The following is a 72,089-nucleotide window of genomic DNA, read 5'->3' on the forward strand; positions in this document are numbered from 1 at the left end:
CGTCACTCCCTTTCTTCCACTTTAATCTATTTTTACTTCCCAGTGTACCTATTCTCCTCAAAATGTAAATTTTGTATTTTTTCTTGTTCAGCTTGCTCCTTTTCATTATAAATCAGCATAAAAGTAAATACTGATAACCACACAACAGAATCAATATTAGACTGCTTTGAGATTTCCTCTGCTAATGCCAATTAATCCAAAACTCTTTAATTTAACCTGAGACAGTGTAATACAGATCTTAAATGGTCTTATTAATAAAATCAAACCTGAAGCCAAGTACTGGGGTGAATGCTTCAAGATCAGAGAAGCAGAAAAAGCCACAGCTTCCTCCACTGATCCTATTTCCTCAGACTGGAAGCCTTTGTGTCTTTATCAGAATGGATCTTAGCTGAACTGCTGCTCAAAAACCCTAAAAGCTTAAGCAGCTCTAGTTCCTAGTCCTCATAACTTATATACCTTTATGCTTCCTACCATCACTTCCTGGAATTAAAGGCATGTATCATCAAGCCTGGCTGTTTCTTGTGTGGCTTTGAATTCACAGATATTGCCTCCAGAATGCCAGGATTAAAGGTGTGTGTGCCACCATTTTCTGGTTTCTATATCTAGTTGCTGCTCTGTTCTCTGACTCCTGATAAGTTTTTTAAAGTGCACTCTAGCTAGAGTTTTCCTGCCTGGCCCAAAGTCAGGACAAATCTTTATCACCTGTCAGTCCCATAGCTGCTCAGACCCAACCAAGTAAACACAGATACTTATATTGCTTACAAACTGTATGGCCGTGGCAGGCTTCTTGCTAACTGTTCTTATAGCTTAAATTAATCCATTTCCATAAATCTATACCTTGCCATGCAGCTCGTGGCTTACCGGCATTTTCACATGCTGCTTGTGTTGGCAGTGGCTGGCAGTGACTCCTTCTGCCTTCCTGTTCTTTCTTTTCTCTTCTCTTAGTCCTGCCTATACTTCCTGCCTAGCCACTGGCCAATCAGTGTTTTATTTATTATCCAATCAGAGAAACACATTTGCCATACAGACCATCCATCCCACAGCACTCCCCCCATTTTTTTTCAAAAAGGAAGGTTTTAACCTTCCTTACCAAAGTAAAATTACATATAATTTGGGAATTTGGGTGTAGCTTCTCTTACTACTTCCTGATGGAGGGGGGCATTGTATTTTATGGGGACACAAAGAAAGTTTTAGGATTATGGAATAGTCCATGAGGCTGTATTGTCTGAGCCAGTTGCTTTGAATCCAATCTGGACATTGGATTATCTGGGTCATGGTGTCATCGGAGAGCTTTCAGGGGGTCTTGGCTGGTCAAACCTGATGTATCTTAATCTGGAACAAAAGCAGAGTCTCCTTTCCAAAGCAACACATCCTTACATGCAAATTTCAAAGTCAAGGAATCTTTAAAATATACATATTGGTTTAACTCACCATATTTTACAATCAAATGTTTTTCTGCAGTTAAAAATCCCAAAGACAACACAATCCGGATTCTCTGTGTAATATTCATCTTTATGTGGTTTATTTTTTATATTAATTTTATTGTCTCTTTAAAGACTTTATTTTTAAAAACTATCTATTTCTTTATATATATATATATATATATATATATATATATATATATATATATTCCTTTTTCTCTCTCTTCCAAGCCTACGTACATTTTACACACATTGTAAAGCATTTAAAGTCTTGTTCCATCTGAATCTGTCTTATTGTGAATCTATTGCTTTAAACTGCAGCATTTATAAGACTGAAACGGCGCTATGACTGCTGGCTTTGCCCACCTTAGCTTCCCAACATGGTGGTGGTGCATTTACCGCCAGCTCTGGGAGCTATCATGGGTCTATGCTTTTATCCAAGCAGCATGTAGCCCAGAAACCTCTTTTTTGTTTTATATTAGCAAAGGCCAAATCCACCATGCAGCTTACTGTGCTACTTGCAGAGGTCTCATTCCTGCCATACTGCAGGTCGTGCATGCACTCCAGGAGCCCACAATAGCTCAAATGGGCAAGCTGCCACTCATTTGAGAGACACAATTAGGAAGCTGTTTTTAGCTCCATTTTAGAATCATTTCTCAGGTTTTAGGTGGAAACTCTTGCCAACACATTGGGCGCTATTTGTAGATGTAACCAACGGTCTTATTAAATCAGAAACACAGAACCAATGTAAAGAAGAAAGCCAAGAGGTCAAAGCTCAGAGCTAAAACCTTAGCCTTCCTCCTGGGGTGGTCCTACCTCTCCAAAAAAGAGACCTACTTCCTGTGTGTTTGTCTTTATATAGTCTTTCTGTTCTCCATTCTCATTGGTTGTAAACCCAAACACATGACTGCCTCGTCACTGCCTGTATGTACAGCCCTCCAGGTCTTAAAGGCATGTGTCTCCAATACTGGCTGTATCCCTGAACACACAGAGACTTACCTAGCTCTGCCTACCAAGTGCTGAGATTATAAGCATATGCCACCACCACCACACTCTTGTTATGGCTCTGATAGCTCTGACCGCCAGGCAACTTTATTTATTAACATACAATTAAAATCACATTTCAGTACAAATAAAATACCACCATAGTGCACAATATAGTGGGGGACACAATATCACCACATGACAGACTTTTCAGACAAAGGCAAAAAGCAGCCACATTGTTCATCAAAATATCATAAGAACAGTCTCTAGGGTAAATATAATATATATTCTTCCCAGTCTCTAGGCCTCAGAAACCTTCTCCTCAGAAACCTCTTGAGTTGTGCCCTCACAGCTTAAATCACCCTCAGCACCACTGTCTTCCATGCTCCTACTGGTATGGCCCATTAAGCTACACTTAAAATGTCCAATCACTTTTCTAGTCTGAAGTCTCAAAGTGTTCCATATTTGTCTAACAAAGGCATCTTGGGACCTATCACAATAATACTCTATTCTGTGCTACAAATTTCTGTCTTAGAGTTTCTATTGCTATGAAGAGACACCATGCCCATGGCAATACTTACAAAGGAAACATTCATTTGGGATGTGTTGCAGTTCAGAGCCCACTATCCATTGTTCATTGTCATCACGGTGGGAAGCATGGTGATACACAGGCATACATGGTTTTGAGAGATAGCTGAGAGTTTTATATACACATCAAAGGCATCAGGAAGAGACTGTGGACACTGGGCCTAGCTTGAGCATCTAAAACCTTAAATCCTACCACCAGTGGCACACTCTGTAGGACCCCTTTTTTCTTCATGGTCCATTGGCCTCCAGTCCATGAGAGGCAGAAGCATTGACAGAGAGCTTTGTATGGTCTGTGAACATGACAGAAATAGCCCTCCTAGTAAAAGCTTCAGTGAGGCAGCTCAACTTTATTCCAGAGTGAGGGGAGATGTAAAAGATGGGGGCAGAGGGTAGGGCATCACCTAACTTACACTAAATAGCATATTCCTATCATAAAGCTCCTAGTACAACTCTGGTTACCATATGGGCAGCAGGGGGAAAGCTTCTGCAGGGTTCTATGTGAAGGGTCACACTAGAGATAAGTCAGGCATCGAGGCATAGAGACGTTCTTCAGATAATGTCAGATAGACAACAGAAAGCTCCCTCCAAGGTGATGGAGTCCTCAATGTTGCTGAGGTTGGAGAGAGATTCCAGGCCACGTTAGACTGCAACTTCTGACAGCAGGACCTCTCAACACATTTCCTCCAACAAAGCCACACCTCCTAATATTTTTACTCCCTATGAGTCTACGGGGGCCATTCTCCTTAAAACCGTCACAGTTGCTAAAGCTCTCACAGTCTTCTTTGCTATAATTTCAGTTTCTTTCATTTTCAAGTTTTTTGAGGACTTGGAACATATATATATATAAGTGTATGAAATAATTGTGCCATGCTGACTTGTATGTTTATCTTAATTTATTCACTTTTGTCTCTAATATTCTAGCTTTTTATGCCAAGCTACTAATTTTAATGTAGGAAATTGTTCACCTCTTTGAAGAATACTTTAATTTTTTTATTTATGTTTATTTACTCTTTAAAAAATTTATGCATGTATGAAATGTATCTTAATAATATAGACCACCAATTCCCTCCTTTAACTTCCCCAGTGACAGATTCCTCCATTATATCTCTCTTCCAACTTCCTGCCCTCCTTTTATATTTATTTATTTGTTTGTTATGTTAATTCTTACTGACTGAGTCCAATTATCATTGGCCATATGTACATGGCCATCCATTGGGACATAGGGAATCGACCAATGTCTACTCCTAAAGAAACATCACTCTTTCTTTTGTAGCAGTAGCCATGGTATGTGCTTATACTAACATTCAAACCCTGAAACATGCTCGCACACATTATATTTAAACCACACACATGCACATGAAATTAAGGGAAAAGAAGTAAATCCCATGAGTTTATCACTCTATATAACTGTGAGTCCAGAACTGCAACTGTCATGGCAAGTCTAGAGAGATGCAAGTCAAAACACTTCTTCCCATCCTCTGACTTTTACCACCTACTATTCCCCAGTGTTTCACAGTCCTTGGGAGGGGAGTCATTATGGATGTTGCATTTACCACTGAGCACTTAGTTACTTATTCTAAGCATTTTTGAACAGTAACACAGATCTGCATTCACCACTACCCACGGCAGTAAGGAGCTCCTCTGATCAAAGTTGGGAGCAGCACAAATAGCAGGCATGGTTACTGACTCTCACTTATATTCTTATAAAATCATTAATACTTTCTTTCTTTCTAGTAATATGTGGTGCATTGAATTATTCCTCTGTTTCTAGCTTGTAAAATGTGATGAAAGGGTATAATTTAGCTCTATTGAATGATTTTTACACAACATGCATGGTCAAATATCCATTTTTAAAGACTTACACAGATATAAAAGTATGTGAAATTCACATGTAAATGTTTTGGTATATGTGCCAGATAACAGAAAGGCTAATAGAAATAAAGTCTCCACCTGAAATACAGCACTCGGGCTATATAAGGGACATATTGTACTCTCAGGTCATGGTGATTTTTGCCACTGATGACAAAAATATTAAAATATAAAAATATGTATTCCCAATAATTGTCACTTAGATATTTTCAACATCTTTGCCATGGCTGTTCTTTATGGGAAAACCAATTTTTTTTTTTTAGATTTTTTTAATCAAAATGTTTAAAGACATTGGACAAGTGTAAGTACTATGATGTTACATTTACTGTGTGTGTGTGTGTGTGTGTGTGTGTGTGTGTATGGGTTAGTGTATAAACTGTAGACTCATTTCCTTTTCCCTTCTTGTCATGTATGTGTGTGAGGTCTGTATATATGTGCGTGTAAGCACGTGTGTGTGTGTGTTTTAGGAGTAAGTGTTAGTATTAGTGCAGGTATGTGAGGGTGATGTTGAGAATGATGACTTTCCCCTGCTATTCTATGAAGTCTTCTCTCTCAGTCAAGCACATAGATCTTGCCAAAAAGGCTAGAGTATATTCCAAAGCTCTGAAGATTAGTTTTTCTGGTTATATATTCTGCTTGAAGAAATAAAGCAGTACAATCAAAATTGTGAGGTTTCATAAATATAATTACATTCAATTTCAAATCTTATTTTCACTTTTGAATGTTCTGTTTCACTGTAACATTTCTTTATAAAATTAATAAGAATTACCAATTCCATAATTGTAGAAATTTTATAGCTGTTGAATGAAATTGAGTGCTCTACAAATAGAAGATGAAGAAAACTCATTTTCCCTAACATGTGGCAGATGAAGATTCAGATTTAGTAATAGATTTAATAAGTAATTTCGAGGCACAAATTATATGTCAACCATGATATTAGTAAGTTCTTCTGTATACCTCCAATTATCATACATTGTTACAACACAAGAGTTGCCAGTGACACTGTTCCAAGAAGTGTGTAATTAATTCTGACTTCACAATTTACTACACTCTCAAAGGAAGAAAAGTGCATACTTTCTTTAGTTCCATTATTATATTTGAGATGTCATCTACATTTTTGTGGGTTTTTCTTTCCTTTCTTTCTAGTAATATGGGTGCATTAAATTATTCTTCTGTTTCTAGTTTATAAAATGTGATTAGAGGGTGTATTTAGTGTATATAATTATATTAAATTATTTTATACAGAATGCATGATCAAATATCCATTTTTAAAACAACTGTACACAAAAATAGAGATATGTGGAAGTTCACATATAAATGCTTTGTCATATGTACCAGTAAACAGAAAGGCTCATAGAATCAAATCCCCGCCTTAAATAAAGGCACAGGCTGTATAAGGGACATATGTGTATTCTCTGTTAATGCTTCTCTTGCCATCAAGGACAAAAATAGTAAAATGTAAAAAGACATATTCTCAATAATTATTATTTTGATGCTTTTCAACATATTTGCCATGATTTTTTTTTATGGTCAAATTAAATTTTTCAGATGTTTTAATCAAAATGGTTAAAAACACTGAACAAGTGTAAGTATTATAATTTTACTTTTAGTTAATTGTACACCTGGATGTATAAACCAAGCATGTTTCTATAATAAATTTGTTATGTTCGCTTTAGATTTACAAAGGAAAACTTCAGATACTGCCCCTGAGTGAGACTGAAATGGTGGATGCTAACTTTTCTTTTTTTTAGTTTTACAGTAAAGATTCCACATCATCTTGAGGTCTTCAGCACTGAAAAAGGATGGGAATTTTACTATCTAAAGTTCTTGTCTGTCTTCAAGATGAAGTCGTTGGTCTGTTAACATCTTAAAGATATAGGTAGGCATTTATATTGGCAGAAAGTAGTGAGTTATAGAACCACAGTTTTGGTCTAGGGAGGAGAGAAAATGGGCTCATTCCCTTCTTATACTATGGTTGATGGTGTGCACATAGCCAGAAAATGAAAAAGTAGAGTAAAATAGTACTTGTCCATCTTCAGAATTGATTACTGCTATTCCTAAATATTTGATTAAAACTATTCCTAAATTTCCCCACTATTTCCACTAACAAAAGAAAAAGATCAGTAATATGACCTAACTACAGCTAAGTGAATAAAGAAAATTGTCTAATGGTTTGGACAGTATAAATTATGCTTATTTCATATTTTATATTTCTTATATGTATTCCTATTCTTGAGAATTCCATGTATATATACAATGAAATATGACCATATCAATACCTCATTTCTTTTCTACAACTTCTACAGTAAGCTCCCTAGCAAATCACCCTTTCAAATCCATGTCATTCTTTTGGTAGGTGTCCCACACCTTGCACTGACATTTTCATTTAAAAACTATGTCTTCTGGGACCTGTATTGTCCACCCACATAGGCTAATTCTAAGAGAATTTTTTTTCATATTTTAACTGTTTACTTGCTTCCAGCTTATATTGGTTTCATTTTTATTATTAAAAAATTTTCTATTTATTTTACGTAATAACCACAGATATCCCTCTTCTCCCTCCCTCCTACTCCCCAGCCTTAACTGCCAACTCGTCCCTTATCCCCACCTCCTCCAAGGCAAGGCCCCTTTTTAAAGTGATACTTTGAAATGTGTTTACTAACTAGTGGAATTCCGCATACAACTTTTCCATCATTCATTAGTTTTGGTTAACCCATCCATTACATCCTCATCTCTCCTGTTCTCCCATCCGCTTCCCCACTAGATCTTTAAGCTTCAGTGCATGCCTTTTTTCATATCTTTGTATTCCATAATCCTGTCCACTTAGATTTTTTAATTGATTGGGAACATAGCTGTCTTCTATCAGCTTCTTTTCCTGCACAGATGCCTTTTAGCTTCATGTGATAACAATCGTTGATTGTTGGTATTATTTTCTGAACTACCTAAGTCCTACTCAGAAAGTATTTTCCTGTGCCTATAAGTTGTTTGATGGAATTGTGTATGCCTGCACTAGATGCATATATGTTTAGAATTGTAAAGTCCTCTTGGAGGTTCATTGATGATTACAAAGTGACCTTATCTATCTTCTCCAGTTTCAGTTTCAAGTCTATTTCTTCTGATGATAGAATAGCTATGTTTGTCTTAGTTGCATTTGCTTAGACTATGTTTTTCCCCATTCTTTAATTCTAAGGTATTGTCCAATTTGGTCATAAAGTCTGATCCTTAGAGGCAGAAGAAACATGAGTCCTGTTTTCTTTTCTTTTATTAAGAGAGTTTTTCCATTCATTTTACACACCAATCAATCCCTCCTCCTGACCCCCCAGCCTCCCCCTTCCAGCCCACCCCCCACTCACCGCCACAAGAAGGTAAGGCTTTCTATGAGGAGGCATATCCAGTAGAGGCAAGTCCAAGCCCTTCCCCGTGCCTCAAGGCTGTGCAAGATGTCCAGTCATAGGTAGCGGGCTCCAAAAAGCCCCTTCAGGAACCAGGGATGGATTCTAATGCCACTGTCAGGGGACTCCCCCAAGCAGATCAAGCTACACAACTGTCTCGCCACGTAGAGGGCCCAGCCCAGTTTCATGAAGTCCACAGCCATTGATCCAACTTTCAAGAATTCCCACTAGTTTGGTTTGGTCATCTCTGTAGGTTTCCCTATCATGATCCTGATGCACTTGCTCATAGAATCCCTCTTCTCTCTCCACAACTGGATTCCTGGAGCTCTACCTGGTGCCTGGCTGTGGATCTCTGCATTTGCTTCCATCAGTTCCTGGAGAAAAGCTCTGTGATGACAGTTAGGGTATTCACCGATCTGATTTCTGGAGCAAGCCAGTTCAGTTCAGACACCCTCTCCACTATTTCTAATAGTCCAAGTTGGAGTCATCCCTGGGGATTCCTGGGAACTTCCTTAGCACCTGATTTTTCTCTAATCTCCATGATGTCTCCCTCTATCATGGTATCTATTTCACTGCTGTTTTCTAATTCAACCTGAAAGTCTGTTTCTCTTCATTAGCAAATCAAGGCTGTTAATTTTCGGTGTTGTTGACATATATTCATTAATTTTTGTCATTTTGTTAACTTCGTGGTGTTTCCTTAGACCACTATTGATCACTTGTCATAATATTTATCCCCTAGGAGTCTTCCATGTGTTTATTTTTCTCTTTGGTCTTAATTTTTTTCTAGTCACCTCTATAACTCTGTCTTAGAGCTACTGTCCCATCTCAGGATCTTCAGTACTTAGTGTAGTGTGAAGAGTATGAAGAAAGAACCTGTGAGACTTGCCCTCCAAGGCAATACCAAAGCAGCTGACAGTCATGAAGTTAGATGAGTACTGAGATATATGCATGCCATGGTGCAATGTGTTCCCTTCAACATCACAGATAGAGCTATCTGCTTTGTTGGTATATTCACTTAAGTGAATTATGTCCAATGAAGAGATGATAAAGAAGTTCCAAAATCATTTTAAAGATGATCTGCTTTGGTATCACAGACCAAAAGTTTAACCCTACCTACTTTTAAGTTACTTCTTAACACAATTGACAAGACAGAGAGTTACTTTTATGTGTTAAGACACCACAAGAGGTAAAAGAATCTTTTCATAAATACTAATTGAATGTCTGCTTCCTCCCACAACACCCCCTCAAAAAATAGTTGAAACACAGTGATGAAGAAATACTACTTGTCCTTAATAATCTATTTTAATAGAGAAGAAAGAAGCAATGATAACCCATAAAGTTGAAATATATAACCCGAAAGGGAGCATCATCTAGGGCCTGGGAGAATATTGAAGTTCTATTGGGGGATGATGGAGAGACATGAATTTCCAGTTTCTTCACTAAAGGAAGATGAGAGTCACCATGCTTTGAATTATCCACTTTGCTATGTGTATTGATGTTTCTCTATGATGTGCTAGTTTCTTTCCCAAAGATTTTAGCTACCATCATTTCATTGTTTTTAGGAACCACATGCCAATTTTCATATCCTTCATTTTCTAAGAGCAAAATTCCTACTGATGACAATGATTGGACAGAAATAAAGAGACATACAAGCTGTCAAGCAGAGAACAGCTTCATGTAACTTCCATTGCCTCATTATACATTTTTTCATGTTAAATATAACTACCCTGTGTACTCAATAAAAATGTCTATAACTTTGATGCTGCACTGTGAAATATGTTCCTAAAAGTACTCAGAGTTGTTCTGTGAAATAAAACAAAACTGCTTCACCTGGCTTCCATTCATTGTATTGTAATCAAATTATGATAACACACATTAAAAGCCTAGCTGTTAGTGGAAGCTATACAGAAGTCTCTTTCAGAAAAAAAAAAAAAAAAAAAAAAAAAAAAAAAAAAAAAAAAAAAAAAAAAAAAAAAAAACTCAATTCCCAATTAAGTTACATGATATTTACCTCCATACTTCTGGTGAACATATTTATGCAATTCATTCGACATTTGTACAGTTTAGGCATCCACTGTGTTCTGCCTCTTGAGAATGAGGAATTAATACATTGCCTGCACCTGTTCTCTTCTCTACACCCTCTGGGTTGGAGGTATAAAACTGGCTTTACCTGGATTATCATGAATAGGTATTGATGAACCTCCCAAAGCTTCTTATGGAATCGTTATCTTTTGTCCTCCTCACTGCTGATCTTGTCCTAGATAGCTCTCTCAAAACCTTTGTGTATTATTTAATTCACCTGCTTATGCTTGATCACAATTATTTGCTAAGTTCTTTCACTTTGAAGTGCTGACACTCCAGTCAGACTTGTTCACAATTCCAACACATTAATGCTATTCTTACCTATTCCTCAAAACTTTTCTGAACTGTATTCTATTTTTAAGTTTTCATATTTTGCTCATTCAATATGTAATAATTTTACTGCGTTAAGAAAGTCTCTGTGAGAACAGAATCTTCAGAATGCTGGTGACTTTATTTTCACATTGAAATTCATTTCCTGTTCATTTTAGTATAGAAATACATGTATTAGAAGTTTGAGATATGACTTTAAAGACTTGTGCTTGGTATTTACGTTTGCTACTAAAGTTTCTCTGTCTACATATGATATTTAAATCAATATTTATAGAAATGTTTATATTCTTTTCATATCTTGGTTAAATTGGAATCCTAGTCATTAAAACACTGTGGCTTCTCTGTCCTTTTTCATTAACTTGCTAGAGACCTTTATACCTATAGAAACATGCTCTGAATTTCTTGAACTCTTTATTTTATATTTTCTCCTCTTCACTCTCCCCTGTTTGTTCTCCATTACATTAGATGTTGATGCTCAGCTGATGTTCTGGTTTTCTCAGTATTAGTCATTTGGTATCTATAATATTTATTTATTTCTATTTTCCTCCAGGGAGAATTTTTTGAACTTTACAACCAAAATGTTCTATTGATTTCTTTGCTATAATATATTCAGTTCCCAAGAGCTTTTCCTAATTATTTTATCGATCTTGGTTTATAGTAGCATGTCATTTTAAAGATTAAAGCATAGCATATACAAGGAAAGGGCACAAGTTTAGAGTAAACAGTTCAATAAATATTTGTAATTGGAACACATCTGTGAAGTCACCATACAAACTGAAGAGTTTGTCCCTAGCTGTTTCAGAGCGCCTGCCCTTCCAGTGCTGTTCCCAGACGGCAGCTTTTACCAGTGAGCAACAACATTCTCATGTCTATGGATAGTATAGATTCAGGTTTTTCTTTTCCTTTTTGCAGTATTAGTGGTAATCATATAAGGGGGACCCTGCAGGTATCCAGGCAAAAGAGTGAACCATGAAGAAGTGAGGATGAAAGCTCGGTTACGATTGACTTCATCAACCTGGATTAGACTTGGGGACCCTGATGAGAGGTGATTCATGTCAGCATATTTAAACACAGTGCAGTTTGAGGAAAAGTTCCCAGACAATAGTCATTCCCATTTCAGGTTTCCAGCAACATCAAGGCTGAATTCAAAATCAAGGCTGACAATAAAGTTTAAGGTGTGACTACTTAGAATCCCCTTTACAAAGTCCATGTGATAGCTTGAAGGCTTAGAATCTAGTGTGGATTTAGAGGTCAGCAGGTCATAAGGTATATGACACTCTCCCCTACGGATGGATTTTATTAACTGGAAGCTAAAGATAAAGGTCTAGGGAGAAAGTCTGGGATAAACATTCTGGGTGATTTGGGTGATTTTATCTCTATAGAAAAAAGTGGGTGAGGTCTGCTTCCACAAATAGCAGAAAGGTCATCGGGTTGTTAATAATACTGACTCCCACAAGACACTTTATGCTGGAGAGGATGTGGAACTAGGGGAACTCTCCTCCACTACTGGTGGGAATGCAAGCTTGTACAACCACTTTGGAAATCAATATGGCGCTTTCTTAGAAAATTGGGAATCAATCTCCCCCAAGATCCAGCTATACCACTCCTGGGCATATACCCAAGAAATGCTCAATCACTTGCTCAGCTATGTTCATATCAGCATTGTTTGTAATAGCCAAAACCTGGAAACAACCTAGATGCCCTTCAACTGAAGAATGGATAAATAAATTGTGGCACATATACACAATGGAATAATACTCAGCAGAGAAAAACAATGATATCATACGGTTTGCAGGCAAATGGATGGATCTAGAAAAAATCATCCTGAGTGAGGTAACCCAGACTCAGAAAGACAAATATGGTATGTACTCACTCATAGGAAGATGCTAGATGTGGAACATGGATGACTGGACTGCTACTCACATCACCAGTGAGGCTACCTGGAAAACGGGACCCCAAAAAAAGACATGGAGAAATGGACGAGATCTACATGAACAGCCTGGTCATGAGTGGGAACAATGAAGGGCGACGGTCGAGGGAAAGAGAGTGGGAGATCCTAGCTGGATCAAGAAAAGAGAGGGAGAACAAGGAATAGGAAACCATGGTAAATGAAGACCACATGAGAAGGTGAGAAGGGGAGGAAGCAGAGAGCTAGGGAGGCCCAAGGAGATCCACAAAGATACCCCCACAAAAGACTGCTGGCAATGGTTGAGAGACGGCAGGAACTGACCTACTCTGGTGATGGGATGGCCAGACACCCTGATAGTTGTGCCATAAACCCCATCCAAGGACTGAGGAATCTGAATGCAGACATACACGGCTGGGCCCCTGGTGGAGCACTGGGAGTCTAATTAGTGAGAAAGAAGAGGGTTTATATGAGCGAGAATTGTTGAAGCCAAGGTTGGATAAAGCACCGGGACAAATAACCAAATGAATGGAAGCACAGGATCTATGAACCAAAGGCTGAGGGGCCCCAACTGGATCAGGCCCCTGAATGGGTGAGACAGTCATTTGGCTTGATCTGTTTGGGAGGCAGCTGTGCATTGGTGCCGGGTCCTGGGCTCGTTGTATGAGTTGGCTGTTTGAATCCTGGGACTTATGCAGGACACTTGGCTCGGTCTGGGAGGGGGGGACTGGACCTGCCTGGACTGAGTCTACCAGGTCGACCCCGGTCCTCGGGGGAGACCTTGATCTGGAGGAGGTGGGAATGGGGGGTGGGCTGGGGGGAGGGGGGGCGAGAGGGGGAGAACAGGGGAATCTGTGGCTATTATGTTGAACTGAATGGTGTTGTAAAATAATAATAAAAAAAGGATTCAAAAATAATAATACTGACTCCCAGGAATCTGGGTGGAAAACAAATATTTCTTCCTTTGAGGAGAGGCCCTGTATGTTTAACATCCCTGCTTTCCTGGTGCTCTGTGGGCATGAGGATCTTTGTGCTCCCAACAATTATATACTTCATTATACTTGTCTCATTTATCTCCTGTATTTCTCTCTCCCCAACATTAATCTAACATCCATGCCTCAAAAGTACAACAGAAGCCAGGAAGAGAGGTCAGTGAGTAAAGTTCCTCGCTGCCAAGCTTGCCAAACCTAGCATTTGGCATTCAATGGCTAGGACCCACAAGATGGAAGGGGAAAATCACACATTAATTTAAAAAATATGTAAGTTTAGACCCAAATTCCTTCCAGAAACCCATGTGTTAAAGGATTGACCCTGACAGTGGAGCTACTGGATAGTGCTAGAAATAAGAAAAGCTGACCCCTAGAGAAAACCTTCAGTCCCTAGAAAAACTCCCTTGAAATATGTCAAAGGATACAAGTTGAAGCTACTTGTTTTTGCTTACTGGCATTAAATTCAACAGTCTTGATGAACCAGCTTCTCCTTCCATAATAGTATGGATGCAGCAATGCCAATCAAACACTCCAAATATGAAACAACAGAATCTATATTATAAAATTGGCTATATTATCAAATTATGATAAAATGCAATGCAATCACTATCAAAATTACAATTGCATTTTTTTTTTTTTTTGGTTTTTCAAGACAGGCTTTCTCTGTGTAGCTTTGCGCCTTTCCTGGAACTCGCTTTGGAGACCAGGCTGGCCTCCAACTCACGGAGATCCACCTGGCTCTGCCTCCCGAGTGCTGAGATTAAAGGTGTGCGCCACCACTGCCCGGCTACAATTGCATTGTTATGAGACAGAAAAATAATACTAAAATTAATACAGAAGAACAAAAGATCCCAGAAGACCAATGCAACCCTAAGCAGAAGAAACCATGCTGACACCATCACCATACCAAACCTTAAACTACATTGTAAATCTTTAGTAACAAAGGAGAAAGCTCTTTGTAAACCACCCATCAGGCAACAGATTAATATTTAAGATACATAAATTACTATCAAAACTAAAACCAAGAAGCCTTCCAATTATCTTCTCAATACATGTTGTGAAGTAATAGATAGTCTTCCAAAGAAGAAATATATATGATCCATACATATTTTAAAAAATGTTCAACATTTTGAGCCATGAAGAAAATGCAAATTTAAACTGCTTTAAGATTCTATCTCTCCTCACTCATAAACATCGTCATGAAAAGAAATGTCAGCAAAAGATGGTGAGTGCATGTGGACCATGGAACACTGCTGAAGGATATAAGCACTGGTTCTTTCACTAAGGAAGGTTTGGAATTTTCCTCTAAAATCTAAAACAGGAAATAAGCCATAACCCAGCTACCTGATAGATATATACACAAAGTACTTTTTGTCAACTTAACACATAGATTCATGCATATCCATGTTATTATTTGGTCTCCACATACACACACACACACACACACACACACACAAAACGGAAGCTATCTAGATAGCCATCTACAGATGCATGGATCAAGAAAAATGTGGCACTTATACACAATGGAAAATTATTCAATGTAAAAACAAATTAAATCTTGGTATTTTCAGAAAAATGGACACATTGGGATAATCAAGTTAAACCATATTCAGAGAGAAAATTTTGCAGTTGTTCTTTTATGTGTGGATTCGTGTATGTGTGAGTCATGGAAATTCACAACAATGATCATAGGAGTGGTGGGAAAGGTCTTTAGTAAGGAACAAAGAAAACCAAGAGTAATAGATTATATGCGACCTGGATAGAGAAGGAGGCTTGTTTGAGATGAGGTAAGGGAGAAGCAGGAGAGACATAAGAAGGATAAGAGGGCAATATGAGAATGAAGATAAATAAACACAAAGAAAAATGACACATGGGTATGTGAATGTCTTAGTTAGACCCAATAATTTAAAAAAATATTAACTGTTATTTCTTTGATGCTCATTGTTTCTGAAAGTTTGAACACCTTGTTTAATGTACAACATTCTATGATTGACAAATAAAAAGATAAAGCAAACCTGACACTAGCTTTTTCTCTATATAATTTGATTGTCCCAGGTGTTGTTTTAATTAACAGACAGCTGACTAATACAGAGAGTGATTATTCTCATTTTATTTGCCACTAGGAGCACAGGAGCCTCCAGTTGCCCTGAATATGCATTAACACCTTGTGTTGTCAGTACTTTGCTTAAGTTGAATTTACAAAATTGCTCATTTTAATATATCCTCTGGAAATATTTACAAAAGACAGTTGATATTTCTTTAGTTAACTTTGTTAACTACATATAATTCATCAATATTAATACCTCAATAAATATATGCATCCAGCATAAGGCACACATCTACTATTATACACTTCCAGCTCCATATACATAACCAACAATGAGCAAAGAAGAATTGTATGGGAAATTAAATTATCTCAGTGTAAGAGCCATGCTAGAACTCTAGTGATTAGTGGCAACATTGTTTTGCATATTGTGTTTTATATCTATAAATACATTTACTCATGAAAATCTCATTGCACTAAGTCATGATATAATATATATATATGTATATATATATGTATATATGTAGTTTTCACTTATAGAACAACTATAAAAAAGGACCAAAGCCTGAAGTTCCAAGGAAATATTCTAAAAAAGCAAATTGCACAATACAAGCCCTAGTTTATATTTTTAAAATGAGAAAGCTTCACAGCATTATAGATAAAAAATATTATTGTACATGCTGGATGATGTTTTAACTTCAATATACAACTGGGGTAAAACCATTAATATCACCTAAAAACAGTTTTTATATCATTAAATAGATATACACAAAGGTAATTATAAGTTTCAAGTTGCAATATTTATCATCATTTTTATTATAGTATCTATAATTTTCAGCAATAGTCATGTATGCTATTTCCAGATCATTATAACAGTTGTAACCATATATCCATAACAACAATACTGTCTAAAATTGGATTTTCAGATATTCATTGGAAGATAAAATAGGAAACTTTATCCATGTTATATAGCCTTTCCATGTTATTATCCAGAAATACATTGCATTCGCCTGTATTTTTCTCTTATACTACACCTCATGACTACTTTGAATCTCTGTGGAGATATCATTTGGGGGTGGGGGTGGTGGAATGAGTATATCTATATTCAATGCCTACTGATCATGAGTTTAGGGATGATAAGGCTATGTTATAAAATATAAAAGTGAAAGAAAAAGAAAATACTAAAATATATTATACAGGTAAATAAAACAGGAAATCAATGTGAGGTAGGGCTCAGAAAGCAAAAAAGTAAGCAAAGAGAACAGTCTGATTATTAACAGAAGCAGTGTTACTAAATCATGGAAATCTTGCACAGACACAGGAGAGAGGCAGACATATCATGGAGAGTCTAGTACAAAATTAGCCTCATAAAAAGTACAACTTGAATCTGGAAGAACACTATTTAAAAGGCAGGTTGGAAATAGCTTTTTTGGTCTTAAAAATAGTTGTGTAATTTCATAGCATTACTTTGAATGCACTACACATAGTTTGCCTTATTCTTTTTGATATGTAATTATTAGAAAGAATCATTGGTATTAAGACAGAAACTATAGCAATTATTTAAATTTTATCATTTATTGTTCAGTTGTTATTTTACATTATATGTATTTTCCCATTGTAAAAAATGTTTTCTGTTGTGGTTCACATTATCTTTTTACTTTATCTCATTTTAAACAAAATTTTAAAGAATAAGTAGTCAGTATTCAATATTCCTTATTGCATAGTAGGTAACTGAAGATAATGTTTCATTATGAAGAAATGATGGATATATGGAGACAGATGTTCATATGATTTAAGCATACAGCATATGTGTTTATCAAAACATCATATGGCAGTTCCTCAACATGCACATTTTTCAATGTTTTGTTTGCCAGTTTGAATTTTTAAGAGAATTTTTTTTAGTCATTACATAAGTAAAAGATTTAAATAGTACACATGTGTAATTTTAACATTGGGGCATAAAGATGGAGCTTCATTAATTTGGAACTAGCCAGAAATAATTATCATGCTCTGCCCTATGAACAAATCAAAGCAAACGAACAAACAGAATAAATGTAAATGGTGGGGTTTGAGAGATGACTCATTGCCTAAATGCACTTGTTACTCAGCTCAATTCCAGGTCTTCACTTGTCTTCTATTTCATACTTCTAACTCTTCTGGCCACAGTGAGCAACAGGTACACATGGGGTGAATAACCATACATGTGACAAAGGTCATACACTTAAAACAGAATAACATCTAAAAATAATTTAAAACAATAAATGATACAGAATTGAAGTAATTTAAAAACATGGTAATATTTCAAGTCGTTGTACAGAGCTGTAGTAATAAAATTTGCATGGTATTGACATAAAAACAGCCATTTGATCAATGGAATCAACTGAAGACCCAGAAATAAATTCACACACTATGGACAATTGATTATTGATAAAGAATCCAGAAATGCACACTGTAAAAAGGAACACATCCTCAACAGATGGTGCTGGTATAACTGGATTTCAGCATGTAGAAGAATACAAATAGATTCATATTTATAACCCTGAACAAAACACACGTCTAAGTGGATCAAGCATCTCAACATAAAATCAGACATACTGAACCTGATAGAAGAGAAAGTAAAGATCAGTCTTGAAAGCATTTGTACAGTATACAACATTCTGAATAGAACACTAATAGCACAGGCACAAAGGTCCACAATAAAACTGAAAAGCTTCTGTAAGGCAAAGAACACCATCAATAGGACAAAACAGCAGACTACAGAATGGGAAAAGATTGTCACCAACCTCACATCTGACAGAGGGCTAGTATCCAAAATATATAAGGAACTCAAGAAAATAGATATCATAAAAACAAATAAACCAATTAAAAAGTGAGGTACAGATCTAAACAGAATTCTGAATGGATGAAATCTCAAATGGCTGAAAAATACTTAAAGAAATGTTCAACATTCTTAGTCACCAGAGAAATACAAATCAAAACTACTTTGAGATTCAGTCTTATATCTGTCAGAATAGCTAAGATCTGTATCTGGAGTTATCTCCAGTCCAGCCTAGGCCTGCAGCCACTCAGACCCAAATAAACACACAAATGCTTATATTATTTAAACTGTTTGACCTAACGGCTCAGGCTTCTTGCTATCTATTTCTTATATCTTAAATTAACCCCTTTCTATTAATCTATAAGTTGCCACATGGCTTGTGGCTTACTGGTACTTTACATTTTGCCTTTCAATGTGGTGGCTGGCAGCATCTCCTGACTCAGCCTTCCACTTCCCAGAATTCTCCTCTCTGCTATATTATATGTCTTGCCTGGCTACTGGCCAATCAGCATTTTATTTATCAATCAATCAGAGCAACAAATTCACAGCATACAGAAAGACACTCCCAGCAAAGATCAATAACACAAGTAACAGTTCATACAAGGGAGGATATAGAGCAAGGGGAACTTGTACAACCACTATGGAAATCAATATAGCAGTTCATCAGAAAATTAGGAATCAATCAACCTTACGACCCAGTAATACCACTCTGGGACATACATTGAAAGAATGTTCCATCGTACTCCCCTAAGGACACTTGCTCAGCTATTTTCTTTGCAGCTTTTTTTTTTTCATAATAGCCAGAACTAGAAACTATCTAGGTGTCTGTCAATTGAAGAATGGATAAAGTGAACATAGTCCAATTACATAATAAAGTATTACTCAGCTGTTAAAAATTTGACATTGTGAAATTTGCACATGAATGGATAGAAGTAGGAAATAAATCATCCTGAGTGAGGCAACCCAAACCCAGAAATACAAATGTGTTATGTATTCCCTTATATGTAGTTATGAGTTGTTAAGTAAAGGATAATCAAGCTACAATCTACAGACCCAGAGAGAATAGATAAAGGGGAGGGATATAGAGGAAAAGCATGGAAATTCCTGGGAAACAGATTAAATTCTGCAGGTGGACTGGTGTTGGGTGGGCACTAGAGTAGGAGGGAGTAGGTGTGGACAGGAGGAAGGAGAGATTGCAGGGAGAGACAGAATCTGTGGACATTGGAGGGGGCAATGTGGAAACCTAATTCAGTGGAAATTTCCTACAATTTATGAGGATGAACCTAGTAAGGATTCCTAGTAATGGAGGATACAGTCTGAACTGGCCATCTTTTGTATTCAGGCAAGGCTTCCAGTGGTAGGACTGGATTACATTTGATTAGTTTTTGGCCAAGGATGTTCTGTGGTCATCCCTAAACAATCAAGGCTGATGCTAGGACAGAATGCTGTTCTTTGAAACCTGACAGTGTGGCCCCATTGCAGACAAGAACATCTCATTGAACGTGCGAAGGTCAAACTGGTGTGGGCTTGCAGCCTTCACCACTATGTTCTAGTCTCTTCAGTGCAAATAGGTACTCTGCAGGCTACAAAAAGAGAAACCTAGACACTAACCCAATCACAAAACCTTTACCTACAATCTGCCATGCTGCAATATGTGTAGGATTAATTGTGGCACAGAACTTGTAGGAGTGGCCAATCAATGTTTGGTTTTACTTGAGAACCACATCACAAGAAGGAGCCCATGCCCTACTCTGCCCTGGTGGCCAGGACCTGGAGACTGGATAGCCCAGATACCTACGGTAAAACAAAACAGGACTGGAAAAATTAATAATAATAAATGAAAAGATTCCTAATGATAACTTGCTATACTCATACCCTTGTCCAGTTGTCATCAGAGAGACTTCTTCTGGCTGCAGAAGGGAGAAGGTTCGAAGACCCCCAAGTCAGACATGATGTGGAGAAATAATCTAAAGTGGAGCTCTCCATCATGTCTCCCCATTGGAGATCATGGAACCTTGGGGAAGAAGGGCAGGAAAGATTTTAGGAATCAGAGGGATAGAAGACATCAGAAGAACATGGCCCACCAAATCAATTAAGCTGGGATCACATGGCTCACAGAGACTGAGACGTCAAACACAGGGTCTACGGTGATCTGCGCAAAATCCTGTGTGTATGTTACAGTTGTTATCTTGATATTTTTATGGGACTCCTAAGAGTGGGAACAGATGTGTCTCTGACTCTTTTGCCTGCTCTTGAGACTCTTTTCCTCTTATTGCATTGTCTTGGCCAGTCTTGATTTGAGGACTTTAACCATGTCCTGTTGTATCTTGTTTCATCTTGTTTGGCTGTAGTCTCTTAGAGTCCTGTTCTTTTCTGAAAAAAAGGCAGTGATTCTGGTGGAGAGAAGAGGTGGGGAATAGGAGGAGTGGAGGTAGAGGAAACTGTGGTTGGGATATATTTTTGAGAGATTAATCTATTTTTAATAACAAAAAAGAAAATTAAAACCATCCCCCCAGAAACATGGAAAGTGTAAAACATCATTGTCTGCATAAAAAGCTAATGCATCTATTATGCACCTCCTGATGCTTATGAATGTCTGCTTTTGAAAATCATATGCTCTTTTTGATGCTTTACATTTTGGATATTATTGGACACTCAGAATGTCATTTGAAACTTAAAACCCGTAAATTGTATGTTACAAAGAGTACCCTTTAAAACGTCTCCCAGGTGCAGATGTTGATCCACTAGCTTGCCATATGGTCATGCCTATGTTCAATAGTCATCATTACAGAAAAAAACAATGCTAGTCTATTTCAACTAGTAAAATGAGCAGATGCTGAGAATGCTAGAACTCACATAGGCTTCCATGTATATATTTTAGACGAACTAACTGCTTTTGACTGGGGCATATGTTTACATTGCTATTTCCATTCTTTATCCCCACCTGTTATAAATCTTCAAAGAACTCACGTATCTGATCCATAACTTCAGTCCTTCAAAATGGCCTCCTTTATGTGGTTTTCTTTTATCTGCTTCTCAGAACAAAAACTTTAGGAGAAGCATCAAAGACTGACAAAAGTTTTCAAACATTCTGAGATGGTACCATGTGAGAACAGGAGATTAGAGAAAATGTAATCTGAGAAAAATTCAATGCTTTTCCACTTGACTTGACTTTTAGGGTTTCTGTATTATTGGCAAACTATATTTCTAAATTCTAATTGTAATCATAGTTATTCAGATGCATGGAGTTATATATTTTGCAAAGTTTTGCAGAAACTACAAACTAGAAAAGTTGCTAATTTTTATGTAAGTAATATATACCATATGCTTCCTTCTCCAAAGATTAGTTTGTTTCTTTTTATGATGCTAAAGATGAAATCCAGGAATTTGCATATACTTAAAAATGCTTTGAGTTTTGGAAAACTGATATCAATGGAATCCTACAGCTGTTTGGGGAAAAACTTAGTTCGTATCACTCACCTTGAGATGTTATGAGCATGTTGGTGTGTCATAATGATTACAAATCAGTTGTTTGTGTGGACAACATTTTCATAGCTTGTGTATTCATTTGTATCATTATGGAAACTCAGGGATTTTTTTTTCTGGGTTTGAAATACTCCAAGTGAAGTAACCAGGAATATATACACAGAGATCATTGAATGTTACGTATGATTTCATGTTACCTGATGAAATTCAAAGGAGACAACTAGTAAATGATATAGATAGAACTTAATTTTGAAAGGAACTCTCAATTACTTTTCTATTTTAGATTTCTATAAACAGTATATGACATTTCTAAATTGTCCACATTCTCAGTAAGGCTTAGTATAATCTTTTAGATTTCTCTCCTCCTGATAAACTTGAAATATACACAATTGTTATAATAATGCTAAGTAGTATTTCATAGAAAACCAAATATTATTAAAGTCACTTGCCAATTTTTAAAGTTTATCTCTTATCATTTTCAGATGGTTCTGTGCACACCATATGTGAAGAAATAATTATGCATCACATGAATCTTAAATCTCTTTTCCCCATTTTTAGAGTTTGTGTTTTCATAACTTTAACAGTGTTTTCATGGTTTAATGGCAATGGCCCTGACCAGTCATATATCTGAATGCTTAGTTTTTAGTTGGTAGAACTGATTGAGAAGAATTAGCAGGCATTGTCTTCTTAGAGGGAGTGTTTCACTGGCATAGTGCTTTGAGGTTTAAAAAGACCACACCATTGCCAATTAGCTGTCTCTGCCTCACGTTTGAAGAGAAGTTGTAAGCTCTCAGCTACTGTTCCAACACCAGGCCCGCCTCACTGTTGCTCTGTTTCCTACCATGATGGTCATAGACTAACCCTACAGAATTTTGAGCCCCAACCTTGATTGCCTTGGTCATGCTGTCTCTTCACAGCAATAAAAAAAAACAACTAAGACAATGGCTCTTGCACAAATGAAGATGTTTGCGGCAGTTTCCAGAGTGAAAATTTCCCTCTTGGCTTGCAATTCTGGTATAGTATCTAAATGTATGTTGTATAGCTGAAGGCTATACTTTTTTTTCCATGGAAATTTAAACCTTTGGGCTCTACATAAAAGTTGATAATACATTTTGAGCTAACTTTGTATTTGTCATTAATTGTAAAAAAAAAAATTGGGTGAAGGGGCACATATTTAACTGTTCCAATATAGGTAAATATCTATTCTTCTTCTGTTGAACTTAGACAGCTATTAGTCTGGAAAATGCTCTTTTTATATCATCCATGCCCCTAAGGTTAAAAATATAACTTTTACTCCACCTAGCACAGCCAGGATTACTTTTATCTTGATAAAAAACATCCTTTACAGGGATTTTGATCAAGTTTTCCTTCCCAGTGATCATATGAGTCCATTGCACTGATGATCTCTGCTCCATTGAACTAATGAGCAAAGAATGACAAAATACCTAAACTTACTGATAATAAATTTATGTGTCCCAGGATGAAAACTCATCCAATAAATACTTAAATGATGTCACTACCAGGGACACTACCCAACACCTCCAATGATTCTTTAAGTGTTCATAGTACAGGGATATTGTCTTTAGCCACTGGTAAATATTACCAATAAATTACAGTCTATGGCTATTGGATATTATCTTTCAAACTTTTTCAGAGCAAAAATTCCATTCTAGAAAGTAGAACTTTTACCTACTACTAATTATATATAATTTTAACACTGAAAATGAACTATGTGATCTGTGTTAGCCATCTCTAGCTTGGTTTTATTTGATCTGTGAGGTAATGAATTTTGGTCTGGATAGCCCCATCCCCATAGCAAACAGAAGTGGTCTATATGTAATAGCTCTAAATTGATGCTTGAAAGCACACAGAAGAAGAATAACTTTTACAAAAGCTCATGTCCCACACTGTCTTTTCTTGCCCAGTCTGCACCAGTGGATTCATGAGAGCCTAAGGGCAACTAAGAAAGGAAGAGAATACTACAGCCTGGATTCCAGATTTAACCCAAAAATAGATGGCTGTATCATTAAATCCTGTTTCTGGCATGACTTTGAGGAATATAGTAATTCAATTCCTCCAGTGGGTGGAAATTAGAGAAGTGCACGCAGTTTTTCATTCTGCTTCAAATAAGAAGTGGCCAACGTGAGATTCTGTACCTGAGGTCAGTTGTTTAAATATATGATCAGGAAATTAGAAAGTAATTAGATGCCAAGGAAAAGTTGAGAAAGAGATTCCAAGTTTGGAAAAATTAGCACAAAATGAAAGATATATGTCCCATGTGACTTTTTACCAGAAAATGAGAATTTTAGTGATCAAATATATAGAACCTTGATACTATTTCCATTTTTTCTTAATTATTCTCATCATTATGCAATTAGTTAATCAGCTAAGTAACTGTGGTACTTGGGATGGAGGGTATATGTGGGCTCAGCTACCTGTCCTGTTCCCAAGACTTCCTGCTTTACGATCAAAAATGGTGACAAAGCCAAAAATAGGAGAGACAAATACCGAATCCAGATGTGGATTTGAGTGAAAAATATTTCACAGAGTCTCATATTTTTGAGAAATAGTTCCAACTGGGGTTGCTATTTTTAAAGTTATGGAGAAGTTAGCAGGTAGAGCCTTGTTGGAGGAAATTGGTCATGGGGGGGGCAGGCTTTGAGTGTGTTTGTCTTAGCCCTATTTCCTGTTTTGTCTTTCTGTTTTTGGTATATGGCCCTAACTGTAGCCAATTATATTCTTGTTCCTGCTACAATCCATTCCCTGTCTGCTGCTATGTCTTCCTAGTCAAGACAGACTTTGTTATTCTAGAACCATAAATCAAAGAAACCCTGTTTTCCTCTACATTGCTTTTCATCATATTTTACCACAGCCACAAAAAGTAACTAATATAGCTCCCATTCCCTGGATGAGAAGCCCAATCTCTCTTGTCTATTTTATTATATTAGAAGATTGCAAAAGGTCAATGTTTGGTTTTTATGAAGTTATAGACTTATATTAGATACATATTTGTCTTCCCTGGCTAAAAAGGTTTCTTCCAATATGAACACCTATGAACTCACAGAATAGTTTATCCACCATCTCAGTACTTTATACAGCTATTAATTATGTTAAAGAAACTTCACTGTAAAAATTAAAATCCATCAGTGGGTCCATAATCTTAGACCTCAATGCCATTAGCATTATTCTCACCAGTCAAAAGCTATAATCATGGGAGACGGTATCCTTTGGAAAACCACCATGCTGTATGGCATTTATTTACAGTGTAATCCAAGGTTCTTCAGAAAGGTGTATGTTTTCTCAGTTAGTGTCAGATATAGGGCATCAGGTAGTCTTAGACGCAAAATTCCCTACTCCAGGAATTGATTAGTGGATGTGTCATCATAACCCACAGAGTCTTACAAGTTATATTGTGCTTCCTGTTTCAGTAACTTTAAGCTCTAATGGTCTAAAGGTCTTGCTTGTGGGGGATAATAAGATTACACTAAGATATACAACATTGATTCTATTGTATTGGAAGCCAAAATTGACACATTGGACCCTCACACCTCTTAATTAATAATTGAATTAAGGCATTTATAAGTTACTTTTCTGTTGCCATAATAAAACACCATGATAAGTGAAACTTATAAGAAAGTTTATTTTGGCTTATGGTCCCAGAAAAATAAAAGTCCATCATGGCAGGAAGGAATGCAGGAAGCTTTCCTTAACTTAAATTATCGCATCTACTTTCTGCCTCTGGGCTTTTCCCATTCTCTTTCTTCTGTAAATCTAACTCTTATTCCATGGCTTGCTATGTAGCTGCGTGGCTGGCCCCTGGAGTCCTCCTCCTTCTCTGATTCCTCCTTTTTACTCTTCTTCCTCCTTTTCCCAGATTTCTCCTTCTGTATATCCTCTCTGCCTGCCAGTCCTGCTCATTCTGTCTCCTGCCTTGCTATTGGCCATTCAGCTCTGCATTAGACCATCAGGTGTTTTACACAGGCACAGTGACACAACTTCACAGAGTTAAACAAATGCAACATGAACAAAAGTAACACACCTTGAAATAATATTCTACTACAGATGTCTGCCTCCCAGTGTTCCAAAACCATAATAAACAGTACAATCATAGAATGTTCAAATATCTGAGATTACTGGGGAACATTTCTCATTCAAGCCACTACATCCCACTTCCAGGCCACCATAAGCCTGTGGCCACGTCTGTGATAGTTTTAAAGTAATTGACCCCCATAAGCTCATAGCAAGTGGCATTATTAGGAGGTGTGGCTTTGTTAGAATAGATACGGCCTTGTTGAAGGAAGTGTCACTGCAGAGGCAGGCTTTGAGGTCTCCTATATTCACTAGCCATGCCCAGTGTCTCAGATCACTTCCTGTTGCCTGCTGATCAAGCTGTAGCTCATTCTCCACTCTTAGTTCCTTTTCCAGCACCATGTCTGCCTGATGCCACCATGTCCTGCCATGATGATAACAGACTAAGTCTCTGAAACTCTAAGCCACCCAATTAAAAGTTTTCCTTTATAAGTGTTGTGGTAATAATGATCTATCTTCATAGCAATAGAAACACTAACTAAGGCAATATAATAATACAAAATTTATTATGTCTAACTTAAAAATACCTTTAATTACTCAGTTTCAATAGTGTTTAAAAGCACAAAATATTTTTGTCACTCAAGTTAGCCTACTATTTCAACACTTTGTAAAATTAAAAAACAAAACAAAACTAAGCAGATTGAGAACATCCAAAACATAATGGCATTATCAACATAGAGGGAGGGATTTGGAAACAGTGAGGAACTACTAGAACAAAACAAGAGTGAGAAATCAGCAGAACATACATCAAATTCTGTATCTCCATGTTCAATGTCAAAGCTGACTAGAACATACACTTCTCTTGAGCTTGTTCTAATTCCTGTGTTTATCTGTCCTTAGTCATGCTTCATTGCTCTGACATCTTCAACATCTTGGGTTATCCACTGCAACCCACTTTGAGTTTCACAGCTTCATATAATGGACCCTCAGGACCTACATGCCTCTCAGTGGCTTCTCATGGAGCATCACTAGCACATGCTGCCTGGTCTAAGAGGTTTTATGAAACCAAGGAAGCTGTACTCATGGCCTCTCCACTCTTGTGTCCATTATGCTTCTTTTCTTTTAAATTTTTTATTAGAAAATTTTTTATTCATTTTACATACCAACCCAGATCTCCTTCTTTTCCCTCCTCTGGCCCCCTAGTTTTCTCCCCCAACTCACTCCCTATATTCTCCTCCAAAAAGGTGAGCCTCCCATGGGGAGTCAGTAAAGCCTGGTACATTCAGCTGAGGCAGATCCAAGCCACTCCCTCTGCATCAAGGCTGTGCAAGGTGTCACACCATAGGTAGTGGGCTTCAAAAAGCCAGCTCATGCACCAGGAATGGATACTGATGCTACTGCAATGGGGCCTGTAGGTGGAAGTTTTCCTGTGTCCCACCCAGTCCCACAGCTGCTTGGACCCAATTAAACACACAGAAGCTTATATTACTTACAAACTGTGTGGTCTATGGCAGGCCTCTTGCTAGCTAGCTCTTATATCTTAAAATAACCCATTTCTATTCATCTATGTTTTGCCATGTGTTCCCTGACTTTACTGGTCTGTTGGCATGTTGCTTCTCCTTCAGTGGCAGCTGGAATTTCTCACTGCCTTCTTCCTGTCTCTCTGTTTGGATTTCTAGCCTGCATCTAAGCTGCCTTGGCATAGGCCAAATGGCTTTATTTATCAACCAATAAGAGAAACACATATTCACAGAGTGCAGAAAGAAATCCCCCATCAGGGGCCTTTTAAGGATATCAAGCTACACAACTGTCTCATTTATACAGAGGGCCTAGTCCAGTCAGTCCTATTGAGGATTCATGGCTGTTGGTCTAAATTTCAAGAGTTCCCACTAGCTTGGTTTGGTTGTTTCTGTAGGTTTTCACATCATAATCTTGATTCTCCTTGCTCATAGAATCTCTCATCTCTTTTCAACTGGACTCCTGGAGCTCAGCTGGTGCTTAGCTGTGGATCTCTGCATCTGCTTCCATCAGTTACTAAATGAAGGCTCTATGATGAAAGTAAAGGTATTCACCAATCTCATTACTGGAATAAGCCAGCTCAGGCTCCCTTTCAACTATTGGTAGTGGTCTAAGCAGGGATCATTCTTGTGGATTCCTGGGAACTTCCCTAGCACCACATTTACCCTATCCCATGATGTCTCCTTCTATCAAGGTATCTCTTTCATTGCTCTCCTTCTCCATCCCTGTTCCAGCTTGATCATCCTGTTCCTTTATGTTCTCATCCCCTATCCCCTACCCTCTATTGCTCTTCCTCATCCCCAGGTTACTCCTGGAGTTCTCATGTATTTCCCTTCCCAGGTTGATCCATGCATCCCTCTGAGGTTCTCCTTGTTAGCTAGCTTCTCTAGAGCTGTGGGTTGTAGTCTGCTTATCCTTTGCTTCATATCTAGTATCCACTTATGAGTGAGTACATACCATGTTTGTCTTTCTGAGTTTGTGTTACCTCACTCAGGATGATATTTTCTAGTTCCATCCATTTGCCTGCAAACTTCATGATGTCATTGTTTTTACTGCTGAATAGTACTTCATTGTGTATATATACCACATTTTCTTTATCCATTCTTTGGTTGTGGGGCATCTAGGTTGTTTCCAGATTCTGGCTATTATGAACAATGCTTCTATGAACATAGTTGAGCAAGTGTCCTTGTGTTATGATTGAGTATCCTTGGGTATATGTCCAAGAGTGGTATGGCTGGGTCTTGAAGTAGATTGATTCCCAAATTTCTGAGAAAGAGTCATACTGCTTTCCTAAGTGGCTGTACAAGTTTGCACTCAAACCAACAGTGAAGGAGTGTTCCTCATGCTCCTCCTCATCTCCAACATAAGTTGTCATCAGTATTTTTTATCTTAGCCATTCTGACAGGTGTAAAATGATATCTCAGAGTCATTTTGATTTGCATTTCCCTGATGACTAAGGATATTGAGCAATTTCTTAAATGTCTTTTGGTCATTTGAGATTCTTCTGTTGAGAATTCTCTGTAGTCCGTTTTTTTTTTTTTTTGATTGGATTGTTTGGTATTTTGATGTCTAGTTTTTTGAGTTCTTTATACATTTTGGAGATCAGCCCTCTGTCATATGTGGGGTTTGTGAAGATCTTTTCCTATTCTGTAGGCTGTCGTTTTGTCTTATTTATTGTGTTCTCTTTCTTACAAAAGCTTCTCAGTTTCAGGAGGTCCCATTTATTAATTTTTGCTCTCTGTGTTTTGGGTGATATGTTACATACTGTAATAAAATTTGTCTAAAGTTCAGAGAACAGAATCAGCAACTAGATTAAACAAATATGCCAGGCAGTGGTGGCACACACCTTTAAACTAGCACTCAGAAGGTGAAGGACTGTCTGGATCTCTGTGAGTTTGAAGCCACCCTGGACTACATGAGACTGACTCAGTCTAGGAGAGAAAACAAAGCCAGGCAGTGGTGGCACATACCTTTAATCCCAGGACTAGGAAGCACACATGCCTTTCATCCCAGGAAGTGATGGCTGGGTCAAGAAAGTTACATAAGATATGATGAGACAGAAACTAAAAGCTTTTTGGCAGAAGCATCCCTTTCAGCCAGAGGCCTTTTGGCTAGGCTCCTTCAGATGAAGCCTTTTGGCTGAGAGGACATCATTCAGCTGAAAACTCAGAGACATTCAGAGGATTCTGGGAATTGGTGAGGTGCACAAGGCAGTGGCGTGTCCCTTTGTCTCTCTAATCTTTTAGCATTTACTCTAATATCATCTGGCTCTGGGTTTTTATTATCAGACCATTTTAGCAATTCCTGGTATACTGTCTGTGCTACTGTTATTATATTTAGGAAGTTGGCTCCATTGACAATGCATTCAAGGCTACTTTCTACTTTTTCTTCTATCGGATTCAGTGTAACTGGAATTATGTTGAGGTCTTTAATCCACTTGGACTTGTGCATGGCAATAGATAAGGATCTATTTTCATTCTTCTACATGTTGACATCCAGTTATGCTAGTGCCATTTATTGAAGATGGTTTCTTTCTTCCATTGTACAGTTTTGACTCTTTGTCAAAAATCAATTATTCAGAGTTGTGTGGATTAATGTCAGAATGTTCAATTCCATTCCTTTGGACTACATGCTGGTTTTTATGTCAAAACTAAGCTGTTTTTATTACTATAGCTTTATAGTACAGCTTGAGCTCAGGAATGGTGATGCCTCCAGAAGTTTCTCTATTGAATAAGATTGTTTTAGCTGTCCTAGGTTTGCTTTTTGTAGGGTTCAATTTACAGATAGGTATTGTTTAAATCTGGTTTTGTCTTGAAATATCTTGTGTACTCTGTCTAAGGTGATTGAAAGTTTTGCTGGGTATAGTAGTCCAGGTTGGATTCCATGGTTTCTTAGTATCTGCATTATGTCTGTCTAGGAACTTTTAGCTTTCAGAGTCTTCATTGATAAGTCAGTGCTATTCTGATCGGTCTGCCTTTATAAGTCACTTGGCTTTCTTTCCTTTGCTGCTCTTGTTGCTGGAGGGCTTCTCTCCAGGTTCCACCAAGCCCCACAGTCCCACAATCCATGTATAAAATAATCACTCAGACACTTATATTACTTATAAACTGTGTGGCCATGGCAGGCTTCTTGCTAACTGTTCTTTTATCTTAACTTAACCCATTTTTTTTTTTTATAAATCTATACCTTGCCATGTGGCTGTTAGCTTACCGGCGTCTTTACATGCTGCTTATCCTGGTGGTGTCTGCAGTGTCTCTCTCTCCTTCTTCCTGTTTCCCCAATTCTCCTCTCTTTGTCCCGCCTATACTTCTTGTCTGGTCACTGGCCATCAGTGTTTTATTTATATATAGAGATATCCACAACACTTTCCCTTTTCTTCTTTTTTTTTAAAAAGGAAGGTTTTAAGTTTAACATGGTAAAATTACATATAACAAAACAATTATCGAGCAAGAATTACTGTTACAATATTAAAGATGTTCTATCTATCTTATATTGTGAGCTTAAGGTTTTATATCTAACTTATCTTTTATCATAACTGAGGAAATTACAACTATCTAGTCTTTAACCACATCAAAGACCTGAGAAGGAACATAATGGTACCTGAGAAATGGTAGATGGATGCAAGCAACTTTCAGGAATCTTGCAAGAGTAGACCAAGACAACTGGCAGTCTGGACAGTCACCTAATATTTCTCAGCATTGTTGGTGCATTCAAACTGGCTACAGGCCTAGAGTATCCAGGTCTGTGAAGAATTGTGTTGGTATTTTAATGGGGATTGCATTGAATCTGTAGATTGCTTTTGGTAAGATTGCCATTTTTACTATGTTAACCCTGCCTATCCATGAGCATGGGAGATCTTTCCATTTTCTGACATCTTCTTCAATTTCTTTTTTCAGGGACTTAAAGTTCTTGTCATATAGGTCCTTCAATTGCTTGGTTAGTGTTACCCCAAGGTATTTTATGTCATTTGTGGCTATTATAAAGGGTGATGTATCTCTGATTTCCTTCTCAGCTTCTTTGTCCATTGTATATAGGAGGGCTACTGATATTTTTGAGTTGATCTTGTATCCTGCTATATTGCTGAAGGTGTTTATAAGCTGTATCAGATCCTTGGTGTAATATTTGGGGTCACTCAATCATACTATCATGTCATCTGCAAATAGGGAAAGCCTGACTTCTTCCTTTCCAATTTGTATCCCCTTAATCTCCTTATGTTGTCTTATTGCTCTGGCTAGAACTTCAAGTACTATATTGAATAAGTATGGGGAGAGTGGATAGCCTTGCCTCATTCCTGATTTTAGTGGAATTGCTTTGAGTTTCTCTCCATTTAATTTGATGTTGGCTGTTGGCTTGCTATAAATTGCCTTTATTATGTTTAGGTATGTCCCCTGTATTCCTGCTCACTCCAAGACTTTTATCATGAAGGGGTGTTGGATTTTGTCAAATGCCTTTTTTGCATCTAGTAAGATGATCATGTGGTTTTTTTCTTTGAGTTTGTTTATATGGTGTATTACATTGACAGACTTTCGTTTGTTGAACCACCCTTGCATCCCTGGGATGAAGCCTACTTGATCATGGTGGATAATTGTTCTGATGTGTTCTTGGAGTCTGTTTGCCAGTATTTTATTGAGTATTTTTGTATCAATGTTCATGAGGGAGATCAGTCTGTAGTTTTCTTTTTTTGTTGTATCCTTGCTTGGTTTGGCAATCAGGGTTATTGTAGCCTCATAGAAGGAGTTTGGTAATGTCCCTTCTGTTTTTATTATGTGGAACAATTTAGAGAGTATTGGTATTAACTCTTCTTTGAAGATCTGGTAGAATTCTGTGCTGAAACCATCTGGTCCTGGACTTTTTTTGGCTGGGAGACTTTTAATGACTGTTTCTATTTCCTTAGGGGTTATTGGACTATTTAAATAGTTCATCTGGTCTTGATTTAACTTAGGTATGTGGTACCTATCCAGAAAATTGTCCATTTATTTTATGTTTTCCAGTTTTGTGGAGTAGAGGTTTTTGAAATATGACCTGATAATTATCTGGATTTCCTCAATGTCTGTTGTTATGTCCCCCTATTCATTTCTGATATTTTGTTGATTTGTATTCTCTCTCTGTGTCTTTTGGTTTGTTTGGACAAGGGCTTGTCTATCTTATTGATTTTCTCAAAGAACCAACTATTTGTTTCATTAAATTTTTTGTATTATTCCCTTAGTTTCTATTTTATTAATTTCACCTCTCACTTTGATAATTTCCTGGCGTCTATTCTTCCTGGGAGACTTTGCTTCTTCTTGTTCTAGAGTTTTCAGGTTTGCTGTTAAGTCACTAGTGTGAGATTTCTCCAACTTCTTTATGTGGGCATTTAGTGCTATGAATTTCCCTCTTAGCACTGCTTTCATAGTGTCCCATAAGTTTGGGTATGTGGTGTCTTCATTTTTGTTGATCTCTAGGAAGTCTTTAATTTCTTTCTTTATTTCTTCCTTAACCCATTGGTGATTCAGTTGGGCATTATTCAGTTTCCATGAGCTTGTAGGTTTTCTGTAGTTTTTGTTGCTGTTGAAATCTAACTTTATTTTTTTTATTTTTTTATTTTTTTTTATTTTACAACACCATTCAGTTCAACAGAATAGCCACAGATTCCCCTGTTCTCCCCCTCTCGACCCCTTCCCCCTCCCCCCAGCCCACCCCCCCATTCCCACCTCCTCCAGATCAAGGTCTCCCCCAAGGACCGGGATCGACCTGGTAGACTCAGTCCAGGCAGGTCCATTCCCCCCGTCCCAGACCGAGCCAAGCGTCCCTGCATAAGTCCCAGGATTCAAACAGCCAACTCATGCAACGAGCCCAGGACCCGGCACCAACGCACAGCTGCCTCCCAAACAGATCAAGCCAAATGACTGTCTCACCCATTCAGGGGGCCTGAGCCAGTTGGGGGCCCCTCAGCCTTTGGTTCATAGATCCTGTGCTTCCATTCATTTGGTTATTTGTCCCTGTACTTTATCCAACCTTGGCTTCAACAATTCTCGTTCATATAAACCCTCTTCTTTCTCACTAATTAAACTCCCAGTGCTCCACCAGGGGCCCAGCCGTGGATGTCTGCATCCAGATTCCTCAGTCCTTGGATGAAAGACAAATTTGGTATGTACTCACTCATAGGAAGATGCTAGATGTGGAACAAGTATGACTGGACTGCTACTCACATCACCAGTGAGGCTACCTGGAAAACGGGACCCCAAAAAAGACACGGAGAAATGGATGAGAGCTACATGAACAGCCTGGTCATGAATGGGAACAATGAAGGGCGACGATCAAGGGAAAGAGAGTGGGAGATTCTAGCTGGATCAAGAAAAGAGAGGGAGAACAAGGAATAGGAGACCATGGTAAATGAAGACCACATGAGAAGGGGAGGAAGCAGAGAGCTAGGGAGGCCCACGGAGATCCACAAAGATATCCCCGCAAAAGACTGCTGGCAATGGTTGAGAGACGGCAGGAACTGACCTACTCTGGTGATGGGATGGCCAGACACCCTGAAATCTAACTTTAAACCATGGTGGCTGATAGAACACAGGAGGTTATTCCAATTGTTTTGTATCTGTTGAGATTTGCTGTGTGGACAAGTATTTGGTCGTTTTTAGAGAAAGTTCCATGGGGTGCTGAGAAGAAGGTATATTCTTTTTTGTTAGGATGGAATGTTCTGTAGATATCTATTAGGTCCATTTGTGTCATGACATCAGTTAATTCCTTTATTTCTCTGTTAAGTTTGATTTGGGAGATCTGTCCTGTGGTGAAAGTGGGGTGTTGAGATCTCCCAATATTAATGTTTGGGGTTTTATATGTGGTTTAAGCTTTAGTAATGTTTCTTTTACATATGTGGGTGCCCTTGTATTTGGGGCATAAATGTTCAGAATTGAAACTTCATCTTGGTGGATCTTTCCTGTGATGAGCATGTAATGTCCTTCTTGATTTTAGTTTGACGTCTATTTTGTTGGATATCAGGATGGCTATCCCTGCTTGTTTCTTAAGACCATTTGATTGGAAAGTCTTTTCCCAGCCTTTTATTCTTAGGTAGTGTCTGTCTTTGAATTTGAGATGTGTTTCTTGTATGCAGCAGAAAGATGGGTCCTGCTTTCGTATCCATTCTGTAAGCCTATGTCTTTTTATAGGTGAATTAAGTCCATTGATATTAAGGGATATTAATGACTAGTAATTGTTCATCCCTGTTATTTTTGGTGGTAGCGTGTGTGTTCTTCTCTTCTTTGGGGTTTACTGCTGTGGCTTTTTCTATTGCCTGTGTTTTGGAGTGTGTATCTGTCTTCCTTCGGTTGGAATTTTTCTTCTAGTGCTTTCTGTAGGGCTGGGTTTGTGGATAAGTATTGTTTAAATCTGGCTTTGTCTTGGAATGTCTTATTCATTCTGTCTATGATGATTGAAAGTTTTGCTGGGTATATTAGTCTGGGCTGACATCCATGGTCTCTTAGTGTCTGCATTACATCTGTCCAGTTCCTTCTGGCTTTCAAAGTCTCCATTGAGAAATCAGGTTTTATTCTGATGGGCTTGCCTTTATATGTCCCTTGACCTTTTTCCTTTGCTGCTCTTAATATTCTTTCTTTATTCTGTACATTTAGTTGTTTCATTATTATGTGTTGAGGGAACTCTTTTGGAGAGTCTAGTCTGTTTGGTGTTCTATAGGCTTCTTGTATCTTCATAGGCATTTCCTTCTTTAAGTTGGGAAAGTTTTCTTCTATGATTTTGTTGAATATATTTTCTGTGCCTTTGAGTTGGTATTCTTCACCTTCTTCTATCCCTATAATTCGTAGGTTTGGTCTTTTCATGGTGTCCCAAATTTCTTGGACATTTTGGTTCATGACTTTGTTGGCTTTAGTGTTTTCTTTGACTGATGGAACTATTTCTTCTACTGTATCTTCAATGCTAGAGATCGTCTCTTCCATCTCTTGCATTCTGTTGGTTATACTTGCATCTGAAGTTCCCAATCTTTTACTCAGATTTTCTATTTCCAGCATTCCCTCTGTTTGTGTCTTCTTCATTTTTTTCTATTTCCCTTTTCAGGTCTTGGACTGTTTCCTTTATTTGTTTCATTGCTTTTTCATGATTTTCTTTCAGTACTTTATTGTTTTCTTCCAGTACTTTATTGTTTTCTTCCAGGACTTTATTGTTTTCTTCTAATTTGTTTGCCCTTTCCTCTAGTTGTTTACAGCGTTCTTCCCTTTTTTTTTTTTTTTTTTTTTTGCCTTTTCCTCTACACAAGCCTCTACCTTCTTCACGTTGTTATTCATAAGGCTGTTTTCTTCTGCTTCTTCCAATTTTTGATGTTCAGGTCTAGATGTTGGAGGCGGGATAGGTTCTGGTGATACTGTATTGCTCTTCATTTTGTTGTATGTACTTCTGCCTTGACGTCTGCCCATCTCTTTGTGGTTCGTTCTTGGCCTTATCTGTGCACTTGATTCAGACAGAGCTGAAAGATTCAGGAAGTCTCTCTCTCTTTTCCAGATGGGAGCTCTCTTGTCCAAATGGGAACTCCGGGGCAGGATGGAGGCTCTTATCTGGATGGGAAGTCTGGGGCAGGATGGGAGCTTTTGTCCAGACAGGAAGTCAGTGGTAGGATGGGTGCTCTTGTCCAGAACTGAAGTCCAGGTCAGGATGTGAGCTCTTGTCCAGAAGGGAAGCCCAGGGCAAGATGTGAGCCCTCTTGCTGGTCCAGAAGGGAAGTTGGGGGCAGGATGGGAGCTGGGGGCCAGTCTCTAAGTCTCAGGAAGTGGCTGGGGTCTTGGGCTGGGGGCAGGGCATGGAGATTGCAGGGTCTACAGGGGGAGCTTGGAGAAGAGGATCCTTCCTGGTGGGGCTAGAAGGGGACCTGCCCAGTGGTCAGAGCCTGGGGCAAGGTGGGCAGGTGTTCACAGGGGTGGCTGGTGCCTAGGGATTGGGTCCGGGATGGTCCTGGATACTCACCTCTTGTCCAGAAGGAAAGTTGGGGGCAGGATGGGAGCTGGGGGCCGGTCTCTAAGTCTCAGGAAGTGGCTGGGGTCTCGGGCAGATGGGCATGGGGGCAGGGTGTGGAGATTGCTGGGGCTGCTAGGGGCTTGGAGAAGGGGATCCTTCCCGGTGGGGCTAGAAGGGGACCTGCCCAGTGGCCAGAACCTGGGGCCAAGTTGGGCAGGTGTTTCCAGGAGTGGTTGGATCATCTGGGCCATGGTGTCATTGGAAACCTTTTAGGGGGTCTTATCTGGTCAAACCTGATGTATCTTAATCTGGAACAAATCCACAGCCTCTGGCTTTCTGTGGAAATAAAAGCAGAACCTCTTTTCCAAAGCAACATATCCTTAAATCCAAATTTTGAAGTCAAGGTACATTTAAAATATACATATTGGTTTAATCCAACATCTTTTTTGATCAAATTTTTTTTTTTTTTTGCAGTTAAATATCCCAAAGACAACACAATCCAGATTGTCTGTGTAATATTCATCTTTACGTGGCTTTTTTATATTAATTTATCTTTCTTTGTCTCTTTCAAGCCTACATATTGTGAATCTATTGCTTTAAACTGCAGTATTCTAAGACTGAAATGGTGCTGTGGCTGCTGGCTCTGCCCATTTTAGCTTACCAACATGGCGTTTTCCGCCGGTTTTGTGAGTCATCAAGTCTCAGAAATAGTGGGTCTAAGCTTTTATCAAAGCAGCGTGTAGCCCAGAAATCTTTTTTTTTTTTTAAATACTAGTAAAGACTAAATCTACCACACAGCATAATGTGCCTCTGGCAGACACCTCATTACCGCCATACTGTAGGTCAAACGCAAATGCCAGGAACCCACCAGTAGTTCAAACCCGCGTTTTGTGGTGTCTAGTTGCCCTTATGAGACATGAAACAGGAACCTAGTTTTGGCTCTGTTTAGAATTGGTTATTAAATATTGTCAGGTTTAAGGTGGAAACTCGAGTCGTTGGGCGCCATTTGTTGCTGGAGGGCTTCTCTCCAGGTTCCACCAAGCCCCACAGTCTCACAATCCATGTATAAAATAATCACTCAGATGCTTATATTACTTATAAACTGTATGGCCATGGCAGGCTTCTTGCTAACTGTTCTTTTATCTTAAATTAATCCATTTTTATACATCTATACCTTACCACATGGCTGGTGCTTACCGGCATCTTTACATGTCACTTGTCCTGGCAGTGGCTGCAGTGTCTCTCTCTCCTTCTTCCTGTTTCCCCAATTCTTCTCTCTCCTTGTCCTGCCTATACTTCCTGTCTGGTCACTGACCATCAGTGTTTTATTTATATAGAGTGATATCCACAGCAGCTCTTAATATTTTTTTTCTTTATTCTGTACATTTAGTGGCTTGATTATTATGTGCCAAGGGAATTTTTTTGGGGTGTCTAATATATTTGGTGTTTCATAAGGCTCTTGTATCTTCATAGGCATTTCCTTCTTTAAGTTGGGAAAATTTTCTTCTATGAATTTGTTGAATATATTTTCTGTGCCTTTGAGTTGGTATTCTTCTCCTTCTTCTCTCCCTTTTATTCTTAGGTTTAGCCTTTTCATTGTGTTCCAGATTTCCTGGACATTTGGTATTACAATTTTTTGGCTTTAGTGTTTTCTTTGAATGATGAATCTATACCCTCTATTGTATCCTCCACTCCAGAGATTCTCTCTTCCATCTCTTATATTCTGCTAGTTATGCTTGCAATTTGTAGTTCCTATTCCTTTACTCAGATTTTCCATTTCTAGCATTCCCTTGGTTTGTATCTTCTTTATTACTTCTCTTTTATTTTTCAGGTCTTGAACTGTTTCATTTACCTGTTTAATTGCTTTTTCTTACTTTTCTTGGCTTTCTTCAAGGAATCTATTGACTTCTTCCAATTTTTTGATTGTCCTCTCAATTTCTTTAAGGAAATTTTTCATTTCTTCTTTAAAGGTTTCTATCATCTTCATACAGTTATTTTTAAAGTTACCTTCTTGTGCTTCTTCTACTTTGTGATGTTCAGGTCTTGCTGTTATAGAACCACTAGTTACTAGTGGTGCCATATTGCTCTTTATGTTGTTGTATGTATTTTTGCACTGGCTTCTAACCATCTTTTCCTCCAATAGGTGCAAGAGATGTCTGTGTCTGAGGGAGTTGCTCTTGGTCCAATCTGTGCTTTCTGTGTCTTTGTCTCAGGGAGCCACTCTTGGTTGAATCAGAGCTCTTGATCCAATCAGGGCTGGTGGATTCTGTGTCTCTGTGAGCTGCTGAGGTCTCAAGGGTGTGGGTGGGTCTTGTAGATTACAGGTTCAGATGAGGGGTGTTGTTGGGGAATTGTGCCTGCAGAAGTCTTCCCTGATGGTATACAACTGGGGCAGTGATGCCTGTCATGCTTTTAAAGACAATAATAAGTCATTCTTCTTCTAGCCTGGGACAGATCTTGACCTGCCCCACTTGAATGACTTTAACAGTAATATTTTTACTCTGTTGCTTTCTTGGGGCAGAAAATGCCTTTAGCTCTTTTGCAGAAATTAACAAATTAGGGGGTTGAAGTTTTGTCCTGAGGGCACTCCTATCTTTATTCCAGTGCAGGAAAGTTCTCTCCTTAACAATTGCAAAGACCTTAACAATTATACACTCTCTTCTTACACACATACCTTGGCTGGAACATTAAGCTTCCTAGACTTCTTTTGTTCTCCAAATTGCACCATTTGTATTTCTTTCTGCTCTTCTTGCTCTTCATCATTGCAGACCTGTCTAAGCTTTCTCAATAATAACCAGGCCACAGACTCAGCATTTTATAGTCTTGAAATTTTTTCTACAAAAGAAATTAGTCTGTTGTTATTTTTTATTTAACCTTAGGCAAGTTCTCAGCACATGGACAGATTCATTGCCAAAATATCAAACAAATGGCCTCTAGCACAGTTGCTAATATTTTTTCCCTTTTGAAACTTCTTGGACTGAGCCTCCACAGTCTGTATTGCTCTCAGAAATGCTTTTTTTACAGGCTTCTTCTAGAATGACACAGTAAACTGTGCTTATAGAATTCAATCACTTTCTAGTCTAATGTTCCAAAGTCCTTCCCATTCATCTCATAATAAAAATAATAAGGTTTGCCAGATTGTGGTGGCACATACCTTTAATCTCAGCACTCAGGAGACAGAGGCAGGTGGATCTCTGTGAGTTTGAGGCCATCCTGAACTACACAGTGAGTTCCAGGAAAGGTGTAAAGCTGCACAGAGAAACTCTGTCTCAACCCCCCCCCCCAAAAAAAAAAATCAAGTTCTTTATACCAGCATCCCACTCTCAGGTATTAACTTCTGAATTGATTGGTGCTATATGGCATGGAAACAAAGACAACTTAAATAGAGGATAATTATTTGAGTTTAAAATGTCAGAGAAGTAAGAATCTGATCAGAAAGCAGGCAATGAGCCATAGGAGCAGGAAACTGCTACAACTTAGAATATCTTTGAATGTAAACACAGATCCAGAAGTGAAATCAATGTTGCACAAGACTACAAAGCACTTAAAGCCAAAACCCAGTGATGTACTTTTTCCAGTAATGTTCTGTCTCCCATAGTTTTCACAACTTCCCTAAACACTGTCTCCAACTTAAGACCAAGTATTCCAATATCTGAGCTATGGGGAACATTCTCATTCAGATCACTTTAGAGGGTTGTAGTACTATGTGTGGGCTGATGGGTACTGATTACCAAGGGAGTACTGAGCTAGCTTTACACAGTGACGGCTAGGAAGAATACTGAAATGTAAAAGACCTTTACTATACCTCTTAATTAAGATAGATGGGAATATTTCTTGATAATGGTCAATAGATAATACAACAGCCCAATCCTGAAAACTACTAATGGCAATACTCTACTTGATTTTAAAGTTTGTGTCATCCCACTAGGCAGAGAACTCTGGTGTTTACTGAAGACAAAGAACACAGGATTGATAAGGATGGTGAAAGAAATTAGTTGCAAATACTATTTTCAGAAGAACAACTTTGAGACATTTAGAGAAATTCAGACTGTATTTGCATTAGATTTTTCTTTATTTTGGAAAAGAGAGGTTTATATTTGTATCTATTACCAACAACATATCTGTCCATATTACATAAACTATTTGTTGTTTATTTTATATTAATGATATATCTATTTTATGTGCACAGGAGGTCTCTGGATAACAATAAAAAGATTAAGAAATTTCATGTAAGAGATTCCATTTTATACAGTTTCCTAGTCCATATGAAGACATGCTCTAGCTCAAAAATCATGGACTTTTATAGTTTACTCTAAGCATCTTAAACACAAATGAAAAAAAATCTGTAATATGGAACAAAGCTAATTTGCTCTATCACTCATCAATATTTCTTTACCAACTAAATTAATATTTTTTAATAATTCAAAACTTTAACTTTGTTTGATTTTGGCAATGTTTTTTCTTTTTTAACAGTATTGGGTCATTGACAATCCTGTGACTGAAAACCTGTAAAAGGTAACCATAAGTGAGAATGATAGAAAGGTGTATTTTGAGATATGGATTTGGTTTTCACTTTCTTCTTATTTATCTATTTGTCACACACACATACCCACATACATGCATGTACATACACACACATAGGAAATAAATTCCGCTTGACTCTGTGAAAGCCAAAGTTCCTGTGTTATAAATGCCTAAATTCGGAGTTATTTGGACATCAAAAGTTTATGTCACACGCAATTTGAAAATCCGTTCCGTGGAAGAATTTATCTTCATGGTTACTCCTGCTATTCCATTTGTGCCACCACTTTTGAGACTAGTTAGAGTTGACACCAAAGTGTCAAGAGAACTGAAGTGAGAGCTTGGCTGCTGCTGAGTCCTGAAGGGAACTTTAGCCCTGATTTTTCACTTAAAGGTAGATGACATAGTGGGTCACTTATTTCAACTAAGATTCAAAAGCATTGAAAGTCTCATTTCTCCTCTTAGCTGCCTAGGGTGACAACACTAAGAAATGTCAATATGAATTCCTTTAGACAATCTGTTCTTAGAAGCATCTGCATTTTGGCAGACAACCGTGCATACCAGTTTGTGCCTTTCAGGAAGTGCTTTTGAACACAACCAAAGCAGCATATATATGACACTTCAATGTTCTCAGAAAGTTCTGGTGTCATCATAAAGCAATGGACCTTTTTGTTTCTACTAGAAACCAAAGAGAATTTCTCAGTAGAAACCACCAATGAATGATGTATGACTATGGACTCAGTTGGGATGCCTCTGACTTCCAATGCCTCCATCATAGAATTATTCAAGCACTCAAGAGAATCAGTCTTATCTGCTGAGGACTAATGGGCTAGCTTGATTTTTTTTTTTTTTTTAGTATTGGGTAGAACAAAAGCTCAAAATTAAGGTTAAGTTTAATCAATGCATCAAATTACGTATAAAAGTTACCAAAGTTTTGTCAACAGCCAGGTGCATTATAAGGTCTCCATTATGCATGTGTCTGCAATGACAGACCCAATCACTGTGATATTTACCTATGTGCTTAATACCATAAAGTACTGTTCAGCTTTGGGTTAATTGTTCTTATAAATGCAGGGTCAGAGGCAGCCATTTGAGCTTCCTGTTCAAATCATAATTAACTTCATGCTAATATCCCTTGTCTTTTGAAGCCACTTCCCATTAGCAAAGTCTTTATGATTTCCCAGTACAGTTGACAGTAGTTTAATTCCTACAAAGTCAAAAACAATAATATGTTAGAGATCTTCCCTGTAAAATAAACAGTGTTTAAGGCTTTATCTTGACTTGAGCTATCATCAGCCTTCAAAACAGTTAATTGGCCCCACAGGCTTTGATGGATTTTAAATTTTGAAGAGGGAATTAACAGGAGCAGAGATGTTAAAATTATCATTTCTGTCCCTGAGGCAACCCTTGAAAGCTGTTCAGAGTGGGAACTCCACACTTGAGACCTTGCCCAGCAGAAACTAACAGGAATCACCCATTGCTGCTTTGACATTTACAGCCCAGGAACCTTGCCAAAAGTCATAAAGAAGTACAGTTTTGACTTTGGTTAACTGGGGGACAACCAGATATTCCAGAATAAAAGGTTACTGCTTTTGTTTAATAAAAAATAATTCCCTCATGCTTACTAACTGTAAAGGTAAGCCCAAGGTGGGGAAGGATTGTACAGGTTCATTGAGAAGCTCAAAGCAATTCAAGATTTACCTCCTGAGAAAACTAAGGGAAGTATATTGCAAAAGCAAAAGAAATCGTCATGAATGCAACCATCTGCATAATTTATTCTGTCCTGAGTGTGTGTGCATGTGTGTGTGTGTGTGTGTGCATGTGTGCACATGGATATGTGTGGGGGATATTAAATACTTCATTTTGTATACTGCAAAAAGATATGTTGAAAAAAAAAAAAAACCCTTCAGCTATGAAAACAATCCCTAGGTGTTTTTCTTGACCCTGTGAAAGCAAAAAAACAAAACAATACAAGAAGGATGAAATAGTTTTGCCAAGAGCAGCAGATGTTTCTGTTGTATATTTCGTACTCCCTAAGCATATTTGAGAATTCTAAATATAAACGTTGAAACAGACAGAGTGCAAACACACAGGAAATTGGAGGAGTGTGAGAATTTGTCTAGACTATTCAATCTGATTCACAACTTTTCACATGAATCAAATACCAGACACACTGGGGGAAAAAAGCTGCTTTGGCCATATTAACATCATGTATATGACATACATCTTGAAAAGAAAGCAAATCTTATTAACTAGTCCATTTTTAGGACTATTTCTTACCATCTTCAGAATAAGCAGGCAGAAGTTGCAAAGATACACATACTCACTTGATTTTACATGATCGTTTTAGCATCCTTGTATGAATGTTTAATGTACCACATATGGAACTCGATAAAAATCAGACATATTTAATATAATGTTCTCTCAACAGAGGAGCCAGGCTAAGCATCTCCATAGCACTCTGCTTAGAACATACTCATCTACATGGAAGTCTAATTGGTTAATAATCCAAGCTTCTAAATTAGTGTGCTGTCAGAACTAAAGCAAGTTCTGCAACTCCAAACCAATTTGGTGACTACAGCTTTTATCATCAAGACGAGTTTATTTCTTCTCCATAGAGAGTCAATAATTCTAAACTGATTTTATTGTGTAAATGATCAGAACAGTAAAATTAAAAAGAAAATGCTTGAATTTAACACTTTCAAAACCAAACATATTTTGTGTGTGAGAGATAAACAAATGTGCTAAGTATTTTAAGCATTAATAACATTCTGTAAAAAGTACTGAGTATATGTTTTAAGTTCTATGCTGTAAATTTCTGGTATATTCTTCAAAGAACTTATTATATCTGTGAAATTTTAAGACCTTACTTCCTCACCTGTACACCTATTAGGTTGAACCAAGTTTTGTTTGTCTTGCCTTACAGGTATTAAATTAGCCTTTGTAAAAGAATTACCAATGCAGTGTCCAAATAATTACCTACTCCTATCCTCCAGCTGCTGTTCTATGTCTGTTGAAAATAACTTACTCCCAGCTATGGAGAATTGTGCTAAAAATAAAAGTCACTTAGCAATAGAATTTCTTCTTCCTTAGGTTCAGGACCACAGGGTGCCCTCTATCAATGAAAACTGATCTATTACAAAAATTTGACTGTGATCACTTGTGAGATTAGAGCTGCCAGAAACTAAAAGCAAGATCATTCCTAGTCAGTGCATTATATCCATGCAGCTACAGAGTACCTTGTTTCCATAGGCCAAATCATAATGGATGTATTTAACAATGACAGCCTAATTCCTTTAATACAGTGTTGTAGTCACTAGGAAACAAAAGACAAAGTAGAAACCCTTGAAACTGCTACATCATTTGGCAAGATGGTAAACAAAGAACAATCCCACACCCTGTTGAGAAAGGTACAGATTAGTGTCATGCCATCACCTTGCAGTGTGGCATCTCCCTAGGACACTTCCCCTTTAATTTACCTGAGTGACTCTGTAAACTAAAATGAATAGTGGTAGATGGCTACACTCACCAGTGATTATGCAACTAGTACATTTTTAATTGATGTGCCAGATGTTGTATATCATCTTCCAGATGTGGCATCATATCTAAAGCAGATTAACTAAGACGCTGCCATGTGCAGCAATAGATCTGGCCAATTTATTTTAATCAATAGGCTTAAAGAATAAACAGCAGCAGGTCATAATTATAAGGAATGGACAAGACTGTACATTTCCTGTCTTGATCTGGGACTGTGTTAATCCTGTTTCTGGTTTGACATCTGGACATTCAAGGAATACCATATTAGTCCACATTGTTTATGCCAAGTTAATTGGACTCAAATGGAAAAAGAAAGAAAGAAAGAAAGAAAGAAAGAAAGAAAGAAAGAAAGAAAGAAAGAAAGAAAGAAAGAAAGAAAGAAAGAAAGATGTACCCGATCACTGTTTAAGCTTAGATGCACACTGGAAAACAGAAAATAAACCTCCCAAACAAGGAAACATTTTAGGGTATCTAGTATGCTAAGGCTTGCCTATACATCTTCACAACTAAAAGAAAATATTTTACTTTCTACTATCAACCATTGACAAGACTTGACAGAAATCTTCACATCATATGGCTAACACACTACATATTTGCATAGTCTCCATCCCATTTTCCTGAAGATTCCAATCCACAAGTTTGGCCACAAGAATCAGGATGCCTTCATGGGATAATGAATCGAAGATATCTTGTAGTATGTCCAACTTGTGACCAAGTAGCACTGACTTCTGTGATTCTAAAGAAAGAGATTGTATTATATAGAAAACTAAAAGAGAAGTCCTTGAAAAGAGGAAAGCAGAATAACTCATATAGCGATTACCACACTGTAAGAAATCTGGATTAATTTAACCTTGGCTTAATGATGTTAGATACATGTAAAACAAATGTGCATACACTTTTCTTGGGGGAACAAACACAGAAACAATTACTTCAATCATAAATGGTAACCCTGGTTTAAAGGTCTTAGCTTCTAGTATGACCATCCAATGATATAAAATAAGGCAATTTTGGAGAAATTCCTGATTAACAGAGGTCTGGACAAGAAATGAAAAATGTGACTTAGAACATCCTTTTGTAAACAAAACAACAAAATACTCAAAGCAAAACTAATATTGATGAGGAGTTCCAAAATGGAGCAAAGGGACCAAGTGAAAAACAGTATCAATGGGAAGGTTGGAATAAGTCCAGTAGCAAAATAATTTTAACCCAAGTATAAGATGAACTTGCACAATTTTATACAGATATGAATAAATGAATTATAAAAAACAAATCTCCTGTGCTAAACATTCAAACAATTTCTATATTGTAATCTCTGGGACATGAGCTACATTCAACTATATAACTGTTGAAAACACACAGTGTTTTCCTTCCAAACATAATGTTTGGAATTTGGACAAAAGGATTGAAAATAAGCTAGTAAATATTCAAAAAGTATGATGAATACTATCTAAATCTTCTGATTAAGGTTAACATCAATATATCAATTTGTATTGGTCATACATACTTTTGACAAGACACCAAAAGTGACATTTTACTTCTGCAGATTGTTAGGAGACAATATTCAGGATCTGTATACTCATGAGAAAAAATAGCAAAGAAATGCAAATTCAGAGACATTCTACAGAAATCTGACCATGATTTATGAATCTTGTCAAGACATCCAAAAGAGAACTTCTCTGACACAGTAGCATCCTGCCCAGAGTGGAGTAGACAAGGCACACAGTGACGTGTGTTGTGCAGCACTGCAAGAAAACCTGGAACAGAAAGGGCTCTTGGGAAGGCTGAATAAATAATAGATTTTAGAAATTAATGTATCTTTCCTGGATCATAATTTGTTACAGATCTACTATACTAGCATAGGATTTTAATGATCAGGAAAATGAGTCCAAGGCATGTGAGAAACCCCTGTGTTATCTATGTTTCTTGTAAATGTAAAATTTGGTAACAAATGCTTCCTTTTAATTTTACTTCTTGAAAGGTTGTTGAGCTCAGGTAGAGCTGGGATATCAGACGTGTACGACATGCAGAGTCATATAATATGGAAACAGGCTTATCTATCCAGATTCAGGCACAGAGGCGAAAGCGCAGCACTGCAGATTGGAAGCAGGACATTACTAATTATTCCAACATGTCCAAGAGAATGCATAGCTTTCCCCAGTGGGTGGTTAAGACACCCAGATCATGTAAACCTTCCCGTCCTTTCAAGCACTTAACCATATGTCTGGGTCATGTGACATGACCCTTTAGGAAACACCAACTAGCTTGTGAATACAAAGAAAAAACAAGTAGCCTGGCACCTCTGCAGCACTGGCTATTGACAGCCCTAGATCCTAGAAGAAAATATTGAGAAGCTCACTAAGCTCACGGAGCTCAAAGCATGACCATGCTTACCCAGTGAGAGGAAAGGTGGAATATAAAGATACACAACCTGACAGTGTGAAATGAGCCAGCTGGCTATTTGATTGGCACAATGGGAGGGAATATTTGTACTACACATGTATATCTGTAAGAAAGTATTTAGAGACCTGAGGTGATACATTAGTGGGCAAAGTATTTTATATGCAAACATGAGATTCTGTATTCCCATTTCCAGCACCAATATAAGAGAGCCAAGAATGGTAGTATGTCTCTGTAATAGCAGTGCTAGGGGCCAGGAATGTGAAGATGGGAGCATTACTGGGATTTGCTGGCCAGCCAGGCTAGCCATTCTGTAAGAATTGGGTTCAGTGAGAGACTTTGTCTCTAAATAATGATAGTAATAATGATAATAGTAATGATAATAATAATAATAATAATGTGATAAAAATAACAGAGTAGAAAATCTAACTTCAACCACAGATCTCCACATTTTCACACAAAAACTCCCCAAACCTAAATCGAAAGGAAGAGAAAACATTTCCTCAAAGAAAACAAAACAGCAAACAATCCCCTTGGTCAGTAATTACACTAAGCTTCTTCCTCTGTTAGCCCAGTCATTGAAGAACAGAATGAATATCTTTCTTTCAAAACTAAGAATATACAAATTTAAACAACTGATGCAGTATATACAAACCAGAATAACAGACATAAACATTTAATCTCAGTTGAGGATTGCCTTAAGTGTACAGCTACCTACCTCATGGCACAAGAATTCCTTGGACATTTTTGACTATAGAGAGGAAAGCTATCTTGAGTAAGACTGATATGTACTTTGTACTTCTGTGCACAGGTATTCTGTAATCCCACCATCATAGGTCTTCCCTATCTGATCTAATGCTCAGAGATGATGCATCTCATTGCCTCAGAACAAGGCACTTGTTTTATTCCAAGGCGCATTCACCAGTAGGTAAAATAACCATGAAATCTACTGGTCTTACCTCATAGCATACTACCTCTAAGTCACCAAAATAATATAGCAGAGTTGTTCAGAAGTATATTAATATATTGACACAGATGTAATTCATGCCCAGCAAGTAAATGGCCCTAAAATTCAGTACATACAAACATACACATATGACACTTTTGATGCTGTTGTATGACTCTATCATTAACAAACAAAACACATAGCCTTTGTAGGAATAAATTTAGGGACAACTCAACCCCAACACACACACACACACACACACACACACACACACACACACACACACACACGCATACACACACACACACACACACACACACACACACACACACACACACCATTTAGTTACTCCCTGTGTGTGACTCAATCAAGAAACTCACAATTTTTGTCAAGTCAATTTTAGGTTTTATGTTTTGGAAGTTTTCTGTCCTTAGATAAATGAACTTTCTTAAGAAGTCTCTGCTTTATTGCTTCACTAATTTCTTAGCTATAACCAATGAATTTGGTTCCTTGATCCGCACGGAAAAGGGTGACTTGTGTAGTAAGTGTAATTATAGAAGTCATTATGAAGATAAAGGGTTATTCTGTAAAACACCTGGAAACAAAAGGTGTGTGTGTGTGTGTGTGTGTGTGTGTGTGTGTGTGTGTGTGTAATATACACTGGGGCGTTTGTGGACATTTTCCCCCATCTACAGATTTAAATAGTAGTGGTTCAATATAGAAAATTCAATTTCATAAATAACTGAAAAATGAGGCTTGACATTCTTTGAAGATGAGGGTTTGAATTGCACACCACCCATATCATCTAAGCATAAGCACATTGCAGTGCTAGCCATTTGAGGGGGATATTTAAAAGAGAAATAGGAGACAAGGAATATCACTTGTGGCCATGGCACAAAATAGAAAAGTGGGAACTGGAATTCACTGGTGATCAAACAAAGACCCAGCTAAAACAAACCTCATTTAAGAGCATTTATTAGTTCTGTTCCCTTCTCCATTGTTTGTGTGTGTGTGTGTGTGTGTGTGTGTGTGTGTGTGTGTTAACACTTTGAATAAATGATACACGGGTAAAGTATGAAGCTCTGGCTTAGCCTCTGCATCTATAATCCTTAGTTGTAATCAATTTACTCCTCAATAAATCAAAACAGAATCATTTTAAGATCAGTGGATTGGTGTTTAGGTCATCTTACACATACATCTAGTCAGTTGCTTCTTAAAGTAAATGTGGGAGACATCGACCTATAATTCAGGATATCCATTGCACAGGATGTTTTCATATGATGTTATCTTTAAGAATTACAGCAGCTAGTTTTGAGCCCTAGTCACATGCCACCTTAGTCTTATGCTACAATCATAATTATGTGGATTGAATGACAAGGAAAAATATAAATGTGATGACCAGTCCAAGGTAAAGACAACAAAAAATTCTGTGCCTGGTGAGAGCCTGCTTCCATACTCACTCATGAATGACAATTTTAGTCCAGTAGTCTCATGTTGCCAAAATAGGATATAAACAATCATAAAACCAATCTGTTCTTTATGGTGCCCTTTGTAAGGGCTCTAAGGCACTGTGCCCTTGTTACATAATTATATACCAAAGCACCAAACCAAATGTTCTCTCTTACTTGAGATCTTGCCCAGAGGTTCCTCATGATGGACAGTTTCCTTGAGCTGTTAGCCAAATAGAATCAATTCTCCCTATGTTGCTTTTGGTCAGAATGTTTCACCACAGCAACAGAAAGCAAACTAGGAAATTTTGCTTTTCCTTAATTCCAGAAACAGATGCTCTCAAATGGGTACAATAGGAAGTTATCACAAGAGGATAAAATGTGTTTACAATTGGTCAGAGAGCACTGAATTCCATTTATCTCACATGTAATGCTATTGTAAGGTATTCACCAAAGAAGGCTGCTCAGACAAGAGTTTACACTAATAGAAAGCTTTTGTTAGCTGGCTGCTGACTATACCTAGTATTTGGAACCCTGGTGCAGCCCTGAGCCTCTCTCAAGATGAGCATTTAAGCACAAAAACCATGTCCTTGCTTGACATACTTGAGTTAACAAGAATAGTTAGAAGTGGAACTACAAAAGCCAAAAAGCAAGGCTAGTACATTTGGAGACTTTCCCAGAATTCTGAATGCTGAGTTTTACACTTGAATGATGGGTGATGTCATTCTGTATGCTATGAAAATGTGTTGCTCTGATTGGTTGATAAATGAAGTTGCTTGTCCAATGGTAAGGCAGAATAAGGTTAGGCAGGACATTCTAAAGAGAGAGAAAGGAAAGAAGAAGACAGAGCAGGGGAGATGCTGCCAGCTGCCACCATGAAAAGCAAGATGTAAAGATACCAATAAGCCATGAGCCTCGTGGCAAAGTATAGATTTACAGAAATGGGTTAATTTAAGATGTAAGATCTAGTTAGCAAGAAGCCTGAGCAAGTAGGCCATATAGTTTATAATTAATATAAGTCTCTGTGTTTTGGGGTCTGAGAGGCTGCAGGATCAGTGGGTGAGAGAGATTTGTCCTGACTATGGGCCAGGTGAGACACAGGAAAACTTTCCACTACACCTGAATGGCTCTTCCCTTAGTCGGTTGTACAAAGGTCTAGGCATCTACTAAGCTCTGGGGTCCTATTACAGTACCCCAAAATTTTGGTCATTTATTCCAATTATTCATTTTACTTTGAAATACAGCTACTAACTTCACAGTGTGTCTCACTCAACTATATGCTCCAATAGCATTATCATCTGGTAATTACAGTGTTTCTCATTGTGTTCTAGGCATTAAATCTGGCAGTCTCACCCAAGCCATAGGAGATGGGGGGTCTCTATGGTTCTCTTATATCATCTTTTGACACTACTAATACATCATGGGTTGTACTTGGTGGAACCATTCTTGGTAGAGTATGCCTATTATTTTCCTCTGATAATTATTTTATTGTTAATACTATTATTTTATTGATAATACTGAACAGAAAATATTTGGTTGCATTCACTTCATTTATCAATGTTCTATAACTCACAAATGGCAAATGCCAATATTTCGTCTTTCACCTGCATCTGACTCTAGCACACCACAGCTGTGATTACAGAACACAGAAAGGATGGCACAGAACACATCACTTAGGCCAAAACTTCATATCTCTGCATTGCCTGAGAACATAATCATTTCTGAATCACATACTAAGAGCTGAGACTCAGAAGACTGGAAGCAGATTACAACAGAGGAACAGTGGAAAGCACTGCATTAGAAGGTACAGAGAGTGGGGAGCAGATAGAAAGAACAACAAATAAAGACACATTTTCAAATAACCTCACTATGGGGGAGCTGTGGAAAGACAAACTGATGCCTCATAAGGGTTTTACATGAACGTTGTATCAAAAAAAAATTTCCTTCTATTCTAATTGCCTGTGAGATTTCATTTGCTTTCTGTTTAACCAATGGTTGCTAATTTTAACCAATACCTTGTAAGAGATTTCAATATAGAGAAGAATCCATCATCTGCTCTTGTATAAATTATTACAGAAGAAATAAAAACATGGGAAACTAGCTTATGTTATGAAACTAGGAATTTACAATATATACACTATAAAATAAATAAAAAAAACAGAATTCTTATATTTTTGGTTGTGAGCCTAGCCTTTAACGACTGAGCCATCTCTCCAGCCCTAAAACAGGAATTCTTGATAAACCATGCCTATAAGCATAAAGATAAAAATTCACTTATAAAATACTATTGAATAAAGCTCATCAATGTATTTGAAAATTATTACTACAAATAGTATTATTCTTAGAATGATTTTAAGATCATAATTCTTAATTCTTATAACCCATATGCTGTATATATTCCTTATTTTCTAATAAACATAAGTGTAGTTACACATATGTGAGCATTGTTTGGATATGAAAAATGCCTATGTTTAAGGCTTGGTCCTAAGCCAGTAGAGTAGTGAGACTTGAGAAGTTCAGGTGAAACAGAACTAATAGTATGTTATATATATATATATATATATATATATTCATTCACACACACATATACAGGATATACATATGTGTATATACACACACATATATTGTAGGCAGAGTTTCTCTGTGTCTTGGCAGCTGCTCCCAAATAATCACTCAGAGACTTATTTTTAATTATAAATGTTCAGCTGATATTTCAGGCTTGTTATTAGTTAACTCTTATATTTTAAATTAACCCTAATTTATTATCTACCCTCTGCCACATGGTGGTACCTTCTTTCAACATGGCATGTTCATCTTTACTCTCTGCTTCTGCCTGTGATTCCTGAAACTTTGCCCTTTGTCTTCCCAGTATCCTTTCAGTTCGGCTTTCTCACCTAACCACTACCTGTCTAGCTATTGGCCAGCCAGTTTTTTAATTAACCAATGAGATTAATACATATTTATACTGTACAAAATTTGTTCCATATATATATATATATAGCAAAAGCACCCTTCTTCCATGTCGTTTATATAAGCTGTCTTCAGAGGGTGTGGTCCAGGTTTATGATGGGTCTTCCCATATCAAATGATCCAATCAAGAAAAAAAAAAATTCCTCACAGATGTACACAGTAGCTAGGGCTTAATTAATTCCAGATGTAGTCAAATAGAAACCAGGAATAATCTTCACAGCAACATTATCAATGGATTAATCTGTTGCTGAGTTCACATCTGAATGGAGAGTTAGGAGATGGTGCCTAATGGGAGGAAGAGGGTCACTGTGGGTGTGCCTGTGAGGGTATACCTTGTCTGTTCCAGCAACTTTTTTTTCTTTTCCTTGCTTCTGAGTCCAATGCAGTCAGCCCTTTCCTCTCCTATATGTTCCCATTGTGATCTTCTGCATCACTATGGACCCATGACAATAGAACCATTTGGGTGTGAAACAAGACATCTGGAAGAATGAAGTTAAATAAATCTTTCTCCCTAGAAATTGTTTCTCTCAAATATTAATTTCAGAAATGAAAGGAACTAACACCTTACAAATGAAGTGTATTCCATTGTTCCTCCCTTAAAATCTGCTTCCATTCCTCTAAGTCTCAGATATCCTCTACAGGATCCATGAATTTGTATCTTCATACTTAATGTGGCAAGAAGACGCCATTAGCCTATAATGTACTGTATCTATTATTTTAGGTAAGCTATAATCATGCCTGTTGTGTACTGGAGGCAGGTACAGTTGAAAGAAGAAATATTAAAATTTGCCATTTGCAAGCTATATGATGATGGGTGGTTGGAGTGAATGCATACTTGGATATTTTCTGTTTAGTAACACATGCTATATTTTAAATTATGTCTTCCATATTTTCTGTTTAATTTCAGGCTCTATTTTAATGTTTTTCAGACATGCTAATTTGGTACTTTTCTAAAATAATTATTATTGACACCAATTTGTTTCTAGGAATATTATACATGAAGAATGTTTTTATTCAAGTTAACAAATTAAACAGCAAAATTTAACATCATGATCCTTACTTATCAGCATGATATATTGCCATATGATAATATTTAGTGTGAAAAACACCTTGTTAAAGGTTATCATGTTAGCAGAATAATGAGAATATACTAATTATCTTAATAGTTAGGGAATCATTTATGAAAGAGGTTACAATCTCACATTAAACAATATAATAGTGAAAGATGAAAAGGAGAGAAGGCATGTGCTGCTTTCACACCTGATTTATTGTATGCTAGCGAACTCTATACACTAGGAAAAAAGAATCCAGTGTGTGAACTTGAAAACAGTTATTATTTGAAGATAGAAATAATGAAAGTTATATCAAACAGTATAAAATGATCATTTAATTTTCTTGGTGTCTCAAAAGCTTTAGCAAAGTTCTATGAGCTGAAGAGTTTATGAATAACGAAATTGTATTCTCAGAACACTAAATAATAGTAAATGTAAGCCAAAATTTCCATCAAATTGGTATCTGCACTTTCTTATGCATAGACAGTATTTGCTCTATGAGAACACATAGTGGGAAATACCAATGAGAATGGGCCCCATGAGCCTGTTCATACATCAGCATCTTGTCTATCACACACCAGGATCTAAACATTAACCAAAATGCAGCATCATCTATTTATGAATTTTGGGTGATATGAATTAGCAGATGAAACACTAAGTATGTAGATATGTACATATATTTGTATGTGTGTATTTACCAAACAAACGTAAAATACTATAGTATGAATAAAAGTAATATTAAAATTAATTTCTCTTCATAATATTCTCAAATTGAGGATTTTTTGTGATAAAGTTGATAATAGAAATTTAAGACCATTTTAGAAAAGTCAAAAATATTTAAAACTTTTAATATGAGAATACCAAAAAAGAATATAAGACTTTCTTGTAAACATACTTTAATTAAGTAGCAGAGAATCAGTATCATAATTTTAAAATGTATTCAAAATACTGAAATCCTGGCAAAATAAAAATTGTAGCTATAATAAAATACAAAAACAGTACATTTGTCTTTTTCCAATAAGTGAGAGAACATAATTTTTACATTACTTGAGATGTAGCCTAAATCATTAAATTTTTCACATGCCCAATATCCAAAATCATTAAGATCAGCTCAGTAAACTCACTAGCATATGGAAAGCTTATAAATATTTTGCAATGTGAGATTGGAAAATGTTATCAATTCAGTTATTCAAAATGAGTGATTAAGGTAATAAGGATATTTGGAGATCAGTAAACAGCACATTGTTTATTGGAATATAAAGGTCAAAACATTGTGTTAAGAGGAATTTGAACAACAGTGAAGGTGCAGAGTGCTAGAAACCACTCAGACTTCAACCGGGTCATCCACATAGGCCCACTTTGCATCCCAGGTAGCTAAAAATGCCAGGCATACATTTCCATGTATCAAAGTCTTTCCTTTCACAGTCTCTCTGCATAGTGACCTGGTGGTTTTGCATAACATCCAGGCTCTTTTTGACTGCTAAATAAAATGTGTTGATTCCTAAATGATCATTTTAATAAACCATTTTATTTAGGAAAAAATTTAATTTCCTAATCAGAAAGACATTTTGATTATTGACTTTTTTTTAAACTTAATACACCCCAAATCAAATATACTTATAATGTCTATTTTATTTGAGCATAATCTGGCATCATGGAAACCTGACAAGATTTATCTTCTTGACTAATTCAAACTCTTATAGGAATGGGATGAGATTTTCTCATAAAGATTAGTACCTACAGGATCATGAGTGACATTCATTGTTTCTTTATCATAGGATGTGAAGCTAGCACACAAAAGAAATAGATGTGGGTGTGCCACAATGGAACCACGTGACCTCTTAAACTGAGTTCCATATTTTTAAGATATCCGAACTAAAGTTAAAGGAACATATACTGATAATTCCACTTTGGATCATCTTTCTAACACAGGTTAATTAATTAATTAGTTTATTTGTGGTCATGTGTGTTAGTCAGAGGACAACTTATAAGAGTCAGTCCTTCCTTTCCAGGATCAAACTCATGACATTAAGCAGGACAGTAAATACCTGCATTGACCTAATCCTATTTGGTTGAACACACCTTAATTTTTATATGTTATATGACTACCTGTCTAGAAGTGGAAATGGGAAAGGTCCATCTAACAAATGTAAAGGACAAAAGACTGGTATTGCATTTCAAATTATGCATTATGAATCATTTATCTAATACTCGAAGGCAGTAATTATCAAATTCAATTTCCAAAATATAATCTTGCAATGGAGTCAAACTCTACTTTATTGTTCATATTTGTACCAGATATTTTAAATAAACTTAACAAAATTGAACCTTATTAAATTATTATTTTGTAATAAAATTACCAGATGCGAACAAGTTTATATGGAAAAAAAAGTTATATTGTTAATAACATGAGTTTACTGAATACCATTACATTGTGTTTCAGTTTTCTGTTTGTAATCTATATTTTATGATATAGTATGATAAAAGCTAGGAAATTAAAGGTGACAGTGACCTTATTGATTCTTTAAAGAGTTACAATTCATACCCAGGTAGAATGAGACAATAAAGTTGTAGACCAAAGAATATTTACAGAATACATTTGGATAAGCAAATAAACATTGAAGAAAAGGGAGTATCATGGGAGTGAGTAGAACAGGTATCCATTAATAAAAATGACCAAGTAACTGTTCAACATAGTTAACTCATATCTTTAGTCCCTATTCTGTAATTAGGCTTACATAAATTCAAGAAATTTTATTTCACGTCTTTATTGGTTAAATCATACATGATTTTAAAATTAATTTTGTACATGGAGAAAGTAATAATATAAAGCATGGTAGAAATCATACATGCCAATGCATGAAGGTTATAATGCATTAGAATAGTTTGCACTTACAGAGAACATGTAGGCTCATTGTATTGGATAGAAGTCAAGCTAGGCCCATCCTTACTTCTGTAATGGCAGACTTGGCTAAAGAATGTGTGTCAGACATTAAAAATAGATTTAAAATTCATCATGAAGTTTGATATTAGAATTACCACAGATTACCTGTTTGAATTAACTGCCAATGACTGGACTTTTGGGGTGAGATTAAAAATGTTAACTTAATTTCTCTCAGAGCTTTTGAAGGTCCACAGCCTATAACATGTAACTTTGCATGGATCATTTTTTAGGAAGTGTTCAATATCTGACCTGCTTAAATGAACAATAGCATAAAACAGACTAATCCTAAACAAAATTGAAAAGATGAATTTTGGCTTTTGGAAGCCTTAGCATATTCCTGGAAATCAAGATGGTGATACACCTCTCCAAGCCTGTGTATTTGCTAAAGAAGTGTCAAATGAGACCCAATCCATCTCTTCTGAGCTTGAAGCTCTGATGCAGAGAAAGCAAAAGCTAGAGAGATGTGCCCTCCTATTCAGGGCACAGAAAGCAAATTCCAGCATGAGTACAGAACTTTCTACTAAGACAGGGAGAGTCAAGACATTAAAAAAAATGTTTCTTAACTATGATTTAAGAATGAAGCTGAAACTACAGGTGAAATACAACAAAAGAAATACAATGTACAAAATTAAAAAAAAAAAATGTCACATTGAGAAAGAAGAATCTAATTCCCAGAGTTGATGTGTCATTTTAAATATGCACTTTTTAATAAGGTAGGCTTCCCTCTCCCTCCCTCCCTCCCTCTCTGTTTTTCTCTCTCTCTGACACACACACACACATATACAGACACACATGTGCATACACACACATACATACATACGTGCACACACACTCATGAGAGAGAGAGTGAGAGGACTTCACCATCTCCACTCCCATCGAGGAAAAAATTATGTGTCCCAATCAGAAAGTCCAAAAATTTGTCTATGTAATCAGATTTAAATCAATTCATATAAATAAACTAAAAAAAGTAAAAAGAAATTATGCCTAGAAATTAAAGAAAAATATAAGGAAAACGTTCTGTGAATAGAGTATTCATCAAACATGGAACTAATTTTAAATAGCAATAGAAAAACATTATGAATGCATAATTGCAATACACGGGAGAATTAACCAAGTAAATTGCTTTTTACTATATGATAAAAAGAAGAAAATGAACTTGAATATGTTAGAAAGTACCAATTTAGTACAGAGTAGGTAATAAGAAAAGAATAGCCAATAGAACATTTGAGATATACTAAAAAATAAATATAACTGAAATGAAACCACGAGCTAATGCAAACAAAAGATTCCTACTTACAGACAACATGACTCATTGCAATTGGATTGGCCAAATGAACTTTTCTGATAAATGGAAGGAGTGGAGAAGAAAGGGCCACGTGGTGATTTCTGTGAAATCCTATCAAATGTGTCAGTTTACCCTAACTCTAGAGAGCAGTGAGAAAGCAGAGAAAGGAATACTTGCATGTTAAAAAAAATGATAAAAGAGACAGCTATAACTTCATGCAAATCATTCTGGTCATCCAAAGGATCACTTAACTCCAGAGAAATAATTCTGAGAGACTGTTGCCCCTCAGTGGCGTGGTGAAACAAAATAATGCAGCAAATCTTGCCTATGGTGGAAGAAGATAACTCATCACCTGTGAGAATCACCCTGAAGATAGACAGCCACGTCTGAATCAGATGGTAGAGACAGAATGACAGTGCAGTGAAGGTTTTCCAGAAATTAAAGTTCAACATAGAACTTGGTCTCCAGCCATAACCTTCTTCAAAATTGAAGGGAAAATAAAATATACCTTGTTCTAGAGAGATGGTTCAATGGGTAGTCATATAAACCTGAGCACCTGAGTTCAGATCCCCAGAACCCATGTAAAGCCAGATGCCATCTTGTGCATCTGTAATTACAGCACTCCTACAGCAAGGTGCGGGTGGGGAGGAGACAGGAGAATCCTCAGAAGCACACAAACCTACTCACCTACAAAGACTAAGAGCTCCTACTTCAAACATAATGGCTTGTGACAAGTGACACCTTTGGCTTTCTTTTGTCCTCTATTGGTATGGATGGCAAATGAGTGTCCATACTCAGACACAGGAAAATTGGTGCATACATCACACAGACACACAGACACACAGACACACACACACACACACACACAAACAAACACATTTCTACATACACATACCACATCCATATAGACATGTATGATACACTGAATATTAATATATGTTGGACATTTGCAGATATGAAACAAGTGCTTAGTTTTCAGATTAATTTTACTCTTTCTGGTTGTGTTATTTTTGTAAATTCTTGTGACTAATTATTATCTGTTAATATTCTGCAAAAGAAATTTCTCAAAAAAATCTATGTTTTTGCAAAACCTCAACTGTTGCCTGCTGACATTCTAGAAATACAACTTCTGACAAGAGAATAAATAATATTTTTGAGATGATAGGACTTTACCTACAGGACAAGTAGAATTGACTCAGACATTTCTGACCTAAGAATCATCTCTTCTGTACCTTTAATTGCTTAAAATTATGCCCAAAGTGTAAATTGGCACTAACATCTTGACATCTGTTTTATGCTACTCTTATTATGAGGAATAATCATAACCCCTCAGAGATGAGAATTAAAACTAACCACTTAGACAAATCTGATTCTAGCAATGAGAAACAACATTGAACAAAGTATCTAATGGTTAATCAGAAATATCTTGAGAAAATATTGTTCAGCTATAGTATAATGAAGTCATGCTGGGCATGCTAGCACTTGCCTCTGTCCACAATAAACAAACAAATGAACAACAACAAAAACAGCTTTAACCTTAAAGGGACTGCCTTAGGGTTTCTATAGGTTGGCTTACATTTTCAGAGGTTTATTCTATTATCATCATGGTGCAACATGGTGGTGTGCAGGCAGACATGGGGCTGGAGAAGTAGCCAAATGTTCTATAGCTTGGCTTGCAGGAAACAGGAAATGATGAGATACTGGGCATGGCTTGAGGATATATATGAGATCTCAAAGCCTGCCTCCACACTGACACATTCCTTCTATAAGACCACACCTACTCGAACAAGGCCACACCTCCTAATAGTGTCACTCCCTTTGTGGGCCATTTTCTTTCAGACTACCACAGGGACTAAAATAGTTTATTCTGGAGTCATTTTGAGTGACTGCGATGAGAACACAGAATTAGGTTACCCTAATTCCCATGTTCAAATATAGAAGCAGTTTTATCAAGTTTTATAGTTTTAAGGAACAAAGAAAGTTACAAATGTAGGCAAGTTCAAAATACATTGGTGGTACATTAGAGATGCAGTTAATGAGAGGGAAGAAGCTTTTCTATAGGCCCATGATGCTGTCTCACAATATTCTTAAGCTTTTGAGATAATAGAAGAAATAGTCAGATAAATTAACAGTTTTCAATGGGTTTTTAATCTATCATTCATAGGATATTCATTCGGATCCAGGAGTAGATAGGGAATAGCTATTTTGGTAGCCACTAACAATAGCTCAAGAAAAGGTAATTAGCTTCTGGACATGCAACATTTCAATCTTTCCACAGCACTGCAGCTCTACTCAATCAGGAGTTCTCATTCACAAATATAAATGGCCTCCTAGACAGAATCAATATATTCTAGAGAGAGCTGTGCTCATCTCCTTGAAATGGAATCTAAGAGTTTCCCTAGAAATCACCTGCTGGAGGAAGAGAAGGTTGAAGTCTATGGGGACAGCCACAGGTAGAGCTTTCAGCCAGAGAAGGAATTCCTCCCTTGCAGAAAGTTTTACAACTGGCACATGACCTTGCAGAGAGACCTGGAGCTGAGATAGTGATGGGTGGAACAACACTCTGCCGGACTGCTTAGTTATGCACATCTTTCACCTTCTGTTTGAACCTTCAACATTTTAGGACCCCAAAGATGAACAAATTTCCTGCACTGCTTCCACTATTACAAAAATGATTTAAGAAATACTTTATAGTAATTCTAATGTATATGAAAAAGTATCCTATCATACACATAAAGACAACATAAATTTATTTGTAATTCTTTTATGTACAGCTAAGCAATTTAAAATTGTATTGATGGACTTATATAAGCATGCTTATCATGCTTTGCCTTGTATAATATTAACAGGACCATCCTTAATGTTATACATTCCAGGAGCTCAGGAGAGAGAACAACTTACGGCGAGGACTATTTTCAGGAAATAGAATCTCAGCACACCGAGCTCTATAGTTCACTTGCTTTATTCCTCTGGCATAACATCCTATATACACAACTACAGTTCTGTTCTTGTGCCTAACTCCTTTCTTGCTTGATTTCTCTATCTATTACTCCCTCTAAGTTCTATCTTAATTCTCTCATCTTAATTCTGCCTCAACTAGGTCCTTTTCATATTGTTCTTACCCAGCTAGTACTTCCCTCATCTTCCATCTCATCTGTAGCAGGAATCTTAAAAGTTCTTATTAATAAAATCAAACCCAAGGCCAGTTATTGGGGTCAATGCTGGAAGATCAGAGAGACAGAACAAGCCACAGTTATCTCACCTCGCCGGATCATCAGCTGGTCTTGTCTCCTCAGACTGGAGGCCTCTGAGTCCTCATCCGGAATGGGTCTCAGTTGAATTACTGCTCAAAAGCCTGAAGCTTAACCAGGCCAAATGCTTAACCAGACAAAATCTTCTAGTTTCTGGTCCTCACGCCTTATATTTCTTTCTGCTTTCTACCACCACTCCCTGGGATTAAAGGCTGGCTTTCTGGGATTAAAGGTGTGTGTCACCATGCTTGGCTATTTCCAATGTGGCCTTGAACTCACAGAGATCCAGAGGGATTTCTATCTCTGGAATGCTAGGATTAAAGGTGTGAGTGCCACCATTTTCTAGCCTTTGTATTTAGTGGCTGTCTGTTTTCTGACCCCAGATAAATTTATTAGAGTACACAATATTTTGGGGAACACAATACCACCACACTCATCCCTCTAGTACTCTCTTCCAGCCCTTCAATCTAGTTCTTCCTCATCTCTGTTTGCTCCTCTCAAGTACTTACCCATCTAGTTCTTCCATTCTCTTTTCTCTTCTCCATACCCCTGTGCCCTGGAAGTCCTGGTATGTATATACTTACAAGGAGTAATCCCTTGGCAGTGCAAAGCCAGGCTTCCAGGGTTAAACGGAGGGGTGATAAGAATCACATAGATGGGCAATAACTGTTAATTATCATTTGCAACCCCAAAGGGAAGTGACCAATGGGGAAATGAATTAACTAAAGGCTAAATTTGAGTAATATCTAAGAAGAGGGATCTTATGTGCTCCACTATAGTCTTAAACATGATTGGTAGAAAATGTTAAGAATCTATAAGTTGCTAGGTCAATGGTTGAAAATAAAACTGCCTTCTTTTTTCCTGTGGCTCCTATCTGTCCAAGCTATCTGCCATTTATCTGCAGGATGGGAGAAAGTGTGCTTGGTCACTAGGCAACCTGTGTACAGCTAGATGCCTCTGGTGATAGTTAAAGAGAGATCTGGAAAAGTAAGGTTTGGGAAAGGAGGAGTAAAGCTTAATTGGCACATTCGCCAGGCCTTCTCAAACAGGTAGTCTGGATGCTTAAGTCTGTTCTTAGAGAGTACAGAGGTATCTCTGAGAAGGTACTTTCCTCCATCTGGGGATGGAACTGGTCGGATGCTGCTAATGATGATAATTACAGGGAGGCTTGAACTGGGGTTCAGGCTGAGCATAGCTGTTAGTGCCGAAGGTTATCTAAATATTCCTAGAAGTGGTTAGGTAAGGAGTTAGGGGTCTACAAAGTTATTAAGGCTGTAAGAAAGTAAGGTCTGAGCTAAATTGTATAAAACTATTACTGAAGGTCCACCTGACCTAGGTGGTGTATCCTTGTGGAATTTACCTTGAATCAGGAGACTTTCATGTGGACTATTATTACTGCTAGTCTTTGAAAGTGGCTAAAGGAGATATCTGATTCCAGAGAAAGCCTTTCCTGAGGCTGTTCTCCAAATACCTGAATGTGTATGTCCAGAGAGTGATCAGTCCACACTGTTAGCCCTTCTTAGGGAAAAGTCAATTGGGAAAACTATGAAGGCACACATGATTTTCATAACAGAAGACAAGCCAAGTAATACCGAAAGCTCCTTGGAATTTGGCTACCTTTGGAGGAAATCCTTGCTCCTTCCAGGTAGTGACTTTGCCATAACCAGGTGCGTTCTTATAATATATTTCTGCGGCCCACAGCAATTTTGAAAAAATAAAAAAGTCAAAAGGAGGTTAGATTAAGGTAAAGTTTTTGCATATTATATAAATTTCATTTCCCTCAAAAAAACAAACAAAAATACTATTAGGACCCTTTTGGTCCTATTGGGTTTTCGAACCCAGCCTTGATTTGAGGGTTTGTATTGGTCTTATTGTATCTTATTGTGCTTTTGATGTCCCTGGAAGGCCTGCTCTTTTCTCGGGGTGAAGGTACATCCAGGGAGTGTGGACTGGGGGGAGCGGAGGGAGAGAAACTGTGGTTGGAATATATTGTATGAGAAGAATAAATAAAAATTAAAAATATACTACTTTGTTTTAGCTAAAATATAGATATAAACTTTAGTGTATGCATCAAGGAAAACAACTTTTAAAAGTAAAGGAAAAGGATCATAGGAATTAAATTATATCATAGAATAGTGTCTGTTAGGTTGCAAGAGAGCAGGCAAAATGGAGTAGCTGGAGAAAAAGGACTGTAGCTAGAGTTTTCCTGCCTTGCCCACAGTCAGGACAAATCTCTGTCACCCGCCAGTCCCACAGCCGCTCAGACCTGACCAAGTAAACACAGAGACTTATATTGCATACAAACTGTATGGCCATGGCAGGCTTCTTGCTAACTGTTCTTATAGCTTAAATTAATCCATTTCCATAATTCTATACCTTGCCACGTGGCTGGTGGCTTACCGGTGTCTTCACATGCTGCTGGTCATGGTGGCAGCTGGCAGTGTCTCCCTGCCTCCACCTTCCGCTTCCCAGAATTCTCCTCTCTCCTTGTCCCACCTACTTCCTGCCTGGCCATTGACCAAACAGTGTTTTATTTATTGGCCAATCAGAACAATTTGACATCCCACAGCAAAGGACACGTTTTTTTTTTTTTTTTTTTTTTTTTTTTTTTTTTTTTTTTTTTTTTTAAGTTAAAAACATGAATGCTTCCAATGTGAATGCTTTTGGTACTTATCCTAAAGTAGATTAAAGTCAGAACCAAAATTAAAAGAATGCCATAGAGAGGTATGTTGCGACTAACTCCATGCAGTCTCTAAGTGAAAGAGGGAGGTTCAAACCCGCTGATAGATGGCTAAAAAGTTAAATAGAATAGCTATACAAAGATCTCAAACCTTTATAATCAAACAAAATAGGTCAAAACAAATATTAATCATTGGATGAAACATTTCATAATGACCTGTGTGGTTATATCTGCTAGGAGCTTAGTTCTTTCTCAGATAATTTGGTTCTTATGAGTGTTCTGGCAGGGCAAGAGATACAGAAGAGGTTCTTCTATCTTGTACTCTTGCTGAGGCATTCCAGGCTTCACTCAAATCTTATCTTGGTGGAGAGTACCATGGGAAATTATCCACTTCTACTCTAGGACTTGAGGCCAAGATGCCCCAGGTAACTTAGTTTCTGTTAAACTGTTTGCTTCTGAAAAGCCCTCCTACAGCTGTCACACAAGATGCTAGAAGGGTGTTTTTCCTTCAGAAATACCGTGCCCTGGACACTCAGGCTATGCTTAGGTCCTGAATACCTGAGTGTGGGTCCAGCTGACTATAATAAAGACTTGCAATTGGCTATAAATTGTGTCTGAAAGGTCGTCTATGGTGTGCTTCCCATAACAATGTCTACGAAAATTTTCACCTGGTTCCTATTTTCATGTGGATTCCTCAGGAAAGCTTCCTAAATTCACTGACAAATAGCCAAATGATGCTTGAGAAGACACTGAGAGGAGACAAGTGTTAGACACCCTTCCACTGTAAAAAAGTATAAAATCCCATTTTAATTTTACAAGTGCATTTCTGTTTACAGAAATTATTTCTATTACATGTGAAAATATTTTTACCAACCTCAAATATTGTTCATCCAGCTTAAAAAAATTAAAATTATCTGAAGTAAGGTGGGCATCAAGCTTAATGGACAAAACAGTCCGCAAGGCATGAAGTCATGAGATGGGTACACATATAATGAGAAGAACTCTGTACACAAGAATCTAAGCTCAAACATTTTGTAGGGTTAAGAGATGTGACAGGGACATCAAAGCCTTTTTGGCAGCCAGGTACATGAATAAATGTCTTCTTATAACATCCTCCACAGAAAATCATTTCTAAAATCTTCGGCTACTACAGATTATTGTTTATACTTTATCACTGGAATGATATGTAATGTTATATAGCCACATTACAAGACAAAACGATGCCTTATTTTATTTTTGACAGCATTGTTTATGCACTGGTCCTTGAAAACTGCATCGGAAGTATTTTTTTTTTCTATCTAGAAACATGAATCAGTGCGATAAAAGCTCACTGTAATACTGCTAATGTCAGGAGATAAGACAGTGCCACCTTGGAGATGCTTTCCATGGTGTATTAAGAGAACTGCACAGTGTACTCTGTGGTCATGGTTTGACCCCAAATATAATCAAATCTGTGAAACAGTGGGAGCTTTTCATAATGGAAATTTTCTGTCATTGCTGTGTCAGGTTATCAGTTCTTCAGCTCTGGCCTAAATAGAAAGTTGGCCCTCTCTTTGTGGGTACTGTGGATTTGGGAAGACTAGGCCCACTTTGACTAAAGTGGCATTGACCTACTAGAGCCTGGAACATGAAGCTGATCCAGGAAGAAGCTCTGATTAAAGCTAAGGCAGGCAGAGTAGGCAATAATGAGGATACATGGTGGGTGAGACAGTTCATTGGAAAAAAGGAAAATGAAAACAAAATAAAACCAAAAAACAAAAATATCTCCACAAAATTTTCATTTTGTATTAGAAATTGGAAACTAAAGAGAAATTAACAGAAAATGGTTTTTTGTTAAATTTTTCTCCAGTGGTTATAAAGTCATGAGAAACCTCTGAGAGTAAGAAAGGCAACTCTCAGAAATTATTTTTAGATTTAGAATGAGAATAAGGTTAAGTTTCCTTGGAGACATAGTTCTTTCAGGCCAAATCCAGCTTGATCTGAAGTAACTTGAATATGAAGGATTTAACTGATTGTTGCCTGCTTTCCCTGAAACAACCAAAATTATTAGAGGTTCACATATTTCTGAACAGAAACAGATTTTTTAAATAATGAACTCTGACTCCAGGCCTTATACATATGTCCTCTCTAAAATAATGTTATAAAAACAAGTATATAACAAATAAAATTTATATCCTGGCTAAAATACACAGTAACATTGTGATCAAACATTTTTCTAAATTAAAAATAGGTGTTTTAAAACTTTTGTTCATAATGTTAATTTAAAAATTATTTAAATACCCCAACAGGGATTCTTTGTTGCTAACTTACATTAAAAAAAATCACCATTTTTAGACTAAAATAGAATAATCACTTATAAAATTGTCATCATGAAATCTGCCAAAAATTTTAATTTTCTTACACATTCCTGAAAGTGTATTCAATCAAATTATTGTTTTGATAAATTTGACAATTCCTAATAAATATTTAAGGATATATTTATGAGCATGTGCACTTAGAATGTTTGCTTGCAGATTTTATTTCATGTTCATTTATCCATTTGGAATCTATAAGAACATGATTGTACTAGGGCAGAGGTTCTTAAAATCTAGTATGAGGAATGATGTCTTTTAATTAGTACAGATGCTCAAGCATGGCCTGAGGGACAAGGAGAGAGCACAAAAGCTTCAGAATTTAATCTCAGAGAAGAGAAGGAGATCTGGTGCTTCCAGCTCAGTCCTGTAGAGGATGTCTGGCTTTGCATCCTGTATCTGGAAATGAACACCTAGAAATCACATTTTTCTGATTACTTATTTCATTTTGTTTATATTTTTTTCAAAGAGGGACACTTCTACAAATGAAGAATTAGAGATCATTTGTGATCCCAACAACTGTTATCCACATTGAGATTAGCGAAAAAGAGGAGTGGTTCAGTCCTCCAGGTATCCTCCAGCTTATTTGCTAGGTGCTATACACAAAATCAGAGGTGATGGCTTCCTATACTTTTTGAAGCTCCTGCTATCAGTTTGAGATTTCTCTGCTACATACCTCATTCTCTTTTTTAGGTATTCTAAAATCATGAGATAAACTCCTTGAGTAAAGCACTTTTCCTGCCATGGCTTTAGCATGTAAAGTCTGTCAATAAAATCAAGGATAAACATGTGTCTAAATCCTGGTGAGTCTTAACCTCTATTGCTTATATGAATCTCTCCATCCCCATTTCTAGTCCCTTGACTCTTCCTGAGCTTCCAGAAGCATACTAATTAAATGCAATTCAAGAGGATCTGCCCAGCCTCTGCTGTTAGGGATGATACAGTGAAAACTCAAGGGTTGGGGTGGGGGGCACACAGAGGCAGGTAGGGGAGGAGTGAGGAACTTCTACAGAATACACAGGACCTACTTTCTCCATTAAAATGTTACCACTGATGGAAACATAAAGTTTAAACAGGAAAATCCCTACCATTGCAAGACTAGAGAGAAAGCTGAGATTGCTCCCATCCTTCCTACCACTGCCTTTTGAAAAGGATGTCTTTTTTGGTTGTTGTTATTATCATTGTTTCACATATATACATGCATAACTATATAGCTACAGCTTGCTAAGGCCATTTAATATGTGTATATGATTTCAAAGTTTACCACTTTGCACTGAATGACCAATTCATGGCTCACCCAAGGGGGACACAAAATTTCCCTCTTTCAGCAGTCATTAGCTGCCTGCAGCTATTTTTCTGAGAGTGGGAAACCACGACCAGACTTCCCCTTCCCACAGTAGCATGTTAGCATGTTTAATGGTATTGCCATTGTTCAGGTCTTGTTTTAGCCAGCCTTATTATGGAGGTTATCACAGGTTTAGCTTCCCTGCCATTTCTAGGAGACACATTCTCACAGCAGACTTCCTGGTCCTCTGGCTCTTACAATCTCTGACCTCCCCTGCAATGTTCTTGGAGGCTTAGGTCCAGAATCGCCTTGTCAATGTAATAGTTGGGGCTGAGTTCCTAACATTATGACCAGTTGTAGTTTCTGCGTGGCATTTGTTTGCTTCTAAAGAAGCTTCTTTGATGAGGGTTGAGAGCTATACTTATCTTTAGGTGTAAGAGTAAGTTTTAGAATAAAGTAAAGAATTATGCTGGTTTGGTCAAGTGGGAATAGTAGGTTCTCTTCTGAGATCTATGACCTCAGGAGCCAGCAGGAATTTGGCTACATTTCAAGTAACAGTGTTCCTTCCTGTTGAGAGGACTTTGAGTTCAATTAGACAGCTGCTGGTTACTGCCAAGATGCGAGAGTGTCCCTATTGTACCTTTAGAGGTATCTTGCCATGCTGACCATTGTTATGGCTCACAAGCTTCACAGCTAGATAGGACTATTGATTGCTTCCCACCCATAGTTTTCTGGAACTTTGAAAGCTATACCACAGGAAAGAGGCTTTCAGTAAGAACAAGCTCCAATCCTCCATGTAAACTTGTCAAGTCATGTATATAGATGAGCTGACACTGATTGCTATACTGAAACCAAGTTCTAAGGTCTGTGTATGTCAGTCTCTTACTGGCTTTAGTAAACTGAGTGCCCGTAGAAAACGCTCATGTATGAGTGACTAAATATCTCAAATAAGGAATATTTAGTTGAGAATGATCAGGATGCCATTTTTTTCAGACCTCATTCAAAATAATACCACCACTGAGCAATGAAAATGTAATTCCCAAAGAGTTTTGAGTTAGCTTTGCTTATTCTCTGTGGTAAGGACTTTTAGATTGCATAAGTGGAATCTTATAATGGTGATTAAGTCAATAAAGATAATGAGATAAGATAATAAAGCACGATATAGCCATGCTGCTTGAACAGGCAGGGACACACTAAATATCATAGTGGTATCCATAGTGAAAAGTTCATAGTAGGACTTGAAGGCCAGAGGAGGTTTGTGTAGTAACTATAAATGCCATCTAACAAAGGCAATGGGACACATGTTTGGAGTCATTAAAATGTGTTAAACAGGAAAACCAAGAAAAATGTAAAAAGATTTACTTGTGCTAGCAAAATGGCTCAGATGGTAAAGACACTTGATAACAACAAGCCTGATACCCTGAGTTCAATCCCCAGAACCCACAAAGTAGGAGAGAACTGATTCACGAACACTGCCCTCTGACCTCCATAAATACACATTGGCATGTGTGAATTTAAAAACAAATGTTTTTTTAAAAAGCTAACAGATTTATGTTCAAAGAATTTATTACCAAAAAATTAGATCCAGAGAGTAAAGTTAAAAGTAAAATGATAAAGGCTTATTTTTGTCTCACCACTGATAATCACTGTCTTAGGTATTGTTCTGTGGCTGTGAAGAGACACCCACAACCAAGGCCACTTACACAAGGAAGCATTTAATTGGGGACTTGCTTACAGTCTCAGAAGGTTAGTCATGATCATCATGAGAGGCAGTAGGTAGACATTGTGCTAGAGCAGGAGCTGGGTGCTTTACATCCTGATCCTCAGGCAGCAGTCAGAGAGAGCAAGACTGGGCCTGGTGTGGCCTTTTAAATCTCTAAAGCTGAACCCCAGTGACACACCTCCTCCAGCAAGGGGATACCTCCCAATCTTTCCCAAACAGTTCGACTTCCTGGTGACTAAACAGACATATATATGAGGCTATGGGGTCCATTCTCATTCAAACCAATATCATCGCTTTCTGCTTAGTAAATTCTGTTACAATGCTTAGTATACATGTAAGGAATAATTCAGGTTTTGCAGACAGCTTGTAATAAGTAATGCTATATAAATATGTGGGATGGGGGGTCCTCCATACTGTTACTATGTTTCTTTAACACAAATTTTACAAAATGTAATATAACTAGAATTAGTTGGCCAATAATAGTGTACTTAGCTTTATAGAGTTTATACAAATATATATAAACACACACATATGTATTTATTTCTATTTTACTTGTGTTTATTCATATATATATATATATATATATATATATATATATATATATAAATTCCAAACACACACACACTCATATAATTTACAATAGAAAGAAAGATCAAACTTGCAAATATTGCCACAAACGTCTCCAGAGAATCAAAACATTAAGACATATTCATATAGCTGGGAAGATAGCTCAATAAGTAAATTGCATGCCTTACCAATATGAGGACCTGAATTTGATCTCCAGAATCCTTGTAAAACTGTAGGGTATAGTGTTGTGTTTATAGTTCCAGGGCTGGTAGATGGAAATAAAAGTCTTTTTTTAAAAGTGCCAACAGGAGTTGTTTTCTGGCCTTTATACCCATGAATGTACATATTCATATGCTCCCATGTGCATACACACACTTGCATGTGAACAATAATAGGCACACACACAGGCACACACATACACACATACACAGAAACACACATACACAAAAACATTAATAAAGATATGCTGATAAGGGATTCTTAAAGATGTGTTGTAATTGATAGCATTGAACCTTCTAAAACATTTGAGCATCTCTGAGTATTTTTGACAAAGTATAAGGGAAATTACAAATAATCTCCTACCTACAAATGAAGGCTTTTGTCTTTTGAGTGTTTTGGATGTTTGAAACACAATGTGTAATTAAAAAAAAAAAATTGAACAGAAGATGACCCTCTGTCAAGGCCCATGTACTCTGTCAGCTCAGGGTCTAGGACCAGTGCAAGGACAAGCAACTGCAGCAGCTCCTTTGGACTGAGACCTTAGGATCATCCTTTCTGCCCCACCCCTACTGCTGATGGGGCAATATGGGTACAGCCTAAACCTGAGCTTAAGCCTAGTGAGATTAATCCACTGACTGAGAAAGATCTGGATCTGCATGCCTACAGATGTGAGGACATTTCAACACTGAACACTTGAATTGAATGCTTATTCATGCTTATTCATCTGAAATACCTCTAGCATTCAATTCAATCAGCAATGGTAAATCAAGGAATTGGAAATGGGCAAACTAACCATCCCACAATGTTCCCAGGAGCGCTTGGATTTCTATCCATTGTCAGCATATATCCATGGAATCTATTGTTTCCTTTCATCAAGTTGATGAGAGTATAGCATAGTTCCTAAGCCCTATGGATGTTTAAAGCTTAACATGCCCACTTTAGTCCTGAGCATGTTCTAGATCCCTTGGATCAATCCAGTATGACATCCTTCCATCCAAAAGAAAGAGCAAACAAACAAAAACCAAAAACCATATGAAACCCTTCCTAAATTATTCCCAACTTCCTGCTTTTTACCCAAGTATTTAGTGTTGAAATGTCCTCAAAAGAAAATGCTAGCTTTTTAATTTAGCTAGATATTGTTAACTATATCTCATGTCAACAGTCATCTTAAAAATCTTGCAAAGCCTTTGAGCATTTTGTTTCAACTTTTAAATAAATACACAAAAGTACATGAAGTTAAATGTAACTTAATTATATTGAAACACAGTCCTTAAAATATTTTAATGTACTAGTGCCCAAAATATTAAATTCTAGAAGTATATTACCATTAATATGATTCATTTTACATGTTAATAAGTATAAATTATATGGTTGTTTGACTAAGAGTGGTCAGCATAGGCTCTTTTATCTCAATGTTTAGTTACCAGAAAGTGGAACAGTTTGAAATAATTAGAAGGTATAACCTTGATGGAGTAGGGGTGGCCTTGTTTGAAGAAGTGTGTCATTGGAGTAGGCTTTGAGGTTTAAAAGTCCCATGCCAGGCTCAGAGGGCTTGGCCTGCAGATCAGGATGTACTACTTCTCCAGTACCATGCCAGCTTGCATGCTGCTGTGCTCCCAGACATGATAGCAATGGACTAACTCACCTCTTCTAGGAACTCCCTTAATTAAATGTTTTCTTTTGTAAGACCTGTCTTGCTCTTGGTGTCTCTTTACAGCAATAGAACAGTGACTAAGGCAATTTATGTTTGAAAATGTCAATAGTCTAATATGTAAAATTAGTGATTTCTATTAGTGACAGTCACAGGTATTACTGATACCATTTTGGTTTACCTCTGTGCCCAGAACTGAATGACTGTTAAATTTTATTTATTGGACTGTGCAACAAATATATGAAGTTATATAATAAAGCATAATTAAAAAAATGAAATTAACAAAAACAAAAATAGGAAACAGTGGTTTGATTTTGGGCTGCAGGATTCTGAGCAACCCCTCCCTTTCTCCAGAGTGTCATATTCTACTGCTAGCTAACAACTAAGATGCACGGACTTTTGTGTGTGGACGTAAATCTTTCAGTGGTTCCATGAGAGTCAATCAACCTTGTGTTCAGAGCACATTTCCTACAGCAAAACAAGCCATATTGCTTAGAAACAGATGAATTGAATATTATTCTTCCTAGAGTTTTCAACCCTTGCCTAATATTGCTTTGTAAATTAATATCTAAACATTCCTACAAGGCACTTTTATTCCATAATTATAAAGAACACACTAAGATTTCTGGGGACAAGTCAGAAGCAAATGGAAAACTGACACAGCTGAGTGTCTCACATTGTTTGAAGCATTGTTTGGAACATATCCTCATACACACTGTTTTATATATTCAAGGTACACTAGTACTATTCGTATGATATTCTATTGTATACCCAAGGTATGCTAATACTATCACTATTGTATACTCCAGGCATGCTAATACCATTACTATTATATACTGAAGGTATGCTAGTACTATTAC

This window comes from Peromyscus leucopus, chromosome 3, assembly GCF_004664715.2.
Source record: "Peromyscus leucopus breed LL Stock chromosome 3, UCI_PerLeu_2.1, whole genome shotgun sequence".
In the NCBI taxonomy this organism is placed as follows: domain Eukaryota; kingdom Metazoa; phylum Chordata; class Mammalia; order Rodentia; family Cricetidae; genus Peromyscus; species Peromyscus leucopus.